Raw genomic sequence first — 72,089 nt, forward strand, 5'->3', positions numbered from 1 at the left:
ATGATTTTTGCTAATAAATTTCCCTTCACCAAGGGTGCATTAACAAAAAGGCGATGCGACAAAATGAGGTGTACACAACGATCGTTGGTGTTGGGCTGAGTGTTCCCCTTTTATGATCTCTTCGACTAGATTTTTACCATGTGCAGTTTTGAGTATACCCCAGGCCTTCGTATGTTTCTATTGAGTAAACTGTGTCACTTGGTTTGTGATCTGTTACTTAGTTTTATACAGTAACGAAAAAGGAATGACGTTACTTTTTTAAAGTAACTATAAACTGTAACAAGTTAGTCTTGGAAACATAGTAACTGTAACAGTAACAGAGTTACTTTTTGGCTAAGGTAACTGTACCTGTAACACTGTTACTTTTTACTGGTAACATGCCCGTGACTGGGAGGAATGTGTACCTGCATGCCCCAACCACGGTAGGGAATGCTGCTTCCCCTTGACATGAGTGCTACCCGGGCACATCCTTTGATGGTAGCCCAGCCCAGCACTAAGAGGTACCTGCAACAATGGCAGCAGGCCTCCTGACTCTCCCTCCCCGAGACTCCGTCGTTTGAGCTCCCGCCATTTCCGCTCATCAGTGCCAGCCTTTAGGCTGCGTTCCAGATGCAGGCATAGGAAGGGCTTTATCGAGTAAGTGGACGCCATCCTGAAGCAGGACTGCGAGAGGCAAAAGCTCTTGGAGAAGCAGCAGGGCAGCTGCATAAAACTTGCAACAGCTTAGTTACTTTTAGCTAAGCTCTGCACGCCCCAATCAGTCCACAGTGAGCACAGGAGCATGCCTATAGCACTTAAGTATCTCAAGAAAATGCCACACTTAAGGCAAAGCTATAGTTCACACCACAAGCTGCATGCAGCACTGTGGAGGCTACATTGTTGTCAATATAGCGCCCAGTGAGGGCGTCTAACTCACCGTGAAGGGGGTTTTGAAAGGGCCCCTCTGGGCAGGTAGAACCGCGAGGCCCTGGCGCCTATTCTCGCTTTCCTTCGCGGTGAATTAAACACCCTCAGTGGGGGGGGGACTGTTGACAAAAATGTAGCCTCCACAGTGCTGCATGCAGCTTGTGGTGTGAACTATAGGGACCGGGCGGCCGTTGCATGGCACCACCGTCGCTTTAGCGAACAGCGCCGCCCGTGGCGAACCGCTCGTCAGTGGAATGCCGGTCGTGCCGGTGGCGGTAAGCGCAGCGTAACTGTGCATGGCTTTCTGTCGTTTTTCTGCGGTGATGCTTGCAAAGCGTACGTAACCCCACGTGCATTTTTCAGATCGGTAAATCTTGAGCGTGGATGTGACGTTTATGAGGCATGCCATGTGTGTGATTTACGCCCATACTCAGTATTTACAAATAGCAGACGACATGTGCCAAGCTGGAAGTCAAGCTGGAAGTGAAAGTTCGTTGCTTCATGCAATTTTTTTATGGCTGCATGCAGTTTCGCGTATCGAGAAGTATACTGCAGCTAAACGCTCCCACAAAGCCGGTGTGTGCAACCGATCGAGGAATGCTGTGGCGCTAGCCTTGGACAGTTGATGACGAAACGGCGTCGACGTCGTGCACAAGCGAAAGTCAAAGTTGGGGGGTGTCTTCTAAGATTTACGTCATAACAGAAATTGTGATGGACAACGCTTCCGTAACTTCATTACCTACGGCTGAAACGTGTTTAATTTCACAGAAATGCTCTTACTACAGTCATCGGGAATCGTTGATAGAATAAATACCGCATGATAGTAGAACGTTATTGCTTGTCGTGGAGAAGCATTGCTTTACAAGAATTGCAATGTTTGCTGGCTGGTTGGTAAATGGTTTTTCAAAAACCAATTCTTGCGTGGTTGAAGGACGCAAGACAAGAGGGTGTCCGAAACCTGTACTCAGCTTCACGACTGAATGCTGCGGTCGGTTTACAAGCTGCCACCCACGCTTGAAAAATCATGCACACCTTCGTCTAACGACGATGAGGGTTTATCGCAAAGCTCTAGCGTATGGGTTTCCTTGGTTGCCTTCTGGATTTAAACTGACTAGTTGAGCGTCAAATTTGACCAGCACGCAGTTTGGTCTTTGACTTTGACCATTTCCCATTCGATTTCGCAGGAAGAAAGCTTTGCGTTCAACCATCATAATCATTAGACGGAGGGCTAGATGTTTTTGCTGTTTAATTTTGAACTTCCATGCCCCCCTCTCCAAATCTAAACTTTGTCCAGCGTGTCGGAAATGTGTCTGTGCTGGAGGACTCGGGCTGATGCGCCCATATTTGAGGCAACTAATCGCGCATTTTTGGTGTCTTCACCGGGCATTACACGATTTTTTTTGGTACTCTGTAAAGAATACTTAAGCATTAAAAAAACACCGGCTGACGTTAACGCTGCTACATTTTTTAACTATCGGCGCCAGCCTTTATTCTATGCAGGTGGTAAAACGGGAAGGGGAGGAGGGATGGTGGATGGTTTGTAGCTTTGGCTGTTGAGTTTGTGAATAACTTTGGCTCTTGATGAAATGACCACCACAAATGTGGGATTTCCACTTCGGCTTTCAGGCTCCCATGCTGTCACAGTGTCGCTCACCAAAACCGAAGGCACAAAGCTCACTATTACAGAAAGTGTAAACTACCGCAACATTTCTACGGCTACACGGTAATCCATCTTGTATGCATGTGCCTTTCTATTTAAAGCACACGTATCGAGGTATCCCAGTGCTAAGGCTGGCGTGGAAACCGTAGTAATTGAAACCAGTGAAGATATTTTAAAGTGGTAGAAATGAGTAATAATATTGCTAATAGTTTTATTCCTACTCAGATCGCGCGGAGCCAGGCGCAGAGCGCTGCAAAAAGCGCTCGTGTCAATGTAGCCCATTCCCAACCTTACAAGCATCCAATAAGTTTGCGTAGCCATTAGTGCATTTAAGAAGAAAATAATACTACTAATAGTTATATTCGTACTCAGAACGGGTGTAGCCAAGCACAGATCGCTGCAAAAAGCGCTCATGCCGTTGCAGCCGATATCCAACTTTAGAAGCGTCTGACAAGTTTACGTAGTCATTACTGCGTCTAAGAACCCAACACATCTGTCTAGTCTGTTTCACCGCACATATACGCTCACAACACCACCAAAACATTCAAAGCACCGAAGCAAACACGACAAAAGCAACGGGAGGCTGTGTAGTCCAATGCACCGGCTCATTCCACTGACGAGGGGAGCGCCGAGTGGTGGCGCCACCCGTCCAGCTGCCCGGTCCCTATAGTTAATGTGCGAGTCAAACTTTTGACGGGCAGGAATAAAATCTGCAAAGCAGATGAAAAAGGACACCCAATCCCCAGCACTCATCAAACGTACCTGTGCAGAGAACAACGAACTTGCAACCTCAACAGACACCACTCTGCTATGGGCAACCACTACAACTAATGACCCCAAATACGTATGCTAATGTGCAACAGGTAGAGGATATTGTAGCTAAGACTATTCAACCCCTACACTACAACCGTCTACACAGCAGTACATCCAGTGACAGCTGCCAATACTGCAACAAGAAATCGCAGGCGAGCAACAAAAATTCACTACTCAGATGGCAGAAAGATTTGCGATACTAGTCAGGAACGCCGCTTGAGGCCAGGCACTTCTGGTGCCCAAGGATAGCAACCACATCTGTGCCTACCTAATTCCACAGGATGCAAGAGCTACTTCTTGCTTATGACCAAGGTGGCTGCTCCAAAATGGGCTGTCAAGACAGGGTGGCAATGGATCTGCCCAAGCTTTAAAAACAAATTAGACCTTCTCGCTCGGAGCTTATCTGCATCTATGTCCTGACCGGACGTTATTGCACTTCAGGAACCAAACCTATCTAGATCCGTCACATAGGGCACCAAAACAAGTGACGCACCCTGGTGAGTGAGAGTCTAATGGCTATACAGCACCACCTGCAGCAAGCTGGAACAGTTGTAGGCCTCCTTTAAAGCAGCACACAACTAGCTGCTCATAGTGGAAGATTTTAACGTGGCCCACCACCTCTGAGGCTATAATACTGTTGTATGCTCCGCCGTGCACTGCCGCGACCACCCGGAGAAGCCGGGGCAACCGGGGAGTGACCGCACCAGCCCGTACCTTGAACCAAACTGTTTGTTTATCAGACCGTGATAACTATATATATATGTTGGTGTCAGCTGACAGGTTAAGGCGCATTCCTGACGCCATACAGGTTACAGAAACGCAACTGGTGAATATCACAAATTTGCAGACTCTAGAAGAGTACGAGAATTGGCCCAAGTGCAACAAGGCACCTGTCCCGACCAGATCAATATAACAAGCATCCCTCATGCTACATGAACCAGTTTGGATGAGTATCACGGTGGCAGTCACATGCCATGGGCCACAACACGTAGTACAGACTCGGCCTGCCTGACGAATTGGACCAGGCTAAGGGAAGCAAGAACACAGAGACCCAAAAGTGAACATCTCCCCGCCATCCGAGAATGAATTGCACAGCTGTACTGGGGCATTAAGGCCCATACCAAGAGACTAAAGATGTGGACCACTACCCTGTGCATCAACGCCCGTATCTTTCACAATTGGCCAACCTGACAAAAATTGCAGAAACATTGGAAAAACAGCAATATACCAACACACTAGCAAGAGAAAACTGGCTAGCCCGTGGGCAGCAAGTCCAAAATTTGGCGGCTGCTCCGGTACTCGATCAGTCTCAATCAGCAGTAGGACTAGAACACGACACGAGTCATTTACCAGTTCCCGGACTACAAGGCCCCTCCTACAATGGTGGCCGAGGATATCCACCGGCCAAATGGGCCAGCAGCAAGGCTCTTTTCCACCTCGACAAAATGCACAACACCGGAGGCTTAATGGCAGCACGTGTCTTTCATTTGGTGCCAAAGAAAACTCCTCAACAGACGGCCTGCAAGATGCTGGGCTTCTCAATTCAGGATATTCTACTTAAAGGGGCCATGCAGACAAAATACAAGTTTGTTTTATTCGAAACATTTGGTGTTTTGTAGGGCTCTGAGTGCTTGTTCGGCACCAAATGATGCTTTATTCACCGAGAAATTAAATATTGTAAGTCAAAATGTCACATGTCCTGCTAAATCGTGTGTTTTTGTGACGTCGACAATCCGCCTTTCTCATTGCGCTGTGGCGGCCTCTGGTGGCGCCACCGAGAAGCGATATGGCAGGGATGCAAGTGGGCTGGCACTGTAGCGGAAGGGGAATCAGGGCTGCGTTGCTGGTGTTTGTTTGTTGTACGTGAATTGTATAGCCAGCCTAAAGCTGGAAAAAATATAACTATGCTGGAAGATGTACGTTTTCAATGTGAGAAACATCCTAACAAGCGTGCGACGCTGGTTTCTTGTTGCAGCAGTTCCGCAAGTGTCAGTACCGGAGGGTGGCTATCTGAGTCTGTGGAAGCGATGTTCTCACGCCATTTTTTTTTTCTAGCTCTTAAACGGGAGAGGCGAGGGACATGGGCATCCGTCAGACAGCAGCATAAATGCAGGCCCTCAATGTGGCCTTTATAAAAAATCATTGCTTGAAGCTGGTATGTGGTATGTGAAGCAGTGATCAGGGGTGAGACAGCTGCGCATATTGCGCACTTTTGATACAAACCTGCTTTCCTGTGCCAGGCTGCTCCAAAAGCTCGAAAATTGGAAAAATTGCGCCAAACTGCTCCAAAACAGTCTGAGAGCCAAGGATTTTAACGCTCCCGCCAGTTTCAGTGGGGAAAAATGCTTACTGACGGCATAATTTTCCAGCACCCCCAAGGTGATCCTGTTTGTAAAGGTTTAATTGATTGACCATTCAATAAAAAAACGCATAAAATTGTCCCGAAGATAGTTTTTTCGAAGGTCACCATGTCGGGTTGTACATGTTATATTCTGTGAGTTTTTTAAAGTTTTCCCATGGGAAACAATTGCAAACTCCTGTAGAAAAAATACGTATGTGTACCCAGGCGACAAACTACTGGTGAAAATTGATGAAAAGACGGCAATTTTCGGAGCGCCGTATCTCCAGAACGACATTACTGGGCGCTGCCATCTTGGTGTGGTGAATATTAGAAAACATGGCCGCCGGGCGAAGCAGCCGAAGCAGTTGCTCGTTGTTCAGGCAGAGTTCTCTGTGCCGATTTCTACAGTGGTTTTGGTTATGGGGGTGGCTGGGTTTTCATTTAGTCGTTTGATATGTTGAGGGAAGTTGCGTGACTCGAACGGGAGTTCATCAAAAATAACGTGGGGCCTGTGAATTCGCCGTGTTTCGGCCTCGAGTGAGAGGCGCAGTGCGTGCTTGAAGTGAAATTTCAGACTCCTTGCGGTGTTATAATAAAACGCTGAGTTATTGCTGCCTTTGACAGCAAGCTTGCGAGTGGTGGAAATGGGACGATCGACACTGCAGAAGTGGCGCGGCGCAGGCTACATCGCCGCAAAATGTTCAAGCAGTGGCCGATAGCGGGACGGGCTATTATTACGCGCTAGTAATAATGGTTTATCTATCTGAAGTGAAATTTAATGCCAAGAGGGAGATGGCTAAACATACCAACGTTATTCAAATTGTGATCGTAGTGAATGCGCACCTTGGGAATTGAAATGGGAGGGCTGGTGGGGTGCGAAGATTGTCACCTCGCTTTTCGCAACTTTTGCCATGCCTCTACAATTGTGTGTAAAGCTGAGTCTGGGATTACAAAAATAATAATTTCAGCGTTCACATGATAATGAAAATGCCTTACGATTGCTTAGTTTTTCGATTCGATGTTTTCAACGGCACTCCATGCTATCTATGCATAGAGCCATAGCCTCCTTTATACTTTCTGTGCCTGCGACGTGCGCCACCAGCGACCGTCGGCGGTCCGCTCGCCGACTGCCACCGGCCGCCAAGTGGCGGCGCTAGTCACGTAGGGCTGGCGCTGCGCCGCCGCTGCCCCGCTGCCGCCGCCGATCTCTGTTCCCGCACTAGCCGCTCCAAGCGGCCTGGCGTGCTGCTCCCGCAACGAGTTCTTTTCTTGAATAATCGCACGTTGCTTCTCCTCCACGTGCAATGTTGAGTACCTGCACCCTTTAGTGCATGGTTCTTTCGTTTCGGACGCCGGAGGGATGTGGAAGAAGTCCTGTCATCACCAGGAAGTCCAGTAGTGATCCCATAGAATCTCTGTTCGGCACTTTGCGGAGATCACTGCGTTCCAATGACCAGTTAGATGTTCGTTAGGTAGCTGTCAGCGAACAGCAGCTGTAGCACATGTGATGTGCGACAGCTGCTGTTTGCTGACTACGGAGCCACTGTCCGATCAGCCAATCCAGCAATTAACACGGAACCAAGACAGAGGCGGACTGCTGTACCCTTCTGATAAGCTCGTCTATGTCTTGGACATGTCCTGCGCCTGTTCATAGAAACTGCCCTGAAAGAGGAGCCGAAGCTGAAGAAGCCATTGAGGACACTTCAATAAGTGGCTATTGCCATTGTTGATTCTGGCCTCCTCAGCTGCCCCCACAGTGAACAGCTGCACCACAAGGAGCTGGCACAGCTGATCTGCCTGAAATTTATCAGGCCACTACTTGTGAACTATACCTGTGCAGCCACCGGCAAAAATGACGTGTATAATCATTTTCAAAAAAGCCTTTTTGCAGAAAGTATGTAAAGCTTTAAAAACCAGCCTTTATTTCTTGTCTCTTGTTCTTGAGAATAAAATGTTTGAGTGCTTTTTCGTTTCCACTGAATGAGTTAATTGCCTGGTCTTTCGCGCTGCTTAGCACGATGTCGCGGGTTCGATTCCCGGCCGCTTTTCTGATGGAGGCTAAAAGCAAAAAACGCCCGTGTGTACGAGATTACGGCGCACGTTAAAGATCCCCAGGTGGTCAAAATTAATCCGGAGCCCTCCACTACTGCGCACCTCAGCGTGTTTCATTGCCTGCGTTGCGTCGGCGCGTTCAACCCTACAATCAATCAACCAGTTGCCTGTTCTCGTTTTCTGCCCACTGGGTTGCACCCCATTTCAGCTTTACATGCTTTCCTGCCTGTTTCATTTGTTTCACTTAGCATGCCGCACGCTCGAGAAAAAAAAAAAAAAGACGTGTGTCATGACATCCATCACGGGCTTCTCCAACAAAAAAATGCGATGCTCTTTGTAACAGCACGTTTATATGCACTTAAGCATTTTATTTTTCTTGTTTTATAGTACTTTTTTGGGTCGTGGTAATCGTACAAGCCAACTCCGCACAGTGCCCACCGCAGTCTGTGAAGGCGTCGTGCTGCTACGCATAATGTTGGTGTTCATTAAGTGTTCATGTGTACGCAAGTGTTCATTAAATATTACTCTTACGTTTGGCACCACTTGAACCCTTTGAATAAGGGCTGTACCTCTTCCTGTATTTCCACCAGTAGAGATTTTGCTAGAAAGCACGCAACCTGCAAGCAAGAGAGCTCTATAACGGCGCGTTAATGGGTGCACGCCGGCACTTTTGCACGCTCGCCATCGGCGCACCGCGGCTACGGCACTCTACGTAAGTGGCGCCCCCACCAAAGTGAGCGGCCGCTCTCCGCAACTCGAGCGACGGAGCCCTCCTATTGTTCTCCCGGCGACGTCGCAGGCACAGAAAGTATAAAGGAGGCTATGATAGAGCCCAAGAATTTATAAATGGCTTGTAAAACAATAGTACAGTTCGTGCCTTGTGATACTCTAATAGGAAAAACTTAATTGAAAGGCTGTTTCAGTGTTATGTACGTTCAAAACCCATTAAAAAGTGCACTCCCACCTTCCCCCCCGAATTGCCAAAGATTTGATTTTTAGGCTCCTAAGGTGACATAGTGAATGTCTGCTCCAAATCAAGGTTCTTCTGCTCCAAAATCGAGATTTCGCTGCTCCAAAAACTGCTCCCAAATCTGATTCAGCTGTCTCACCCCTGAGTGATGCAAAATAATTATACGTGGCTAAAGATTTGTTAATTTCTGCCATTCTTTTTTTTTCTCTGTTTCTTATCATAACGAGCATAAATACATGTGCAGATTACTTTTGTGAGTGTTTTGACCGAAGCAAGCGAAGTCCAAAGCAACCGAATAAGTCCCGAAGTAGCTCAGAAAATTGGTTTTTATGGTGCAATTTTTATTCCTAACCGCACTTGTTCATCCTAGTCGCACGATTAGACTTTCTTCTTTAGAAGAACTGACACTTTGAAGAGTTGGTATTGGTTCATTGCTTTTAAACAGCGGCAATATCACGGGCGAAAAAGTGGTGCACAGGAACTACACTTCTACTGAAATCGCAAGCTCCTTGTCATTTGGATGAATACATTTTCCAGCAGTGGAGGCCTGTATGCAAATTACGAGGAAAAAAATGCATCACTTTCCGCAAGCATGCCAGGACAAAAAAAAAGTTACCAACAGGATTCGAACCACCGCATTTGAGCGGTGGGGTGTTTCTGACGCTCTAGACCACTCAGACACAGCGCACCAAGCGACCACAGTCGAATGCCGCAGACACAAAGCTGAGGCTCAGCTTATGTTTTTGCACCTGTCTAAAAAAGTTTGTTTTGTAGTATTGCTGGCACAGAAACTGATCATTCTTTGAATAGTGCTTGTCCACTAAGCGTCTCTTGACCACCCCACGACCCATAGACTGCGCTACTTATTAAGCTGGGAAATACGATCGCAAATTTTAGTTCGCAAGCAGATCGCGAATCCTCCCGTCAAAAAAAAAGAAACGTGCTCTTCGTACTTTTGTTTCGCGCTTTACGATAGAAACGTTGGTTGATTTTGATTCTTCATTTCCTAGATTAAGTTGAGTAACTCTTCTTCTGGACTTTACATGCCTTACATTTTCCACAAGCGTGCCAGCAGTGCACACATAGTCGGTGAAGCGTCGCTAGCCACAACATACGGATCGCATACATAGTGTGAGGGTACGTTCGCTTTGTTGACCTTACGAAGTTTATTACGCTCTACGAGCTAACAAAATAGAGGTACGTTTATCGCGGCCCGAATCTTGTTGGAGTTGACTGGCCGCCTTAGTCAACGAGCCTGTCGTACTACAGCAACTTTCAGTCGGCCGGTGTGTTCGTATCGCCGTTGAAGTAATATGACAAGGTGGTCTCTGGATTTGTCGTGCCAGCAGGTTGTTGTCACCGTTGGTGTGAATGCCTGGTGTGACTGTGACGGGACGCAAAATGGGGCGTTCATGCATGGTGCCGTGGCGGACAGCTCCTGATTTGTTCACTCTCGTGCTCATGTTATGGTTTGGCCGACAGTTGCATTTGTAAAACGTACTGCATTTTGTTTTCTCGATGGGGGCCGAACCCTGTCGCATGCTTTCATTACACGGGCTCAGTTACAGCCACAGACAGCAGTGGGGTCACCGTGGAGCAGACCGGCTGACCCCTGCCAGACTGTTTCTAGACTCCTCCGCCAGGGCCATGCGCATGCGCAGTAGCGTTGTGAAAGAGGCGGATTACATATTAAGACAGGGCCTTAAAACTAAATATACCGTAAAATACTGATCAAGCGCCCCCACCCATGCAAGCGCTCCCCAAGCATTTTCCCGGAATTGAGAATTTCTGTACATGACCAAGCAAGCGCCCCCTCCCACTTCCCGGCATTCCGAAAGCGTTTCTTTTTTTTTCAGGCTTTTGGATGCCACAGTGTTCAAAGCCGATGCCGAATCCAATACAATCCAAGTCGTTGCTGCTACGAGAACGCGTTACCAGTCATCGCCGACATTTTTTCGGGAGCGGTTGTCTTTGTTCACTATGCATTCGTACACGGTAAAAAGGAAGCTCGAAGTAGTGGACTGGCATCGGAAGAATGGCAGAAACGTGCACCTCACTTCTCGCGTGTTCAAATAGGACGGTTAAAGGATACGTGAGTGGGATAAGAACTACGAAGTTTTGCTGCAACAAAACTTCGTTGTCCCCTAGGACCCTGACAAGCTGCAGACCGAGGGCCTGAACCTTATTTTGGGATCGAATTCTGAAGAATCGTTTTGCAGATTTAACAGTAATTGAAGTGAATGTGAAAATTTACGTTTTTAACATTGCCTAGAAGTGTCATGACTCATAAACATTTTTCATAATGAAGGCTATAGTGCTTTTCTCGCGATCGCCGCCATTTTGTGCCGCCATCTTGAATTGGGGCCCGATCCGAATAAGGGCCCCCTCCCTATCTCTAAGCCAATTATGTACAAGTTTTGGGGGGGCGCTTGCTCGGTATTTTACGGTAGGCTGCTGACCAGGGATGCTACTATCTTACAGGCGCCTGTTTGATTATCTTGTTTATCTCCCACTTTCATAGGTTGCGCTGCAATACCGATGAAATGCCAGCGTTTAGTTACCTTGTTTATCGTCCACTTTCATAGATGTTGCTGCTGAAGTGCTCGGGTTCACGCTGCTCGTGGCCGGACTTCTACACCTGCCGTATTTTTATTACGGTTCACACTAATCGTTTCCTAAAACTTAAGCTATGACTCGGCAAACATGGTCATGTAAGCGACCGTGCCGCTGGTCTCAATTGGTCAGTGTTGTTTCAGACAAGTCCAGTGCGTCCAACGGCTGTGTTAGCAGTGCCGGCCGGCAAAGTGCCGCACTAACGGCTTCGGTGTTTGCATGGTCATTTAAAACTTTAATTGTTCACTCCAAAATTCTTACGACTAGTATAAAAAGAATGTGCCCTACATTTAAGCGCAAATAGCTCGTTCGGCAAGCTTATAAGCCCTGCCTAATTTGCGTTTGCTTTTGTCAGCCTCAGCCGATCGCCGAGCTGGCACATATGACATCATAGGTTGTGTTGCAGGAAATGAGTTAGTGGGTCGTGTGGCCATTACCTTTTTTTCCTAATTATGTAGCTTATTTCAGCGAAGTGTACATTAAAAGTGGTGTCAGTATGATTCTAACGAGGCAACCTTTCAAATGAACCAAACTTGTGTTTTCTCTTCGTGGCCCCTTTAAAATGGCTCCTGTGACTTGCTGCCATCCTTGCAGCTCATCTCAAAAGAGTATTTGACACTGCCAAGCAATTCTACACAGGCTGAACACACTCAGATGTGGAACCAGGGTATACAATTATGTCAAGAGATTTCAGAAAAGCCATCTTAAAGGTGGGGGACCAAGCCCTAGACTCCCTTTTGGGCCGGCACACCACAGGGGGCTCTCTCTCTTGCCTCTCCTCTTCAGTATTGGCCATAGAGGCCTCCCTCAGCAACATCCTAAGGCTCAGCCTATATGCGGATGACATCACCATCTGGTTGTCTACAGATTGAATCGGGGCAATGTGGACTGGATGTGGTGAGTGCTTATGCCAAGTCATGTAATCCCAGCTGGGTGTGACACGTACTAGTGCTTTGAGCTGGGACACTTATCAGAAACAGAGCCTCAGAAACACAGGCTGGGAGTCAAACGTGCAACCTTGTGCATAGCAGCTCAGTGCTCTCTGGCTGTAGCTAGTAGGCCGCCAGTGTGAGAACTAGGTGTACACCACGTTCCAGAATGAAAAAAAGTCACACCCAAAAATTACATTAATTTGGTCTGCATGCAGCAGCATATTGGAGGTCAAGTAATGTTTTTTAAACAAAGCTTTAATAAAGGACCAAAAGAGTGTGCACCAGAAATGTTGAAGGGGCCTTGCTATGTTCCACAAATTACGGAAAAATGACTTCGCATTTTTCTGCTTTTAAAGCTGGAATAGCCTGCCAGATGCAATTAAATCACTCTCAGCTTTATCACTATTTAAAAGGTATCTTAAAAAAGTTTCTTTTGAAGTTTTCAGTCATGCATAGTAGTTATATAAATGTGTAACTTTGTGCGTTGTTTAGGATTGTTTGTTGCACAATTGCAAGTTGTGGGTTCTATTGCAAAAGTATTTTTGTAGTTGTGTACTGTCAGTGGGATACAAAAAAGTTGCTTATCTTCAGTGTCAATTACATTTCGATTCAATTTGCCTGTTAAGTTGTTTTGCAATACTCACCCATGGAACTACATCAGCTTTTGTCTCTTGTGGCAAAAATTGTTTAGATTTCGCTTAGATGTGCTGTTTCGTCTATTCGTTTTCCTGAACATTTGAAACTGCTCTTTTGCTCACAACTGTGACCTGATAAATATAATATAGTGTATTGTGTTCAGTTCTCCCTTTTTCGTTTTTTTTTTTCATTTATTTTCCCATTTTTCTTTTGTACTTTTTTTCTTTAAATTGAGTCTTTTCTGGTAATTTTATAACATTAGTTCTTTGGTTCGTGTTCCTCTGTTGTTACTTTAATTGCAGAAGTGTGACTTTAAGATTTGTGACTACGTAATTTGTCTTTGGCTGCATTCACCATATTTTTTCTATGTAATAATATACCCAGGGTGCCGGTGCAGTATCAACTATGGGACCCTCGTCTGGATGCTGTGTAACCTCGTTACAACAGATCTGCTTACAACAGATATCCGGATACAACATACTGATTTATGATGTTTAGTCCGTATTCCTATCCATGCCATTGATTAAACTTCTTTTTTTCTGTGGATTCTGTTAAAACATACCTGTGGATATAACAGACTAGTTTGAAGGTTAGCAAATCCATTCTTGCACCTCTACAGTGGACTTTTCATGTGTTTCATGCATTTGCAGTGTCTGTGCTTCTAATTGGCAGTGGTGATCAAACAAAAACAATTTGAAACAATTAACAATAATTGTGAATTGGTAGAAGCGAAGCCAAAAACTAGCACGATGAAGTGCATACAGCCATACATTGGCAATATGTGTGTGGCCTGGCAGTCAAGTGGTGGAACTTAAAATTTGGCAATGTTAGTACGACAGATCAGATGTGTACAAGAAGTTGCCTGCCACAGCTGAAACGAAAGAAAATATAAGCCCCCATTCAATATACTATAGATGGGGGCTTATATTTTCTCCATGTTTAGCATTAAAACCTTAACTTGCACTTTGTTTATACATGTTCATTTGGAGACAATGGAAATGCAAATGTAGGAATGTGTAGTAGGTTGATGAAGTGAAGCGCAGTAATAATAGTATGAGTGAGTGAAAAGATGGAGGGGGTGCCATACAACAGGAGCACAGTAAATGTAAGAAGACACAGGCTATAGTATTGCAGAAGGATAAAACCACCCAAAAATCCCCATTATCCTGAAAGTTTATTGGCTTTAAATACCAACCTGATTCAGTTGTAACTGAATTTCTAGAAATGACTGGCATACTTTATTGTTTTTTATTTTATTTTAACAGACTTCATTCTTGATTCCATCAAAGTCTGTAGCAACAGTATTTGGATTGTTCATACTTGTTTTACAGCAGACTGAAATCACGATCACTATCATGGTCTGTTGTAACGAGGTTATACTGTATATCTGCTCTTGTAACCTCCCTCTTTTAGAAGAGTCAAACTTTGTTCTATTTCTTCTTCTAAAACACAAGTTTGGTTCATTTGAAAGATTGCTTCGTTGGAATCATACTGTACCACTTTAAACGTAAACTTCACTCAAATAAGCTATATAATTAGGGAAAAAAGGAATGACCATGCGACTCACTATCTCATTTCCTGCACTAGAACCTATGACGTAATATGCACAGCTCTGTGATTGGCTGAGGCGGGCAAAAGCAAACGCAGGTTAGGCAGGGCTTGCAGAACGAGCTCTCTTTGCTTAAGTGTAATGCATATTCATTTTATAGCAGTAAGAATGGTGGGGAAACAATGGAAGTTATGAAAATACACATAGAAGTAACAGTGCGTACTGCTGTTGGTAGTGCGTGCACTATGCTTGTATAGCTGCACAGTGGTGCGGCACTTTGGGATTGCCTCACACGACACAGGCCGGTTGGAGTAAGCGACATTGTTTTAAGTGACCATGTTTGTCGAGTATAATCCATGTTTCACGACTGAACAAAAATAAGCCAAGCGCAAATACGGCCTAAAACAATGAAAAGGCAGACAGCGGCCCTGCGCATTATGGTGGTGCCATCTAGGAGGACTAACGGTAAAAAAAGCGGTAAAAACAGCGCACTAACGTTCGCTTGAAGACCTATCCTCGTTACGTCATTGCAGACGTCATGAAACACGCAATTTGACAAGAGAGTCAAAATTTGAACTTAAATTCGTTAATTTCTCAGTGAATAAAGCATCGTTTGGTGCCAGACAAACACTGGGAGCACTATAAAACACCGAATCTTTCGAATAAAATAAATTTGTATTTTGTCTGCATTTAGTTACGTTTTCGCTACTTCACTTCAGCTACGCTGCAGTTAATTCAGAAAAGGAGGGGAAGAGGGAGACCGGGTACAGCTGGTGCGAGCAGTGAGGCATTGCCTGCTCACATGCAGCCTAGAGCAGTCAAAAACAAACTCACATGTTCAACTTGACAAGTACTCGACAAAAGTGACGGTAGCATGGGAAACTGGCACTGGGCTGTGTTTGTTTCATGTTGTGCATTTCAAGAAAGGTGTAACAGACTCTCTTTCAATGAAAGCCCGTTTTAAAGTTTAGCCTGGGAGTTTGTTGTCGTAAATAGGGCCTTGGAGCAAGTGAAACTCCAAATACACTGTTCACCCCAATAAATGGAGCAGACATGATGTCACTTCAGGTGTTACAATGAATATCTCACTCAAGATACTTTTTACGTGAGCTTCACGTGAGTCTAATAAACGTCAAGATGCAAAAGTAATTTTTCTAGGACTGCTACGTACACAGTTCACATTCTTTCCTTCACATCTCTGCCGAAGATGATAGCAAGGTAACAGGATGGTCAACATTCACTGCCTTCATAATGATTTACGTCTGTACCCGAAATAGAAGTATTGGCCAAGTACAGGCCTGCATACAGGCCTGCATACAGTTTCATCTATACACTAGAGGGAAATCTGGCGCCACTGTCTAGGGGAGCCGCGCTTCAGCGAGCGTTCCGTCGTGTACCCGGTGGCAACGTTCCACTTGTCCTTGGCATGGCTCATGAACAAGCTGAAAAGTTGCCTCTGGCTGCAGAAAAGCAACAGTACGACTCTAGAAGATTAATTGAATTTGTTTTGTTATAAAATTTAACCTCCAAAAGGATTACTTTGTCAGTGATTATTTAGAAGCTTCATGTACGATGAACAAGAAAAAAATGTTACCCTTTTTTGTTGATTTTGGCTTTGAGACAAAAAAAGCAGCCATATGGCTAGCTAAGCCAAGTAGGCGAGGAACGTTGCTAGCGGCAACGAAATCGCCCACGGTGGCCCGCGACTGCAGTGACAGATTTCCCTCTAGTATATATTAGTATGAAACTTTATGCAGGCTTGTATGTGCCCATGTCTACCACAGTTCTGGGAGCACACCGCTTGGTGGCGGTCAGGGGTTTCTGGGAAGCTGCGTTTCTTACTAACCGCCTTTTCACTAAGGTGCTGGATTGTTTTGTTTTGTTTTTGTCTCTTTTCGGTTTTGATTTGCTTCACTGATTATTAGAGAAGCAGAGCAAACCAAGAGAGCCTGGGCAGTCACCACTCACTCATCAAACAAGGTGCATCTCTTTATGGTCATAAATGTATACAAAAATACTTGTCATATATACTTCAGTCATCCACTACAACAAATAGCACGGTTTTCCTGAACTAGAAGCTGAACAATGAAAATGTACGAGCATTGCCTGCAGTCGATTTCTGCAAGTCTATACAGTGAGCTGCTGCAGGATATAAACAGCCAAGCCTCCACCCAGTGCACAACAACAAAATTGTTTAAAAACTACCAGGGCAAGTAATTCACTGGCAAACAATCAACACGCAATAGTGCATTACGTGCTCAGCATGGAGCCAGTGTGTTGTGTACCAAAATCTTGATACAATTCTGTCACTAACACACGTGGGACAAAGTTGTATAAGAATCATAAAATTTTTTTTAAAAACGCATACAAGCTTTTCATAAAACCATTGCCTGCTTGTACTAACCTTGCGGTACAAAAGCACCAGGGATAAGACAATAAAAAGCGGGCAAAAGCCATAAAATAGGATAAGACTCCTCAGGCACAAGCATAAAAAACAGACAAATTTGCACCACCATATCAAACCATGCCAAAAACCAAAATGTGTCATGTTTTAAAGGCCATGAATTCATTATCTTCAGGCTCCTTCCACAGCACGGGAGGTCAGTGACTGCCAGCGCAGCACTGAGTGTGCTTCTTGTCCACTACTGCTGAGTGGGCCAGAGCTACCCAGAGCTCAGCCTAAGTCAGTTTTAAAATGCCCCTAAGTGTAAAGGATGCAGCCCTGAGCCTCCCTTTTCCTTCACCACCGAAATGCAGTGCATGGGTGATGAAAGGAGCAGTCCCGGCATTGCAGTTGAGAGGATCACCAACAGCGATGTGATACAGTGGTTGCCCAGACTCTGGCAGTGCAAAGGAAAGAGTGCATGCACTGCTGTTTTTGCAAAATGTCAGTTGCCTTCTGTGCGTTTGCTGATATCATGTGTGCACTCCCAGCTTCGCCTGCCAACGGAGAGTGTCTTTTGTGCGCAGGTGTTGCGATGAAGCCGGGCCACCGCGGGTGCGGCGTCGAGGGAGAGGGGGTTCATGGCTCCCACATGGGAGCCACGCTCTCCAGCATGCTGTGCTTGGCGTCCACATACCTCAGGAACACGCTGCCCAGCCGAGCGCAGATCTCGGCCAGCGCCCGGGAGTCGACCTCGGCCTCATGTGCCGATGGCATCTGCTGTCCCACGACACGCTCATACACGCTGCTCAGATTGAACTTCAGTGCAGTTTTCTTGCCGTTGGATGACCAGCGGCCGCCGGTCTGGATGCCGGCATCGCCATTGTTGGCCAACCTTGGGGCACCTTCTTCCCTGGCCGGCTTGCCGTTCGGCGGAGTTTGCCTGGGACTGCCATTTTGGGTGGAATCCTGGAAGAGCGGCCTCCGCACAGCAGATGCGTTCGGGGGCCGGCGGTCCCTGGCGTCCTCGGCGGCGGAGCGCTTCTTCTTGATGGGTGGCGGTGCGACAGGATTTTTCCTCTGGGGCGTGGTGTTGAGCGGCCGCGATGCGGGCTGTTCCAGGGGCTCCTGGTCGTCGGCCGTTGCGAGAAAGTCGTCCGTGGCGAGAAAGCGGTCCCAGAAGTGGGCGTCCAGCTGCCCCAGTTGGATGACCTCCTGCACCTCCTGGGGGTCGGCGGCGCTGCCCAGGATGTGGCGGAAGGCCGGCAGCGAGTCGCAGCAGAAGAAGGCCATCAGGTCGGTGCCGGGGGAGGCGTGCTTCATCTCCGCGCACAGCAGGGGGAAGTCGAAGGCGTCCCCGTTGTGCGCCACCAGGCAGACGGGCTGTGGCAGGGCATACAGGAAGTCCTCGATCACCCGGGCAGTGGTGCTGAAGGGCGGGCAGGACTCCAGCTCCACGTTGTCCAGACCTGCGCGGGGCAAGCACGGGGGTGGGGGAATGCATTGGAGCAGTGGAAACTGTTGTGCCATTCTTGTAGCAACTGTCCATAATGTTATGTAACTGTCTATTGTGCTCCAAGTAGCGTCACATAAGCTTCCGTTTACGTAACGAACACAATCTAGTCTGCTTCTAGAAGGAACACAGGCATTCACCAGTTTTGTTGATGAGGTCTGATTTAACGTTAAAATCTGTAAATAAATTTTAAAAAAAAAGGTCTTTTGATCCATAAGTAACATATTGGCCTAACCATCAGGCATGCTTAGGCATTAGGTTCGACAGCGGGCCTCTTTGATTTACTGCATTCAGGCAGCCAGCAGGCTGGCAGACCTTCTTGCAGTACTGGCAGCCCTGCAGGGGAACCAGAGATGCCCGCTCCGAAAAAAATCAGTGGTCATACAGGAGGGTTTGTTGCTGGGCTAGTTGGTGCATATTAAGTTTAGAAGAAACCAGCTGAACATAGAAACAAATGACTAAATGTTAACAAAAACTGACAGGTACAATGCTGGACTAGCAACTGAACGTTTATTACAAAGCTCAAACATATATACGGGTTGTGAATGCTTATCACATAAGAAGATATGAATCACTTGCTGCGTCATACATGTCCATTCAAGGCCGAAAAACGATATCGTGCGAATGAGTCCTTGTCGCCCGATGAACTAAATCTCAGCACAGGCCTGCCTGAGGTACAGCTTTTCCTTTTCGGTCAGCTGTACTGATGGGCTGCTCACGCACGCGCTGCCTTTTGCGTCTATCATAATCGCTTCCATTATTTTTTTCGACAGCTTGTTTTTGTTTTTTCTTGTGATAGCAATATCAAATAGATTTGCGCTGCATCCACACCGTCGGCAATGCATACTCGGACTTCCTGAGGTGGCTGTCGTTTTCAATATTGCTGCGTGTTCTCTGGCCCTATCGTTCATGCACCGGCCTGTCTGTCCCACATATTCTTTTCCACAGGGTATCAGCGGTATGCTGTAAACAACGCCTTCGACGCATTCACAATATCTTGTCTCGTGATTCGTCTTGCATACGCACTCGTCTGAGGCGTTGTTTACGTGGCGGCACATGGTGTATGTTTTGATGGGGGCTGAGCACACCACCTTTACACCCTGTCTTGCCGCAATTTTCTTTATATTGTGGGACAGGCCGTGCACATACGGAACCACGGCGACCTTCTTTCTTTCTTCAGTGCTGTTCGTCGAGTCTTCTACCCTGCTCTCGCGCCTTAGTCTTTGCAGGATGGACTCGCACACAGCTGTGATCAATTGGTCGGGGTATCCAGCCTCCCTTAATCGGGCCAATTGCTTGCCGAAGCTGACGCGCATCTGGTGGGGACAGGACCTTTGAACGGCTGACTTGAGAGGGCCGTGAAAACTAGGCCTCTCTTCACGTTCTTTGAATGGGCGGAATCGTACGGGAGAAACCCTTTGCTTGAGCGGGTGTCGTATTGCCAGCAAACATGCCCAGGTCTGAATTCAAGTGTCCGGTCAAGAAACCTGATAGTGTCTTCATGTGGTAGTTCGTGCGTAAACACCAGCGACTTGCAACTGTCCTTGAAAGTGCGCAGCGCACCATCCTTGCAGTCGTCAGATTGGTTCGGTACGTTTGTACTGCAGAGGACTAAAAAGTCGTCCACATACCTGAACAGAGCTAGGACCCTCTCATCTTCCAGGCTGTCTTGAACCTTCCGGTTGCATGCTGCCATAAAGGCGTCGCTTAGGTATGGCGCCATATGGGATCCAATACAAACGCCGCTCGACTGAATGAAGTACTCATCTTCATAGCACAGGATCGTTGATTGCAAGTATGCACCAAGTAGCTCCAAGAAGGTGTCACTGGAAATACCAGCCCTGTTTTGGAATGCCACCGCGCCTTGTTCTTCTATCATCGTGCGGAGAATTGGCATGAGCTCTTCTTGCGGTATGGAGAAATATATGTCCTTCGCATCGATGGAAAAACCCGATACGACGTCGGCACCCTTGTCGTTCAGAAAGGCGATTACCTCCTCAGAGTTCCGTATGCTGTATGGGTCTTCAACCCTCAACTGAGACAACTGCCTCGCCAGGAATCCCGACAGATGTGCTTGCCATGTTCCCTTCTCTGAGATTATGGTGCGGAAAGGCACATCCAACTTGTGTGTCTTTGCGGAGAAGAACACCATTAAGGAGGCCTGCTTCGTTGCTCGGATCTCCGCACCCAGGCCGTCCAGGTTGGCTTTGGTAAGTATGGAGAGCGCCGACGCTTTTGCTTTTTTCACTCTGCGCTTCTCCACAGCTCTGAAGTTCTTGGCAATAGCCGCGCTGGCTTTGCTTCGGTACGTGCCGGAGTCAAAGACTACAAAGCCACCTTCCTTGTCTGAGGTACACAGCTTAAGTCCCTCAGTTCGTAGTTCACGTATAGTAGGTCCGAAGCCCCTTTTCGGCCGCTCTTGGATCTTTTCCTGCATCAGGTAGTCCATTACTTCGCTTATAATGCGTGGAGCTTCTTCGCTATTAGCTCTGCTTGCCACATTTCGAATCAGCGCTACTTTGTCGACGTTCTGAAGCCTCGGTTGAATCGCGCATTTCGACCACGTTGCAGGACTGCCGCAGCCCTTGTCGAGATTTCCACATCTCCGTAGACCTGGCGCGGCGCCTTCAGCGTCCTTTGTGGCCCCACACCCGTGTGGTTTGAGAGGTAGTCCTTCAGAACCGGGAGAAACCATTTGGCCCACATCATCTCGGTGGAGTACCTCACCAGGTTTAGCCATGCTTTAAAGGCGGTATGGCTTACTGACTTGACTCTCAAAAAATCCGTGAAAACACGAACTTGGCGTTCGGTCTCGGACCTCAGAATCTTGGATACCTTGTCAGTCCCTGTCAGTTACCTGTCAGATACCTTGTCAGATACCTTGTCCGTTACCCTGTCAGGTACCTTGTCCCTGTCAGTTTTTGTTAACATTTAGTCCTTTGTTTCTAGGTTCAGCTGGTTTCTTCTAAACTTAAATCAGTGGTCATCTGGCATGGTGTGGAGCTACATTAAAAGCAAACTGCCAGCCCCGGTGGCGGAAAAGCAAAAATAGACAAACAATTACTACTAAAGCCGCAGAAGTAGGAAACGGAAGGAAATGGCAAGTTCTGGATGGAATGTCCACAAGTTGCCATAACTTGTAAAGACTGTGTGTGTAATGCTACTGTTGAGGAGCCGTCAGTATAGGTAATTTATCAGAATTAGGTAAGGGTTAATATTGGTTGTATATTCCTTTGTATAAAGTTGTATGCTCTTGTAGACCAACTTTCATCTTTTGTGCATAATCTGAAGTCAAGTCAAGTCATGCATTATGCGGCTGCATGTCTGGCAAACTGTTTGGATATTATATGGTGACTACATGTGCTTGTCTGGTCATTTTTGTAGAGCTTGCAGTTCATCCCTATATGTCCTGCTCGGAAGACATGAGACGACAGCTCTTTGTTGGAATTGTGCATTGAACTGGGAATGTTTATACAACCTGCAGGAGAAATGAACAAAAATCTGATGAAATAAGTGAAAATATAAATTTTTGCAGCTGAGATAGCACGACAACATGCTGCCAACCAGTAAGACATGGTGTGTAGTGTTTTCACTTCTGTCACCCATCACAGACAACCCAAGGTGAGCGCGACATGGTAGAGTACATGAGTGAAATTGTACAGTGCTGCGTGGGGACCATGGGTGTGTGTCCCCCTGCCAACCACCTTTGGTGGCAGGGGCTGTGCTGAGTCATGCATGGAGCCCTCTCCTGCCAGGCGTGCCCTACCATAGTGCCCCCCCGGAGACGACCCAATTTCTTTCAGAACCGAAGCACTGCGCTTCCCTTGGGGCCTTTCTCTGCACATGGTCTATTGCCATGGTCGCGCAAAGAGCGTTAGGTTCCCTGACACTAGACGAGTCTCCCCTTAGGAGTCGGACCGAGTCGGCGACCTTGGACGGCTTAGTGAGCTCGCGGGGACCCAGTCTTATCGCTTAAGGTTGGGACAGCTGCTCCTGTTGTACATAGTGTGCATTTGGACTGTGGACTAAAGCTCACTTTGTCGACTGTGCCGGCCTCTGAGCACATCCGTGGTGCCCTTCGGTGAGTCATTGGAGAACCCTCTGCAGCATCCTCACAATGCTGCTTTGTGAATTGGGGACTCAGTTTTTGTGCTCCAGCTTGCTCGAACGCCATTACAGCCTCATCATAGCCACAATCCCCGCAGCTCCAGAAACCACTAATTCGCTTTAGTGTAACACGTTGGACTGTGCCTGCTCCTGGTAAAAAACCAGCCATGTGTCTGTTTTTCGGTCTTACTCGCCTGTGCTCTGCAAACATGGCCCTGGGGGGGGGGGTCATGCGTCAGTGGCTACCTTTCACCACTGGCCTTACTGACGAGTGTGCTTTCACTTGTGCCTGTCTGGAAAGTGAGCAGGTCAGAAAAGTGGCAGTGGTCGTGAGGCTTGTTTTCAAGGTTTCCTGAATGCTAGGTTGGGGAAAGCGAAGACCCATGGCTCTGTCACTCTGCCAACATGCTCTTTTTCTGTGCCCATTAGGCCACCACTGCTGAGATGCGAGTTGTCTGATGCTCCTTTGGTACACTGGGTGGTGCTACAGTGCTTTGTGCTCAACTGAAAACAGTGCCAGAGGAAGGAGGTGCAAGTAGTACCGTATCTACCTCGAATGTAAGACAAGGTTTTTTTTTTCCAAAATCCGTTGTCTCAAAGTCATAACCGGCCTTATATTTCAAGCTCAGTGTGCATGCATGTGTGCGTGCGTGTGTGTGTGTGTGTGTGTGTGGCGATTTTTTTACTCTCCAAACTGCACCCTCGGGACTGCCTTGTAATCAAATAAATACGGTAGTGGTGCAGTTTGCTCATGTTTCAGCTTTCTAGTCTTCTAATGTTGTGTAGCACATGAAAAGCATTTATTTGCCTTGGGGTAGCTTAGAAACTGTGGGGTGTTTTCACGAGAGATGGGACAGGCATGCCTAAGCACCGTTCCCAGTTTTTACAAAAATTTTACGTATTGCTCTTTATGCACATATGCACAGAGAAGATCATATCTAAAGTTGCGTCGCAGGAGAAAAATTCCGTTTTCCGAAAAATAAGATTTCAGAAGCCGGCTTGGGTTACAGGCCTTTTTGTTGGATTGTTACACAAAATTTGAAGCTTTCATTGCTGGGAAGCACAAACTATCGCAGCTATTGCCACAATTTTTTTTTTCAGTGGAGGATTTTCAGGCTTAAATTAAAGCAAAATGCATAACTTAAGAAATGCACTGCGTTCAAATTGAACTGTTTTGTCTACATGAACTAAAATTGGCATGAAGACTGATTCAACCTTAACTTCCTGGGTTCTTTTTTAGCTGCAGAGATAAAAAGGGGCCCGACATTTTGGAAAATTTTGACAATGTGTCGTGCTTGTGATTTTGTAAACACGCCGACCCGCATGTGTATTGTATAGCCCTGTCATGTGATTGAACGTATGTGTGCCAGACCGGACACTGCATGAATGTGTGTTTGTGAAAGCATCATTGGACATTGAAAGGCCCAATTCTTCCCAGCTTTCGTCACACTGCATTAAAGGGGCCATGCAGACAAAATAGAAGTTTGTTTTATTCGAAAGATTTCGTGTTTTATAGTGCCCCCAGCGCTTGTCCGGCAGCAAACGATGCCGTATTCACTGAGAAATTAATCAATTTAGGTTAAAATTTTGATTCTGCTGCCATATCGTGTGTTTTCGTGACGTCTGCCATGAAGTCACAAGGGCGGGTAATAAACGAATTTCCAGTGCGTAATTAGGCTCTGCAGCCTTGCTTACCATCAATCCTCCAGATGGCCGAAAGCCTTGAATCGTTGTCAACCCTTGCTTTGTTTTTGACCGTATTTGCACCTGTCTTGTTTTTGGTGCAGTAGGGAGCAATCGTTTCGTGAAACAGGGGGTATGTTTGACAAATAGGGTCACATACAATGTCGCTTGCGCCAATCTGCTGGTGTCATCTGAGACAACCACAAACCGCCGCACTGCTGTGCAGCTATAACAAGCATAGTGCACGCAGTACCAACAGCAGTAAGCATCAGTTCTAGTATGTTTAATTGTATTTTCGTAACTTTTATTGTTTACCGTGCCATTCTTACTGCTGTTAAATGAATATGCATTACATTTAAAGGAGCCATGAAGACAAAATACAACTTTGTTTAATTTGAAAGAACTGGGATTCAGTATCTCACTCAGCTCCATTACAGCCGCAAAAGATGTTTTTTTGACGAAAAAAAAGCAAGAACTATTCAAAAACTTTCAAATTTTGCGCCACAGTGACGTGTTATGAGCAAGAATGACGTCACACGGGCCAACAATAAAACATAATTTTCAGTGCGTTAACTGCACGTTAGCATTAAAGTGATGCGGTCAAATGGAACTAGAGGCCCCATACAGACGTCCAGTCATTTGCCGCCGCGACAGGTCAGTTAGGCGGCCGCCAATCGCACAAACAAGGCTCCGTGACGTCATAGAAAAGTTGCGGGAAATTGGCTAGGGGGTCGCGACTGCTTCACACGTTTTCTTTAATATCTCCGTTATTTGTTCGAAGATTGCGATGATATTGGTATCATTGTTATCGGGACTAAGCAGTCTTTTTAATAAACCCAACTTGTATTTTGTCTTCATGGCTCCTTTAAGCCCAAATAGATCGTTCTGCAAGCTTATAAGCCCTGCATAATTTGCGTTTGCTTTTGCCAGACTCAGCCAATCGCGCAGCTGATCATATGACATCATAGGTTCTGTTGTGGGAAATAAGCTAGTGGGTCGCATGGCCATTCCCTTTTTTCCTAATTATAAAGCTTATTTGATCGAAATTCGCGTTAAAAGTAATGTCAGTATGGTTCTACCGAGGCAACCTTTTGAATGAACCAAACTCGTGTTTTGTCTGCATGGCCCCGGGTAGCTGCACATTTATTTATTTAGACTGAGACGACAAGCGTGGGAGTCGGGCAAGTGCGTCTTTCCCCCTCAAGGATATTGCACATATGCAGAGTTCTTGATGGTACGGCAGTGGAGAAGACTTGCAGTAATCCAAACTCGAAGGTACCCCGAGATTTTGTTTGAATTATCAGAATTTCTCATAAATATGACTCGAGACAACATATCAACTTGTGTTGTTATGAAACATGCATGTATATTTAATAATACAACATTCACACACATACTGAAGTGGTATTCACACCTTGAAAAAAAAAAAAGAAATAAATAAAAGAATAATACATGAGAGGTCAAAACAAAGTTTTTGGTGCTAGCAGTTCATGGTGAGAGTTTTCCGTACTGGTCAAGAACTTGCGGATCCCAGCAATGTGGTCGTGTGCAGACAGGTCACGTGCTTCAGCGCATGTGACGTTGGCCGAGGTTTAAGCGTGCCATTTTCGTACGTGCCACGCTTGCCCTGCCTGCCGTCTTGTCTTTTTTTTTTCTTCCTTCCTCAATCCACATGTGATTTTTGGCGCACGCAATTTCATTTTGGCATGCGTATGCAAGTAATCGGCTTTATTTGTGACTGTTAGTGATATAAGGATGTGACACAAATGTATAGCTACGAGCGGCAAATGGAGCAGATATTTTCCGGCAAGGGCAAGCAGAAAGTACTCTGGAGAGGAGGAATCGCGGAAACCAACACCACCTAGACCTATATAGACTGTTGGCGGAAACCCGCGAACGGCCAGTGAGGAGGCACCGTTCCCCTCGCTCGGCAGCCAGGTCACGTCATCGGTCACGCGGAAACCCGGCTGTCCAATGGGACGGCGGGGCGACTGACATGACGTCATTCGGAGAGGTGACAGAAGGTGCGGGAAGCCGGCGCAAGGGGCTTGACGAGGCGACGGCCAGTTCGGGCCAGAGGAAAAGGAGCGAAGGGGGCCGGTCTCTTCTCAGTTAGCCTCGACTAACATCGTCCGTGGTTAGCGCCGGAGTCGAATGACTCTGGCTGCTCAAGTTATGCGGGACCTGTCGACGATGCAGAAGACGGGAGCACTAGAGTGGGTTGGATAATAAACCCCCTTGCGGAATCCTGTCCGTTAGCCTTGCCTCTTGCCTGCCTCCCATTTCGGCGCCTTAGCCACGGCAACCAGGTGTGGAGGATTCTCCGAGTGTGACCCACGCCACAGTACTAATTAACCAAATTTATGCAGTGGATCAATATTAATTAGGCAGCTTTAAGAATCCATTGAAAACATTGCGGGCCAACCAAAATTTTGACATTTGTTCGAATTAACCGGAATAAAGTGCCTTTAGTGGCATCTCATTTTTATTCTTGATTTTTTCGTATATGCATATACTTTCCTGCTTGATAAATCTTAGACCAATGGCCGTCCTTCGTTTGTCTTAGTTTCTGTTACTGGTTCCACTCGTATTTAGTTGAAACCCGATTATAATGAACCCAGATAGAGTGAATTATGCTATATATCGAACAAAACCAAAACCGTTACGAAAATGCATGCTAAACATATTGCTTATAATGAAGTTCACATCGGATATATCGAACTTGGCGTGCCTACAATTGCCACCGAAATGCATGGAGTCTTGGAGTGGCGATTGAGATGTTGAGAGAGAGAAAAACTTTTATTCCTGGCGAGGCTTAGAGACTCGCGACGTGACGCCCGACACATTTTGTAACTGTTTCCAACGCCCGGGATTCGTGACGGAGCCCACACAGTCAGCTAATACTGCTTTGATATTGAAGGACATGGACTTGAAGTGGTGCCAACGATGTCTCCGTCAAAAAGAAAGTGAAAACGAAAGTCACCGCTTTTTTGCGAAGTAGGCAGTTAAGGCGGAAAGTAGCTTTTTTGCATGCAATAAATGGATTATTTTGTGTAAGGTAGTGGCATACTTTACGTGTTCGTTTCCCTGTGTAAGATTGACAGTGGGGGTCCGTGTATTGCGAATTCGCAACAAAAATTCGTTATAGACGGGTTTGGCTATATCGAACTATTGGATATATCGAAATAATCGCAGCGCATATTAGAGTTCGCTATAACCGGGTTTGACTGTATACTGTATATGTCGTCTGCTTTGTAAATATACTTGCTCAAATTATGGCTAATAAAGCCCTTTGATCGTCTGAACCCTAGCCTGTCCTCATTGTCAGTGAGCTCTCTCCAGCAACCCTAATTCCGCGGGCCAAAAATGTTTTTCCTTTTTTTTTCCTAGGCTTTAACTTTCAGTAATGTTCTACATGCTCAGTTGACAGCTTGTTATTCTATCATGTAATTCCCAAGAAAGCCTTCATTGCTAGAAAAGACTTAAAATCTACACTCAGCTAGTCGATTGAGTAAACACAGCTGCCTTCCTTCCCAAGTAAAACCAGAATACAGACTTTTTAGCATCTGGATAGATTCATTCGTCAAATTCCATGCCATTGGTGAATGCAGCCATCAATTGCTTCTCAAAATTTAACCTTATAGGGGTCTCGTCACATGATCTTAGCTACGGGAGGCCGAATGCAGTCCCCTGTAACTGAGATAATATAGCATATCCTGTGCAGGCACCAGTTCAATGCTGTCTAGTGCCTCCCTTCATTGGCCACAGAGCCTTATTTAGCTCCTAGAATTGGCATTACTAATACTGCTGGCTGTATCACTTCAGTAAATCACCATTTAAGGTGACCAAAAAGTTTTTAGTGTGCAGGTATTTAAAGAAGCCATAAACACAGTGATCAGCATGCAGGCAAACTCGGTAGAAATAAGCACCCATTTCCCCTAGTGTGGTGGGTCGAAAAACAGCATTTCCACCGCTATAATTTCCCATTCAGCTTAATACGGGAATGTTGAATACTATGCATTCAGTATCTGTGAAAGCTTCTGGACACAATGAAAATACAATTGTACTTGACCAGTGCAGATGATATGAACACTTCAGTAAACTAGATGGCCGCTAAAGAGGTCGAAAGGGGCCATGTTTTCGACTAGGGGGCTGTCCACAGTAGCATCACGTGCCCTGCCTAAGAAACGCAAGAGGAAATGGGGGAGGGTGTAAGGCAAACGAAGCGCCACTGCAATGATCCCAGTATTCAGAAAAAGGGGGGGGGGGTGGGGGGCCTAGCAATGGCAGAGGGACACACTTCAAGAGAGCCTACCTAAAAAGCAAAATTTCGGGGGTAACCGGTCCGCAGCAGTGCGAACGTGGTGCCAAGGCGCTCACCGCTCATTTCGGCAGCCTGCAGCATGACCGCACTACGCGGCCGCACGCAGAACGTGAGCTTGTGCAGGTAGCGCAGCGGGGCCCGCAGGTGCTCCCGCGCGACGGCAATCAGCGACACCTCGGTTATGTTCACCTTCCGCTTCGGCATGAACGAGGGCAGACCCGTGGACTCCAGGTCGAGGAATACCAGCGTCGCGATCTGCCGCTCTGCGCGCCATGCAAAGGTGAAACACAGACCATGGGTGAAACGGGTGGGCAGAGAGAGCACTCCTCAACAGACTAAGCGGGGGGGGGGGGGGGGGATGGCTACATGCACATTGCCATGGCTACACAGCACACAATTTCTTGGTCAGGGCAAAAGAAATGAAAAAATTCAGTTACGCAACACCCTACCTGCTCGTAACTAACTTGTGGCACTACACCCATAAGCTTCACACTCTAGCTTCACCAGCGTCGAACTTTCCGTTCCGCCCTGCTGCTGGTGGCCGTCGGCAGGGCGGCATGGCAAGTTCGACGCTCGTGTGCACGTACCTTAAAGCATCACTGTAGAACGTACCTCATTCAGTGTCGCTGGTATGCCTTCGAGATAATAATTTCGAGTTCGAAACTGAATCATGCACCCTCCTACCCCGACTTAGTCGTAATCTCAGCTGTTGGAACAGGAAGTTTGGCTGGGAGTTCAGCTGGTCAGTCAAAGCATGTATAGGCTTGTGATTTTGTCATTATTTTCTTCCTCTGTGCCACAATAGTGGGCTTGCGTTGGAGAAGGTGTTTGGCTAAAAACGTAGTAATTGATCACGCCAGCGATGCAAGCACATGTTTATTTTAAACTCTTTTTTTGACACGTGGATGACTGGTGCATGCACTGCTGTACGTTCAAACTGCAGCTTGTGGATTCAGGTGCACAGCTCATGAGAGCTTCGTTCAGTCTAGATCTGAAGTTCAAGCCCCAGGACTGCATTTAAGTTTAAGGGGCAATTTGAGCTGAATGAAGAAAAATGATAAGCCCCCTGAGCCTATTTTACAATGCCAAACAAATGAGACCAGCAACCTCTAATGTCTTGATATAAAAAAAAAAAACTTGGTTGTGTGAAGGTAGGTGTTCCATGCATAAAACACTCATCGGCAGGAGTTGCTGTATGTAATGAATTCGGCTTAAATTAAGCGCCAAGCACAACTTCGGGAAAAAGGGGGTTTTGACAGGACAGAAGCGCACGAGCAACTACGCTTTATTTCGCAGTGACATTGATTATAAAGCTCTGAAAATGCAAGTCACAATACCACATAAAAATAAAAGCATAAAAAGAAACACAAAGAAAGAAACATGTAAAAGCGTGACCGCAGCGGCACACTCTAATCGTCAAGATAGTGAATGTCGCAAGCAAACAGATCAATGGAAGGCTTGCTGACGCAGCTCTCCCCTGTCTTGTTTATAACATAGGCCTCGAAAATTTCCCCTTCACGCTGTTTCACGAAGCCTGCGCGCCAAAATTGGACCTGACAAGAGTATTGAAAATTGAAAAAATACAGCAAACAGCTTGAAAGGGAACTTTTCGAGGCCTATGTTATAAACAAGACAGGGGAGAGCTGCGTCAGCAAGCCTTCCATTGATCTGTTTGCTTGCGACATTCACTATCTTGATGATTAGAGTGTGCCGCTGCGGTCACGCTTTTACATGTTTCTTTCTTTGTGTTTCTTTTTATGCTTTTATTTTTATGTGGTATTGTGACTTGCATTTTCAGAGCTTTATAATCAATGTCACTGCGAAATAAAGCGTAGTTGCTAGTGCGCTTCTGTTTTGTCAAAACTCCCTTTTTCCCGAAGTTGTGCTTGGCGCTTAAACCTAATTCATTTATGGCATACCTACTAGCTCGCATCGAGACATTAATTCAGTTCATTGCTGTATGTAACTCGTTGCAAAGATGCTTATCACGCGTTTGCAGTCTGTCTCATATATAAAGCTTTTGGGCAGCATGTTTTTCTATAACGTGGCTTGCAATTTGGCTAGACTTATGTGTGGAGGCATTCTCTGAAATCCTCTGCTCGCCACTTTGGTGATATAATGCCTAGCTGAACAGGGCTGCAAAGATATTTATCAATTTGTGTCTAAGGTCTCTAGCTTCACAAAGTAAAAAAAAGAAATTGCAAGTGAAGCAGCTAGACAGAGAAAATTCATGCCACAAAGAAGAAGAATCTCCAAAACCTGCGTCACTACTTTTACAACACCCCTTTAATGATTAGCCAAAGAAACATTCACTAATGTTGTCATGATGTCAACGCCTTTCATAATGGTTGGGAGGTTGGGTTAAGGCAGTTCTCCAATAAAATGACTTCTTTTTTTGTAGCTTTTCTTTAGTTCTCCACGGCCACGCCTAATGCCAGCCTCCCGGTATCTGTGAAATGTTAAAAAAATGCTTATTTTAAATGGAACTGCTGCTCCACATTAAACAATTGTGTATCTGACTCGCGGTTAGAATGGTGCATGTGCCCCTGAAGTTGGTCTTCAACGACATTAGCGTTCATATTGTGTGAATATGACATGGAACACCAATGTATTTCAGGGCCAACTTTGAGGGCATGTATCGCTAACCACGAGTCAATAATTTTTAAAAGGAGTAGTTTTGGTTATCATTTGCCCCATTTTCCCAACATGTGCCCTAAAGCTTATCACTTCTGCTTCGGCCGAATGGAGAGCCAACTGCAAGACCGCCAAGGAAGGCATAGGGGAAGGAGGAGTCGACAATGTTTGTCTGAAAAATGGAAAGTTTAGAATTTACTGCAAGAAAAATATTTGAGGAAAATATATATGCCTTTCTCCCTAAGCCCGCAACTTTTGGCATCTGATTCAGGGTAGGGCTGGGCTTTAAAATCCGCATGTTTGGCTCCCGAAAGTGCGCCGTTTGCCTTCGAGCATTTCCCTTGTTCTCTGCTGCGATGCTCGACACGGTGTTTTCTTGTTCCGTTTGTCTCGTGCAGGCGTCCTTTACCATCTTCGGCTAAAAGCCGTGAGCCGCAGAGCTGGATCTTTGCCCCAGTTCTCGCGCCCGTGTGTAACGGGGACTTGTGTTTAGCGTATGAAAAACTTCATAAAAAATAGGAAAGAAGGTCTTCGGGGCTCCATATTTTCATGCCTTATGTTGGCCCTGAAAATGTGTTTTCCCGGTAATGCACATGTGTTTAGAGGTGACGCTGACCTTAAAGGGACACTGAAGTGAATTTGCTAAGCTCCTAGCTGTTTTTGCTTGCACACTGCGCAGACTGGCTCAAATAAACACACTTTTCATCGTTTATCCGGTCGATAAGGCGGTATTTCTTTCATAAAACCTGAAAGATGTAAAACTACCATGTGCGGTTTACGGCGGCCGCACCAACCAACAGCAGTGACGTCAATACAAGGTGCTACGTGATTGGACGATGTCCAAGATTAAAATTCAAACCAGTTTTGGTTACGGTTCTGTGAAACAACATGCTTGGCATCCGACGTTATCGTTGGATGGGCATTCTCGATATCTCGATGGTCGGCTGTCAAATTCGTGAGGTACTCAGTGGCTAAGGCGTTGCGCTGCTGAGCACGAGGTCGCGGGTTCGATTCCCGGCCGCGGCGGCCGCTTTTCTGATGGAGGCGAAAAGCAAAAACGCCCGTGTGTACGAGATTTCGGCGCACGTTAAAGATCCACAGGTGGTCAAAATTAATCCGGAGCCCTCCACTACGGCGCGCCTCATCGCCTGCGTTGCGTCGGCGCGTTAAACCCCACAATCAATCAATCAAATTCGTGAGGTAAGCCTACCAGCACGGCTTGGAATCATAACAATCACTAGCTGAGGCGTACGCTCAAATGCGATGTGCTTTTCCCCCATCTTTGGAGCTTGCCTAGCTCGTGCCTGTATCGTAAGAGGCGTGTTCACACCAGGCCAAGGGTCGGCTGATTTGAGACTGTGCCCGCAAGCAGTCTGTGCTCATGGCAACACCACGCCTACGAGAACTTGCCAGCGCGTCAGTGTTAGTCTGCACGCGTTCTGCGAACTCGCTCATGGAGCAATGAACCTTACGGCGCAAAAATATTGATTTCAGTATTGAAAACAATGCCCCAAAACAAATAAATCAACTTCAAAAAATGCACTAACGGGGATTCGAACGTGCAACTTGCAAAACAATATACCTAGTGCTCCAGATCACTTGGCCACAAGCCTCTTTTTTTTTCTTTATTGCACTTGGCCATAAGCCAACGATGCCAGGGTTGGAAACATAAAGTATATAATGTATAGCCAGTTTACATTTTTATTTAGTTTTAGCATTTCAAGCAGCTTAGATGACTATTTCTTGTATAGCGCTCGTGCCTCGTGCCTCAAATTTCCACAATATCTCATGTCTATAGTAACTGAATTTTTTAGACGGAAAAGCGTTTGCAGATGTGTGGTCGTGCTGCTGACCGCTGTGCCAGTTCACCCAGCGCAAAAAGTGCTTCCCGTGTACCCTGGTTTTACGCTGTATGATAAAAGTTTTGGTTGATTGCATTTCCTCAGCATCTATATTAACTTCGCTGACTCGTGTCCCGCCTTCAAATGGCCTTAGATTTTTCTACCAGCGTACCAGTCAGCGAAGACTAGCATGCGCGCTCGTGTGGAGCGACTTGGACTCAGAGCTTGGACTTGGAACAAACAAGCCGCCGGCCAACTAAACGCTGGGCCGACTGATTCTGTCAGAGGGTCGGCGAGCCGTGCAGTAACGCAGTCAAGCCAAGCCATCTTTATTTGACGTCGTGCGCGACAAGGAGGATGGAGAAAGGAGGACAACATTTCCGAATTGATTTTTCTACTGAAGAAGTTCGCGTAAACGCAGCGAGAGTGGTCGAAACATGGCCTAGACACTCCAGACTACAATTTGCGCTCTTAATCCCGCAATGCTTACGAATCACTTCAGTGTCCCCTTAAAGAGACGGACGTAAGCTTGGTCTTTGTAAGCTGGCTTTCCCTCGTGTGTTACGCAGTGAAGCATGGCTACAGTGTTCTACATGGCCATCTATGGAGGGAGTGTGGTGAGATGTTTGAGTGGTGCCCCCTGGCTCTGACGTCAGCTTAGGGACTCGCGCCGCTGTCGTCTGCTACACTTGCGCCGCTGCTATAGACTCGCGCCGCTGTGGTCAGCTTGTGAGGAGCAGCAAAGCCTAAGCTAAAAATCGCCCGCTTTGATCTTTTAGGGCATCAAAAAGCGTATTTCCACTAATTCGGTTATTTTTCCAGCTTCTGGCACCTCTTAATAACGTCAAGCTGTATACCGCACAAGTTTGCAACTCATGAGGAGAAAGAGACCAACTTTCTCCAGAGCATCGCTCAAATAATTGTAAGTAACTCGTGCGTAACTCGTACTTTCTAGCTTATTTGCGAGGTTTAGGGCTCAGAGCTCTTCGATAAGTAATACTGTATGCAAAATGCGTAGGCTCCCCTAAAATATTTTCGGGATGCTCTTATGAAGACTCAACAGTGTAATGCTACGCAGCAAGCAGCGCGTTCCTAAACGCGAATCGCAAAGGAGGAAACAAAGCAGTTGTCTTCTATTTCTTTCGTGGTTGTTGACTTGTATCAGGTGAATGTTTTTTCTATGCCCAACGCATTAATTTTTCTGCACCGCCACAAACGTCTTATTAGGAGGTTTGGGGATGTTCAAGAAGCGCACATAGTTCATGTGGATACTTTCTTCTGGCTGTAAGGCATGCACTAACTTCTTCAGAAATTGGCTTTCGGTATGGCTGCGTACAAGAAGGTGCACATTTGCAGCATGCGTTTATTCACATGCAAATGCAATGCGAAGGTTTGTGCTACGCCACCGCGAAACGGCGCAGACGACGTTGTCCAGAGTACTCGAACGCGACTTTTCCGCCCCGAATTTCTATCGTAACTAACGAACTGAATCTCAAACCGAACAGTTATGACATGATTACGGTGTTTAAGCCTTGTTATACTCGCTAAAGAACGCAAGAAATAGTGTACGTGCCGGTTTTCAGTATTATGAAGAATCATAACTGACGAATATCCCCAAGCAGCTATTTATTGTTTTCCAACACCTTCAAGCGTAAAGAACAAATGCTGGCCTACTCGGGATGATGTTCCACGAACTGAAGAAAATTACGCTTACTCTCTGCCCTGGACCGTGAGGAACCCGCCCACTAACCAGCTCGATTTTACTGCTGAAGTTTTCTACTCCTCTCCCTCCTCCTCGTACTCTTGAGTGCAGTGTTACTATAACGCATATCCAAATATTGGGAAGGCATGGCTGTCGGAAATGTACCTAATATACCTGGAGGTCTGAAGAAACATATATTTACTGTATTTTTACCGTACACGTTACCCGTTTTGCTCAATAAGCCTCCATACGTTAGAAGCTTGCACCAGCACGCGCCTGTACACCGTAGGTTATTTGGAACTCAACCTACATTTCTTGCGCCCCATAGTGCATGTGGGCACACTTTCGTGCTATGAGAACGTAACATGATGGGATACAATACGTTCGAGCGTTCAGCAAGGTTGCAAAAACTGTTTTACCTTACATACGATTACCAGAAATAGTAGTGTCTTCTGCCAAAGCCGAGAGCCCCGAAGGCATGGAATTTGTTTTGGTCTTGCATTTTCGCTGCTGTCGGTTTTTAGACTCTGGATGTTCCCTTTGTTCGAAATATTTCTGAATACAGAAGCGGGCGCCTAGCTCCGACTAGGACCGGTTTCGCAGGAATGGGGCCACGCCGGCAATGTTTCTTCCGAAGCGGTGTCGAAAACTATCCTGTAAATCACACCATGAGCTGGTGTAGGCGATTTTAAGTCTTTTATTATAATAAAAAGTTGCGCATACGCAAAATCTGGTGCGGACAAATATCAAAAGTAAACTGAGCGCAAAAAAAAAAAAAAAAATTATGCCCACCTCCCCTCGCGGGAACTCTTGTGTGATGCGACGCTGAGGGGGTTCAAGCGCAAGCGGAGAGCAACCGTCGACCGAAAGGCTGCCGGAGAGCGGCACACCGGTTATATGCGCAGCACGCCCGAAGGAGAGGATTGATTGATTGGTTGTAGGTTTAACGCGCCGACGCAACGGAGGCGATGAGGCGCGCCGTAGTGGAGGGCTCCGGATTAATTTCGACCACCTGGGGTTCTTTAACGTGCGCCGAAATCTTGTACACACGGGCCGAAGGAGAGGAGACCACAGAGAGAGAGAGTACTGCACATGCGCAGCACCGCGCGCAGCGCCGCCCACCGGCGGAGTGAGAGCGCACTGGGCCGCACACCCGCAGATTTGAGAGAGTGTGTTCGCTCTCACCTGGGCACGCGCCGGCGCCAGTGCGTCTGCCGCGGCTATGACGCAACACAATCCACTTTAATCCAAATCCAATCTAAGCCAATCCAATCGAATCCAATCCAATGCCCCTCGCGAGACAGTGTTCGCTATCGGAGAGGAGAGGGGGAGAGTGGAAAGGCTGCGGACAACAACGGACGCACGCAGGAAGGACAGGGCCGCCGACAAGAGATGCTCTGAGCGTCGCATCTAAAAAACCATTAAAAAAAGCGAGCCCGAGGGAAGCAGACGACAAATGCGAGAATCCCTAAGCCGACGTCATGAAGACGCGCTTCGCAGCGCGGCTCGTGGTCGCGCTCACCGCCAATACCTTCTAGAGAAGGTGTTGGTCGCGTACGCTTCTCGCCACGCGCGGCGTCTCTCTCCCCCAGCCAACTTTATGCGTACATTTGGGAAGGAGAGGGAGAGGGTGAAGGCGTCACGCTTAGGGAGGCTTCACGCGCTCAACGTTGACACACCCGTTCTGGGGGCGGAGTTGTCAACGTGGGAATCTCATGGCCCAAGCGACCTGACTGCTGCCCTCTGTGGTCGAGCGGTTAGGGTTGGCGCGTTACACGGACAGAAACTTTTGCCTACGACGCGGGAGGGAAACGGACAACTCTATGTTTGCCGTAAAGGAATGGATGCTTGGGCTTTTGGTGATTCATATTCGACTAATGTGCACAGCGCAATAACAACAGAATGGACAGCGGACCTGTTTTTTTGCGCTTTGCACTGTGGCCCATTTTGTACCCTAGAGGAAAAGTGTAGTCCGCTGAAGTTTTATTCAGCTAATTAGCTGGGAGGTATGCTCAATCGTAAATTGCAAACAAACGTGTTGTTTCGTGCACTCCTTGCATGCACTGCGCCCAGCTTTGCTGGTCATCCTTCTTTACAGAGTGGAAGGGCACTTTTTTTTTGAACGGGGGGGAGGGGGGATCGCGCTAAAGTGCGGATTTTTTTCGCACCGTACAGCTGGTGAGCTGAACCTCACCAACGCTACTATACATTTTTAGATATGTTATTTCCCCGCGGGCATGCACGTGGACACGCCGGACGCGGCGAGGGGCGTACTACCACACGCGAAGTGCGCCGAATGCGAAGAAAGCTAATCTTGTGCAACGAAAAAAGTCGCCCCAGTCCACCCTGTGAATATGGTTGAAAAGCAAAGCTGTAAACAGCACCCACAACGATTACCTCTGTGACGTCACTTGAATTCACTCACGTCGCTTACGAATAGTGAAACGAGAGAGAAGTGAAATGCACTTAACCACACCCTTTATTACATCAAAAAGATATTCTTGGTAGGGTTAAATCAATGCATGATGCATGAACGGTGGTTGGTTGAGTTGCATTGGCGTAGCACATGAGTGGAAACTTTTTTAAATAAAATTAAAGGAAGCTCAATCCCGGCGTTAGACGACCTCCGTCTCTGCCGCCGCGGACGGAGGCGACGATATCGGCTGCAGAGACGGAGGAGGACGAGGAGGAAACACTTCTATTCAGATTTCTGAACGGCCCAGAGTGTGGCCCAGGAGAGTGGTTCCTTCTTCACTGGAGCCCATATGGAGTCCGCGCCGCCTGTGCTCTGTCCACCAGCGGAAGCAGGGTAGGCAGAGAGGGGCTGGACAGCGGCATCTCCCATTGTTCTTATTGGGTAGCTGACGGAAAGAGAGGAGGGCGCTGCGGGCTAAAGTCTCACACCCCAATTATGTGGCGGAGTGTTCCTACTTCTGAGCAAAATTTACATTCAGCGTCGTAGCTATTCGGGTGCATTAAGGGAATACGCGTCTGGTGTGGGAAGGAGCTGGATTGTATGTGCCGTAGGGGTAGTTCGTTGTTCCCTGGAAAGGTCAGGGTAAGGTGAAGGTAGGGTCTGTCTCTGAAGGCGATAATGCTGGGTTATGTCCCTGAGCGAGACAAGCGGGTGACTGGCCTCGTGCAGCTCCGTAGAACGGAAGGGGGGGGGGGGGTAAAAGCGCAGGCTTGTTGGTGGGTGTATTTGTTGCCCTCCATGGAAGCGCGAGCGGGTGTCCAGATGAGCTGAATGGAACCGTTTGGGGAGGGTTTTTTTCGCACACGCAATGCAGGTCGGGGCATCCAACCCGACTGCTGATTCCGGTAGGCTTGTTGGGAATCGGTACCCTTCGGAACCCCTGGTTGAGTGAGAGCCAAGGCGATGGCTGCCTCTTTTGCTGCCGTCATATCTTGGGTCTTGAGTGAGGCACACGCAAGGAGGTTGGTTCTGGAGGTAGCCACGATGATGGTGTACTGCTGCCCTCGATGTCGGAAGGCGTCTGTGTAAATAACTGCATGATCCCCACCGAGGGTGGTGTTGAGCGCTTGAGCACCTGCTTAACGGCGACCCTCGTCGTGTGAGAGGTTCATATTTCTAAGCAAAGGGAGCATCTTTAGTTCTTGTCGCCAAGAGTCCGGGAGCGGAACAAGCGGGTGGCATTCTGTGCTTCCCAGCCAATCTGGTGAAGGATGCGGCGCACCGCCGCAGTTCTGCTCATTCGGAGCATCTGGTTAGACATATGGCCCTCTATCAACTCTTTCACCGTGTTGTGGAGCCCCGTGCTAAGCAGCCTGTCTGTGGACGCACTCATGTTAAGACCAATGGCCTGCTCAACCGACTTTTTAATGATTTTATAAAGTGTCTTTATGTCCTCCAGGACAAAAGCTTGAATTAATTGAAAGGTATCGGATTCTTTGAGGCCTCGCTTTTCGGTGGCAACTCGCCTGATCATGTGTATGATTTGCTTGATGCTGTATTTGAGGCGCTGCAAGGATACGTCACTCTTGGTGTTGGCCTGGAGGTGTAGGCCCAGGATGGGGCTTGGAGTGATGGCCTGGCCATCAATGAGTATTTGAATGTGTTCTTTGATGTGTCGTTTGGCGTGAGGCGGATGACAAGGAGCAGCGATTTTTTACGTGAACACTGGTGCCCACGGGCTTTAGCACATTGGCGCACAAGAGCTAGATGGCATGCGTTGGTGTGAGCTTCCTTTAATTTTTGTAACTCCTAGCACAGTGCGGAAGGCCCGCACACAGCCGCTAGACGTGCCGTGGGCGGAGTGCACAGCGGCGCGAGAGGTCGCGTGACGCTATCACGTGGCATTCAGAGATATTGTAGGGGGTAAACTCGTAGATGTGCTTGGTGAGTGCACCCCCTGTCTTTCCCAGTCTCTGCGTGGGCTCGTAGCTAAGTCAGTAAGATAATGGGTGAAACTTAAGCGCAAAAATTTTTACAGGGACGAGAAAGGGAACGGCACAGGCGCTTACTATCAACTGAAAGTTTTATTGAAAACGTTTCTTTGAAACATTTTCCTGGGCAAGGTTGACTGTGATTTGCAGCTCGCTTTACAGGGCGTTGCCACTAAGGTTTTCCGCTATGTGGACGATTTTTTGGTTCTGGGCTGCAACGTACAAATAGTCCTTCCAATGCGCTGTTCTTGATGCCTTCAATGCGAAAGGTAAAGGTTTGAAGTTCACGGCCGAGGTTCCAGTTGAAGGCACCTTGAAATTTCTTGACCTCGAGCTTCGTTTCTCGCGGCATCATACATGCTGGATGTACGCGCCCCGTTCTAATAAGCCACTCTTGAACTTCGCTTCTTTTCATTCCAAGCTGGTTAAGAACGGGATAGCCCACACGTGTCTCAAATCCGCAGTCAGCAAGTCCTGTTATCATTTGGCGCAACAAAGCTTTAATGCACAAGTAGTTCGGCTGGAGAACGCTGGGTTTCCCCTCTCCGTCCTCCAGGCAATCTGTCAGCGTCTTGTGAAACAGTTGAAAGGGTTCGCGCATCACATAACAGATACCGACCAGAGTAAAAAAGTGGCAGTCATTCCCTATGTACATGCGCTGTCGCATCGCCTCAAGAAGACAGCTGACAGATTCGGCGTCAAGGTGGTGTTCTCGGCCAGGAACAAGCTAGGCAGATTATGCGGCATGGTGAGCAACAGGCTCGATTCCCGAAGCAATTCCCCCCCACGAGGTTGTTTGATAAAACACAGGCTCCAATTTGTTCGTTGCATGACTAATGTTGTGTACTGCATTCCCATGTCCTGTAGCCGGGTATACGTCGGCCAGACCGGCCGCTGTCTTAATGTACGCCTGAGGGAGCATCATTCCTCTTTGAAAGGAAAGCCCTACACACACCTGGCGCTGCACTGTTCTAAATGCGGTTGTCAGCCACGCTTCACAGACACGGAAGTTGTTTTTAAGCACAGAGACCGTGCCACCAGGGAAATTGCAGAAGCCTTCCATATCCGGATTTAAGGGTTCCGATTGTATAAGTCACCCGTCGCTGAGTATTTTAGATAAAGAAGTGCAACTTCTCAAGGAGAGGGGGTAGAGGATGAGGGAAAGGAGAAGAGAAACGGGAAGGGAATGGGGCGGTTGTTCTCTTGTACAGCCGTACGCATGTGCGAAGGGCACACGTGCTGGGTTGTTCGGTCTGGGGGTGGTATAAATGTGTTTTCGTTTTCTGTAAAAATTTTTGCGCTTAAGTTTCACTCATGGAAATTGTTCACCAACTAGCTCGTCTCTCCATTTTGCTTAAGATAATGGGCTCTCGCTTTGTTTGTCTATTGGTTGCAGGTTCGATTCCTGGCGGTACCAGAAAATTCTTTTATTTGTTCGTGGGAGTTTTCTGTTGACACCAACGGTCGCGAAAGAACCCTTGGGAGGTGGAGATAAAAAGCTTTGCTTTAAAAAGGAGGCGGGGGTGGCGTAATTTTCATCTGTACCGCAAGCATTCTTGCTCCGTGACCGCAAGTGAAAGCGATTTCCACAGTTCCACCAGAGTCCTTCAATGCTTCTCTGGTCATGAAACTCCCGGCCAAGTTTCGTACGGGGACAAAGGCTACCGCGAGTGGCGCCACCGCAGATCGGAGGGCATCGGCTGTCGTTGCTGTGTAGCCAGACCGGCCGGCAGGAACGCAGTAGCAGCGTGGCCAATCGCACCAAATTTTTTCGCCACTCACGAAATGATAGGCCCATATGAGCGGCCCACGACACGTAAAGCGAAAGCGCACTGCTGATAAGGCGCCGAGCGTCTGTTTTTACTTACCCCGTGGTCCGTTCCCTGCCAAACGCGCTCTGTCCACGCCCCCGGCTGCCCTCCGATCAACACCAGCGCCGCGGCGCGGCAGCGCACGAAGCTCTCCCATAGCGTGACGGCGAAGTTTCATGACCACAAAGGCATTGGAAGGACTCTGGTGCCACCTTGGCCGAAGCGGCCTGCAGCCGGCTGGCTTGGTCGTTTTCAAGCGTCGAAATTATCGCCATTGGCATCCATTGGCGCGGCCATCGCCATTGGCGCCAACAGCCTGATCCTTGCGGCGTCACTCGGAGTGGTGTGGTGCGCACAGGAGTGCCAATCGTGTGCGGCTCGGTTCAACGGTCTCGGAAGCAGGTGCCCTAGCTTGGTGCGGCGCGTTGCAAGAGCGACATGAAATCTGCGGGCCTTCGAAACTAGTTGAGCAAAGGCGAGCTTTGCAGCGAGCTTTCTTTTGCCCGCGAAATTATTTCTCAACCTTATGTAACGGCTGGGCGGGCTCATCATCCGCGTTCAAAACGTACTACAGGTGTCGAAGTGCTGCGCCTTTAGCGCCATCCTGCCCAGAAGCGCATTATTGCACCAAAACTGCTCCCAAGCGGGACCGGAGAATGTACGGCAACTACTGTGAGATGATGTACAGTCGGGGACTTAATTTTCCAGACCACGCGAGCGCGTGGCAAAAGCCACCGATGCGCGCTCTGGAGGCCCGGCGCCTGTTGTCGAGACCAGCGCTGCGCGCATGCGCGTCCAGTTTTACTCGCAGGCACGCCGATTTTCTCGCTTCCTGCAGCGGTGCTGCAATGGTCACTCAAGCCCCGCATAGCGACGCCTTTGTAGCATTCCTTTCTTACCGATGGCACATTTGGGGCCTAACGTGACGATTGCGAGGGCTTTGGCGCAAGTGCTCTTCGCGTCCTGATAAACACTTGCGCGTAATGTTTTATTTGTTTGTTTTGTGCTTTATTGTTTATAGACGATGAGACTAGCGGCTTGCGAACGGCGTCCCCGAATGAAGCGCGTACGAAGCACAGTGAATGGCGAACCTTTATTCACCGTGTTTATTGTGTAATTTGGCCACTGAACATATATTCCAGCTCGCTCTCCGCTACCCATAAAGTAGGCAATTTGCAAGTTATATAAAAGAAATTATTTCGGCGTTTTTGCTGCCTACTTCATTACTTAAAAATGATAGAAACACGTACTCGCATTCGTAAAAATGGCACCTCGGCCTCCCATTGAATGCTGTAAAATTATTCGCTACTTTTGAAAAGCTGTTTTTCAAAGACATTTGCCGGCTTACTAATAGCCCAAGAGATGCTGTTAGCCGAGAAATTCACGCCTACGGGGATGAATTGCTCCAAGGCCGGAGCAATTCTTCAAGGTCGGCTTGCAATGATTGATTATGAGGCTCTAACGCGCCGATGCTACACAGCCGATAAGGCATGCCGTAGTTGAAAGCTCCGCATTAATTTTGATTACCTGGGAATGTGTAACATGCACCGAAATCCCGAACACACTTGAGCATTTTCGCTTTTCGCCTCCATCAGAAAAGGGCCACCTTGCAGATGCCCAGAGGAGCGGAAGGACAACGTCAACAACAAAACAGGAAGACAAGCTGATTCTTTTTTAGGGGTTAAACACCCGTTCAATAGTGACAAAAACATTCCGAAGGACCTAAGTAACGAATAATAGTACGGAGAAAAGTAGCGAATAATTTTACGGCATTCAATGGGAGCCCGAGGTGCCATTTTTACGAATGCGACGGGCTGAGCGAACAGACCATTTATGTGAGTACGTACTTCTTAATTTTTAAGTAATGAAGTAGGCAGAAAAAACGCCGAAATAATTTCTTTTATATAACTTGCAAATCGCCTACTTTATGGGCAGCCGAGAGCGAGCTGGAATATATGTTCAGTGGCCAAATTACGCAATAAACAAGGTGAGTAAAGGTTCGCTATTCATATAGCTGGCATTTCGTCGTCGGTAGCACGTACCGCGAGACTGTGCTTCGTACGCGCTTCATTCGGAGACGCCGTTCGCAAGCCGCTAGTCTCATCGTCTATAAACGATAAAGCACAAAACAAACAAACAAAACATTACGCGCAAGTGTTTATCAGGGGCGGTATTCTCGAGTTTTGTCGCTTTTGCGTCCCTTTCAAAAGTGTCCCTTTTGGCGAGCCCTGATTGGCTAAAAGCAAACAACCGGAAGTGACGTAACGCAAGCGCGGCAAACCTACTGCCAATGCCCACTGTTTAACCGGAAGTACGTCACGATGAAAGGGACTCGAAAGGGACGTTTTCAAAAGGGACAGTTACGAGAATACCGCCCCAGGACGCGAAGAGCACTTGCGCCAAAGCCCTCGCAATCGTCACGTTAGGCCCCAAAAATGTGCCATCGGGAAGGAAGGAATGCTACAAGGGCGTCGCTATGCGAGGCTTGAGTGACCGTTGCAGCACCGCTGCAGGAAGCGAGAAAATCGGCGTGCCTGCGAGTAAAACAGGACGCGCATGCGCGCCGTGCCGGTCTCGACAACAGGCGCCGGGCCTCCAGAGCGCGCATCGGTGGCTTTTGCCACGCGCTCGCGTGGTCTGCAAAATTAAGTCCCCGACTGTACAGCCGGTAAAAGGCTTGTCTATAACACAGCGTTCGTACTCCCAGCCCTATCCTGCCCCGCCGGAGCGGGATTTGAATAAAACTACTGCGGCATTCTGAAGTCTTAGCCCTTCGCTTTTGTCTCCGACATGTTTGGAACGAGTATGTTTCGGCAGTTTTCGGATGTAGCTGGTTGAAGTTGAAATCGCTGTTATAGACAAGCGTTTTACCGGCTGTACAGTGCGAGTCGCAATGCGGAGGGAGCAGGGCCTCGTCCGTTGCCATTCACGACGTGGAGCGCTACGGAGCAATCCACTAAGGACTAACGCTAGGCCATTCGTCGCGATTTCCTTTTCTTCAAGCTGCGGCGCGGTTTCACGGGACTTAGGGGTGCGCAATGCGGAAATTTAGGCCGTGAATGCAGCTTCACCGCACAGCGCGCTGAGCTGTGACTGACGCATGCACCGTCACCAGCAGTCGTTACAATCTTCCTGTTCATTGTAAAAAGCAAAAAAAAAAGTGTGGGACGGTTGGATCGCTAGTTTATCTTATTGCTAGCGCGCTTGTCATTCCTACACCGACCGTTGCATCATCTGCAAGACTGCCCCCGCTACGACAGCGCACATCCTCAACGATTGCACTCACCTACAAACACACTCTGAAGCACAAGAATTGCCACCAAAAGTGCGTGACGCCATCACCTCCTCAGACTACAACACACAACTCCAGGCCGTCCGGCAGGTGGAGGAAGCCCTGACCCGACAGCGGGAAGGACCTGCGGTGGCGCAAGCCATGCTCGACCCGCCCGGAATCGGGGCCGACCCCCACGGCCGGACACGCAATAAAGTTTCTCTCTCTCTCTCTCTCTCTCTCTCTCTCTCTCTCTCTCTCTCTCTCTCTCTCTCTCTCTCTCTCTCTCTCTCTCTCTCTCTCTCTCTCTCTCTCTCTCTCTCTCTCTCCTAAGTTGAGTTGCCGCCGTGCCTTGTCGAACAGGATGATAACAGGCGCAGCCCTGGCACAAGCAAGAGGGGAGATTCTGTTAAGCCAGCAGCTATCTGCAAGTAATCAGCTGGGTAGCTGGGTCTTTGTTTGGTGTTGAATGAAGTAACTTTTGACACATTAGGTGAAGAAAGAACCACTTTGCCTACTTCTGGCCTTTCTCTACGTTGGTTCTCATGATGGTGTTGTAATACCACGAACATTTATTTTTCATTTATCGCCGCAGCGACCGCTTTTCTGATGGAGGCGAAAAGCAAAAAGGCCCGTGTGTACGAGATTTCGGCGCACGTTAAAGATCCCCAGGTGGTCAAAATTGATCCGGAGCCCTCCACTACGGCGCGCCTCATCGCCTGCATTGCGTCGGCGCGTTTCACACCGCAATCAATATTTTTCATTTGTCTGAGGTCTAATTAGAAGTAGCTGTTCGAAGCATCGCATTCTCTAGTTTTCTCTTAGTTATTGCTTTGTAAGCTGTTATGTTTTAATTACGGGAACATATAATTGCTAATTTCTTAAAAATATGACCGGCTAAGTATTAATCGAATGTTGGGTAAGAATGATCTGAATTAGTGCGTGTTTCTGATGGAGGCGAAAAGCAAAAACGCCCGTGTGTACGAGATTTCGGCGCACGTTAAAGATCCCCAGGTGGTCAAAATTAATCCGTAGCCCTCCACTACGGCGCGCCTCATCGCCTGCGTTGCGTCGGCGCGTTAAACCCTAAAATCAATCGGATTAGTGCGTGTGTGTGAGTTTGTTTGCAACGAATAAAAAAATGCCAGTACATGATGTTTGACACTAGAAATCTGCTTCCAAACGACAAACGACCCTCCACTGCTCCAAAACGTGCCTTTTGATGCTCCAAATCTGCTCCAAAACAGCATTATTGCTGCTCCCTGAGCTGCTCCGAATCGCTGAAGCCCGCTTCCACCCCTGCACTATATAGCTTCCGGATCCGTTTCCTCCCTGCGAAGCGACGACTTGAAGTTATTTAGTGAGTAGTGAACCACTTTATATTCGCAAACACAAAGCGGTGTACATTAATTTCACGCCACAAGTTCAACCACTTCTAGTACTGATTTCTTGCTCACAAGGAGCTGTTTTAACGCTTCGTTTAGTTATGCTTAGGACTATCATATATGGCATATGGCGCACGCATGCCGAGACACATGCTTGAGCTTAGACACTTTTTGTTTCTGAATATACTTAAACACGACTCGATAAATGCGAAGTAGAGCGAGCTCAGACCAACAGCAGGCGCGGGGCGGCAAGTTTGAGCAAAGGTGCAGAGATTCGATCAGAGCACGGTCGGAGCTAGGCGCGAAAGAAATTCAGACAAGCGCAGGTGAACGCATTGATGCCCTCCTCGGGGACGCTGCCATCATCATCGTCGTTCAACGGCGGTATACCCGCGGAATTTCAGTACACTATACCCGCGGCATCGAGAACGAAACTGGACGGGGCAACCGAGTAGCGGCACCCCCAAGCAGGTCGTACCTCTGAGAGTCATTAAACGGCCGAGGTTCAGCCGCCACGGGAGGAGGCCGGCCACCCGCGGGCTGCTCGGGATCCCAGTGCCTCGAGGCGCTGGGCTGCAGCTGTGCTCGCACGCGCCGTGCACCCGCCACCGTCATCGCTACCAGCTCTGCGCAATCAGCAGTGCCCTGACCCTCGCTCGAACGTCTGTGGAGTTAGTAGGCGCCGTGGTATACTCCAGCCGGATTTCCTTTTTCATCTTTGAGCGTTGTTTCCTCCCTTGTCTGTCCTCCGTCTCTAGTGGAATTTACGTTTTCGCGTAATCGCGCGCATGCTGCCAGCCCCTCACCACACCTTGGCAGGCGGATCAGTGAACTTGTCTCGAAAAAACGCCGTTGATTTGTTCTGAACACGCTATACAATGCCATACGTCAGCGGTTCTCAACCATGAGTGCGTTGGGGACCCCTTTTGGGCTTGCAAATGTGGTGGAGGATCCCACGATGAACTGTATTTGATCCATGTCATAATGGCAAACAGGTTGCACCAAATACAGCAGAAGTCACTCACACGTCCGCCTTTTTAGGCCGATGCATGGGGTCAAATAATTTGCTCTAGCAGCTAACTGTCGCCTAAACGCTGCCTTTTGTGTGTCTGGCCTTTTTGTGTATACGTTAAAAGATGTGCGGAGGGAAAAAAGTTCTAGATTGGCAAGTTTGGTGAGAACGAGAAGTGAATGGGGGCAGCGAGTTTTGGGGAAGGCTTCGCGGACATCGATTGGAGAACCACTGCCATGACACTCACAACTCCAAGCCGTTAGAATTTGGGACCGTTTGATTCACCCAGCACCTCTTGAATCAGTTCACAGCGGTGCAAAGCGGGTTCTGCCATCCTGCGTAATCGGCGGAAGCAGACCTGCACTTTTTTCGTCTGCTTCCGCACCTCCTCGGCAGAAGTGCAGGCAAAACCATGACTTCGCCCTGCACCCGCCTGCACCGTCGGTGAACCGATTGGAGTGGTTCACGGAACATACGGAGTGCTAAAACTCTCTACTGACTCGCACGCATTCTCGACGTTTGATCGCGGCGTCTTTGACTTTGACCCCCCGCCAATTGATTTCTCGTGATGACAACTTCGCGTTCAACCATCGTCGTCGTTAGACGGGGGCGTGCGTGATTTTTCTGCCTAATTTTGCACGTCCAAGCACCCCTCTCCAAATTCAAACTGCTCCGACCGTGTCCGAGTGGCGCAATCGGACAGACACCGGTTTCATAACGCGAGAGGCGCAGGTTCGATTCCGACCACGGGAAGCGTCTTTTTTTTAATTTTTAACTCACCCACGATCGTCATCATCTTCAGAGAAAGTTGGCTTTCCTGCAATGCGTTTTGTGGTGCGCACCGACGCCATCAGTGAGACAGAAAGTTTCGCTTTAATAAAGCACGGAGTCAAGGCCTGTACAATCCCTGTTCCACCAATATCGTCGCGCATTCCGCCATCCACTGCGCTACTTTACACCACCTCTGCTATTTTAAACGCGACGTCACGGCTTTATTAACGCGTTAGACAGACTTGTGCACTCAATTGATTACGGAGCGGAAATGCACGCGGCGTCCGGTACGCGGTCGGCGCCGCAGCGCGAGCGCATGCATTTCCGAACCGGAAATCAGCCGCTCCGCAACGATTCATTTCCTGTTGCGGGGATTGGCGACCAACTGTTCTGCCGCCTTCCGGGCGCCATAAGAGCTCATAAAACTTGTCTCTGATGTTCTACATAGAACCAGGGACAACACGCAAACGCGTACGTACGCGTTTGCGTTGACAAAGGGTGTACACCCTATTGACAAAGGGTGTACACCCTTTGTCAATATTTTCTAGGCCAATCGTGAGCCCTCTCGGCCACAAAGAATTCACAAACTAAGCTTTACATTTCAATGTTGCAAAAACATTTCACGACAACAAGAAAGAAGGGTGTTTGCTCTAGCTTTCCGGCATAACACGTTTCAGCCTATAGGGACATAAGCTTCTACATGGAGTTTTTTGCGGCCTGCACACTATCGGCTTGGCCTAGAAAATTTTGACAAAGACTACATTTTGTCAGCGCGCTGAATTGGTCATTCCCGCCTCGCAACCCATCATCGCACAGTCACCGAACTACCATCTTCATCATCCACTGACATTGTACTGTACACACCTGCCGGGTTTCCCGAATTTTCCGGGAGACTCCCGAATTTGCGTGGTTTTGTACGATTGTACGAACGAAACAAAAATCTCCCGAAAACGCACCCGTCTTTGGCCTAATCTTTTTCCCAGTCTGGCCTCAATGCCCGGAAGGTATACCTGACAATCTTACCCGACACCAATTGGCATCGTTATCAGTAAAGTGCTTAAAAATCGTAGTCTGCCATGCGCAGACGGTGAACCTGTTCGTCCCATTGTTAGTTTACTGTTAATAGAAACGCAGCGCCGCCACCGCTTTCATTTACGCACGAGCACGGCCGTTCTGAAGATTTAGCAAGTCTCCAGTGGTGTAGCTTGTTAGTTTAGACGAAAACAACAAAACAGTTCAGTTCCTGCTGTTCTGTATAGCGCTTGGCAGTACTATTTCCAGGACTTTCTGAAAAGGGAGGCGTCAGCCACTTAGAACATTTACGTGGTGTAGCTTGCTGGTAGTTTGGACGAAGAACCAGTTCATTTCGTGCTATGTTGTAAGTAAATAAAGAAAATGCGTGTAAAGTTACCTATTCTGTTGTTGCTACAACCCCCCCCCCCCCTCCTCCCACTTCTTTCGGTCAGATTTCCCTGATGCCATCTCGGCAAACTTGGCAGGTATGACTGTAAATGATTCACGTGGATAATTTCCAGTACAGTTGCCGAGGCACAATCCCCTCCCCCCGTGATGCCCCCATTGTTGCCTAATTTCGCCGCCTAGTATGGTCATTTGAAATAAGCCGAAATTGCACATCACCCCGCGTATGTAGACTTCTACACGCACCGTCAAATAGCAAAGTTATTCACATAAAAGAGGCCTGAAGTGTGTCTTTTGAGTGGGGTCCCAGCCCCCCAGCAGTGCTTTATCGCCTTCGGCCAGGCTCTGTGTCCGAGCATACCAGTGTTCGTGGCATACGTCGAAAGACCATCCTCCATCCTGCAGAACTATACTTGTGAAGCGCACACACACTAACCGTGCATCATCAATTCATCACTATCCCATGTCCTTTTTCCCCAGTCAAACCTATAATTTCTCGAACCTTTGAATTTAGCTCAGCCTAACTTCGGTACGCGGCAAAAGCGCGTGGTAGGCCGTGAACGCGTAACGCATTTCCTATTATATTTCGGACAAGTAGATTAAGAATTGCGCAGTTATACATACACGGAGCTGCATGAATAAGGCTGCACTGCGGGACGTCTATGTCCCATGGGACATAGACGACCCGCGGATACTTGGACCTTCTCTTGCTTTGCTCATATGGTATATCGATTGCCCACAAAACTTACGCACGCGCGCACACACACTCACAAATGGCGACTAACGAAAAAAAAAACACTTTCCTGCGGGGGCAGAGCGTAGTCCTCAGTTCCACGTGTTGATGTATAAGTGATGTTAAAATAACGGCCTGAATTTATACAGCGGAACCCCGTTCATACGTTTTTCACCGGACCGGGGAAACAAAACGTCACAACCAGGAAAACGCAGCAGTGAGGAAACCTTCGAGAATGAACGAAAACAGCGTAGCTTTGACTTGCAACCATGTATTTCTGCAACTTTGGCTTTCGAACCTTAAAAAAACTCGAGAATGTAGGATTGCCGCTTTTTGCGATGGCTGGAAAACACCATGCACGCGTGGCAATGCAAGGTCCCTATAGCGATGTCGACTCGCTTCCGCGCCGGCTGCTTGTCTACTGCTTTTAGTACGTCACGCTTTTTGAAGGGAAAGCGCCTCCCGTTTTCGCGACGCCATCAAGGCACGACAAATTTCGCAGTTGCAAGTTCAACGGTGTTTTCAAAGCTTGAATTCGCGCACGATGACGACGAGAGCGCGTGCTATTCATGCGGTGGTGCTTTTATGGCAAGCACGCACTTCCAAGTGAACTTCGGTTTATGCGCAGTGATAACTGCATAGAGTTAATACTGATAGCATAGAGTAGCATGGCTTCATGCAGTCAGTTCCGTAGCCAAGCCTGGCCAAGGCTCGTCAAACGTCAAAATGGCGGTCGGCGCATGTTGCCCGGGTGCTGCGGAGGTTCAGATTGTGACGCACTCCGGGAACGCACTCTGAGCCACGACGTAACAGTGGGGATTTTAATACATGGGACTATGTGAGCTGCGCCGGGACTAGACACAAACAACGTAGCAGCCCAGAAAACGCAGCACTGAGGAACTTATAAGAGCGGGATTCTACTGTATTTGGTAGATTTCACCCGTATAGGCCTGCAGCGGCAGCCGAATCTGTCAACATACTCAGGTGTAGCGCAAGTGCCTCCAAATCAACCAGCGAAACGTTCGGTTGCGCAGCTAAATCCGAGGTTAGCAGCATGCAACTCAACCAGGCAAATATCGACAACGGGCCGCCTAAAAAGTTCGCCCCTGCAGTTGGTGAGTGCAAGGCGCCAACAAAACCATGTTCTGCCTGCCCTATTAATGCGGCCAGCTATCACCGTTCGCCTCGCACCGAGTGGCGCCGATTTCAGGCCTACCGAAAAATGTGGAAAGCGTTCCAAGGAGCGCGCTCCAGTACTCGAGAGACTGTACATGCAGTTGCACGCCAGCAGTTCGGCACCGTTTCACGTCAATTGAACCGCCAATTTGTAAGACAACCTCTCCTGCAGTTTCATTTTGGAAATATTTCTCTGGAAATTATCCCCTAAGCATTCCATGCCGCGGGTTCGATTCCGGCCCCAGCGGCAGTTTTTCTTATGGAGACGAGAAACAAACACGCCGCGGTGTGGGGAGGCTCGCCGCACGTTAAAGATACCCGGATGATCAAAATCGATCTTGAGCCCAGCACTACACGGTGTGTCTCACAAACTACCAGAAATCTGATGAAAAAAAAAAAAAAAAGAAAACAACAAAAAACACCGTTATCTGAAGTTTCGCCCCGATGCGTATACAGCGTCTGAGGTGCGAACAGCAGGCTCTCGCTTCGAAAGCACTGGCCGCTGTGGCACCTATTTGAGACATTGCAGAAAACGATGATTATGGATAGTGAAAATTGGTTGTTGTAAATTGAGGCAAATAAAAATAGCATTTTGAGCAGCCCTCCAACAAAAAAGATCACATAACCTCAATTTTTGCACAATGCGTACCGTAGTTTAATGAATTAAAAATCACAGCCGCCCGAAATAATAATAATAATAATAATAATAATAACAATGAGAAGACGAATAACCATAATAATTAATAATAATGTTAACAACAGTAATAATAATGAAGAATTTACCCAGATGCAGCCAGTAGGTTTTTCTATTGGCGCACGAATAAAAAAGAAAAAGAAAAACTTTTAACATGGACAATAATTCAAGTTTCAGACCTACATGCGCTGAAAGATTAAACAAACTGTCATAATAGAACGAAAAACAATGTCTTCATACAGATAAAGGAGAACATGTACTCACTACGAACATGTAAATGGAGAACAATCCTTAACGTGGACTATATACCAAAAAGTGAGGACGAAAAGTGCTTAGCACGGCACCTACGCTACCAATAAAGCAGGTCAATTACCGCCATATAAAAATAAACTCCCTCCTACGGAACTAGCGTCACTAAATAAAGCGTAGCTTATTTAGTGACGCTATACAGAACAGTGGAAGAAAGAATAAGAGTGAGGTATACTTTTCGCAAGTGTCTGAACTGTGTAGTGAATAGAAAGCATATATACGTCTGCACAATAGGAGTTGGGCGCACTGACGTAATTTCAATTTGTTTTTTTTTTCTTCTCCTTTCCGGCTTTATAAATTAAAAAAAGAAGCTTTAGCGTCCGCATACGCAATGAAAAGTATGTTTATTTGAGCCGGTCTGTACAACGGCTTATAATAAGCCGGTATTGAGCCGGTCTATACACTATAGACCGGTTCAATACACTCACAAACAGAAGTTTGAAAAGTTTTCTCGTGGTTTTAAAAGAGCCGGGCTTGAGGACATGACGTTCAGCACAGCGAACTGTACGTATCAGCTGTAACTTATCAGCTGCGTATCAGCTGTAGGCTGACCTCACATTCCCTTGTAAGGTCAGCCTACAGTATCTGGACGAGACAAGGCGGCGCTCTCGAGTACAGCGGCCATGAGTCGGATGGGCGATATGACTGTGGAAGAATATCTGCTACGTGACATTCTAGGACTGGACAAAATGCAGCGAGGAACTACGGAATTCAAACCCTTCAGGTGTTGCTTACGCGGACTTGATAATGGAAAGCGAGCAATGAGCAACATTGCGAGTTTTCGCGCCGGAATACAGCATGAAAAAAAAAAAAAAGGAAGGAAGCTCCCACTAACGCGTAAGGCTTGAAGGCAGCGGAGATGTACGCAATCTTCACGATAATCACCAAGGTTCAAGTCCACGATTGCAGCCGCTGTCCTTCTTCGCTGCCGCAAAGACCTTTACTCCATAATTGTTGCTGTAAGTGTGAGCTTCTTCCATTTTTTGTAAGTGTTAATCGTTGGAGATCCCCTTGGAGAGGCGTACGCTATGACGTCTTTTTCGTTCTGAGCAACTCTTGCCATGATTACGGCGAACGCTGGAGTTTTTTTTCTTTTCTCGTTCCGTGCAAGTGTTGCTACGATTGCGGCCAACGCTGAATATTTTTATTTACGCGAGAGTAAAAGCTCGAAAACAACCGCCCGTCCAGCGGCGTTAACGAATCACGCGGACGTAAGTAAATTAAGACTGAAATGCATAGGAAAATAGTCAGACGGCGCTAGCCAATTAAAGGTACTCTGAACACTTCCCATAAACGCTTTCACTCTTTTCTTCGCGTCCATGGAAGCAGTGCGAAAGCTATAGTTATCACCAGCACGGTGCAGTTGTGCGTGATTTGCTCGTCGCAGCATGATATGCCATCCGTTTCTGCTTTGCTTTCGTGGCTTTCTTTTTAAAGTGGCGACCGAATGCGTTCAGTGCTGCAACTGAAGGAAAGCTGTAATAACGCAATTCCAGTGGTTGAAGAACACCAAGACCAGGAAAGAGAGAAAACTTTTAGAGCAAGTTTCGGAGTTATCTGATTTTCTGACTGAGCTACTCAGCGAGCCCCTAATCTAAGTAGTGGATGTATTGGTTGACCACGTTCTGCAAGCATTTAAGATTTCCACAAAAAAGTTGAAAAGTGTTGCAGGGTCCCTTTAAGCATGAATTAACTGGACATGTCGATGTGTGATCAAAGCAAACCATGGTGATAAAAAAGTGGGACAAAGACCCTTGTCGCTCAGCGATGAAGCTGGAGATACTCGCTTGGGAAATACCATACGGCAATGGTCCGCGAGGCCCGCCCTGAAACTCCTCCCACCATTCCTTTCACCCTTTTGCCAAACCTTTCTCGGTGCGCAAAAAGGTCGCTTCGCAGCATGACTTGCACGCTTAATTTCTCCGAGTAACACATGCTTTAAGGTTGCTCTTTGTGCAACACGCCGGCTATGCAGAAAAAACAGACACACCTATAGGTTTCGTCACTTCTGGCTGCAAGAGCGACTTGCTTAGCAATATGACCCGCATAAGCAGAAAAGTCTGAGGCAAAAGCCGCGCGTTGGATTTTAGCTGGAAGTGCGAATTGTTTGACCCGGAACCTTCATCCCGTTTTCCAGTCCAAATGGGGTCCTAGGCATACTGATGGTTGAGAACCGTTGCCCTAAGGGCACCCTTCAACCTAATAAAAAATTGCATTTTAAAAACAAAACATTCTGTGTTTTGTGACGCACCCCGCGGCGCTCTCGTACGTACTTCTGCGCGTTCTCGTGGTACGTGGGCTGCTTTGTGGGCGGCGGTTCAGTCGTGATCTGAATTTTCGCTGCGTGCACAAAAAATCCAAAGTACAGGTGGGCCCCGCCTGCTTTGGAGTTTTTGAGCACTCGGCCGCAAAGTGTGGCAGTCTCACGCACAATATTCGATTAAGTGAACTCGACTGTTTCGCCTCAAACCGCCCTTCCGAAATTTTCCAAGGCCACCGAATACGGTTACGCTGTCACAAGGGGGACCTTCTTTTCCCGGCCACAGCGGCCGCTTTTCAGATGGAGGCGAAAAGCGAAAACGGCCGTGTTCGAGATTTCGGCGCACGTTAAAGATCCCCAGGTGGTCAAAATTAATCCGGAGCCCTCCACTACGGCGCGCCTTATCGCCTGTGAAGCGTCGGCGCGTTAAACCCATAATCATCATAAGGGAACCCATCATCAACAGCCAATTTGGGTCCACTGCAGGACGAAGGCCTCCCCCATTAACCTCCACCCGTTTCTGTCCTGTGCTGCCCGAGTCCATTCTGTGCCTCCGAATTTTCTTATTTCATCTCTCCATCGAGTTAATGGCATTCCTCTTCTTCCCGTCCCGTCACTGGGTGTGTGCACAACAGAACACCAAGCTTGTTAAATCCAGGAGCTTATACACACACCACATTGTAGAGTGTGCAATTAAAGCATTAAACTTAAGCGAGAAAGTTGCTAATGGTAACAACAACAACAAAAAAAATTCAGTTAACATTTTTTGTGTAAACTTTGTGTGGTTCATACACTTTTTGAAACAAATGCCGCACAATGTGATTTTAAAACCGCGCAACATCCGTCTCAGACGTCGTCAGCCCGGCCACCACTGGGATCTATAATTAAGCGAAAGTAAACTACAATTATGTGCGAAAAACCAGAAAACATTGTTTATATGCAATAAAATGGACTCGTAATTTTACATTTAGAAGTATTTTCAGAAGATTTTTTTTTTTGCAGCTTCTGTTGCTTTCTTTCCTTTATAATTTTTTTTGTTCAGTTGCCCAGTTAGCAACAGACTGAGAGCGTACGCGAGGGAGAGTCAATGGTATTTTACTTGTAACTGAGTCGATTTCGGATACCGTCGAAGTCGATCGTTATTGAAAATGACCGCGTGGCAGCATTTGACCATCATTCGTTCGACGACCATCGATTTCAATAATGGCTGAAGCTGTCTTTAAGAGGATTAGTATACCGGTGCTGCACTGCCAGCTGTATCTCGATCGCCTTGTTTACAAAATTCTCTGACGTGGCAACACGCTGGCCTAACAGAAATAGCTACGGGGGCGTCGACATAGAACGACGCAGATGGCTGCTTGCAGCACGAGTTCTGCCGCCCATTGTTCTGGCGGATGTTGAATCATGCGACGCTAAACGCGACTGCCACCTGATGGAATAAGAAAGGAAATGTTGTGGAAGACATTACTCAAAACATGATGGCGCAAAAATACGGATAAAGCAGAATGCATGGGAAACATTTTCAAGCAAGCACAAACCACCTTCCCATCACCTTCCACCAATGATATCGCTCTGTCTTGCTCTCGGTGGGCGGGCTCTCCCGGATTCAGTTTCACTCAACTTGACCTGGTAGACACACAGTACCAGTATTAAGCTCTAATTCAGTTTAACTTTAATCGCGCAATTTGACGGAGTCAGACCTTGGCGAAAGAAGTGGTGAACAGACCGCCCGAATTGCGTGGCATGGCAGCGCGCCTCAATGCTGGCGCTGCTTTATGCGTGATTACGTTCCGATCTTTATTTTACTGTGGGCTCTAGAGCCACTGAATAAAAATGGTTTAGCCTAAATAGCAGGCTAAACCATTTTTATAGTAGGCTAAACCAGGAGGCTAAACCTATGACTTTAGTGGGCGCCTTTTAAGCACTCTAACTTAATTCCAGCCACATACATTCCATGCCATAATTTATGTAAGTCATTCTGAATTGACTGCTCAATCTGGAGAGAGCGTTTTGCTGCACGGCGGTTATCTGCCTGGGTGACACTCATTATCATGATCTCGCCTCGCTCCGCTACTGAGCCTTAAGTATAGTGCCTAGAATATAGTATATTCTAGGCACTATACCTTAAGCCGTGTTCTGGGTTCTGGTACGATACCTCTGATTACCGATTGTGTTTCGCTGGTCGATTGAAATTCGTTCGCTGTTCATCGTAATTTGCCTGCATACCGATTCCCTGCTGCTCACGTGTGGGGTTCACTGTCCAAACATGTTACTTCCAACGTAAGCGTGCGTGCGATCAGCCCTTTGAGGTGATTTGGATTCGCAAATAAATCACTGCGCGCAAGCGAGCTTACCTGGCGCCCTGTCCATGGCGGGCACGATCGACGACGCCGTCTGCTTCGCCATTGCTTGGGCCACTCCTGACTATGCTTGGACACGCCGATCACAACAAGTTTCGCGCTCTGTGGGTCTCCTCCTGTGTGTCGGCACGCCTCTCACTTGAACGTGCGAGAAGCTCTTTTCCACAAAGCCCGCTGAACTCCATCTCGTCGATTTTCCCTGGGATACGTGACGCATTTATTTATCCGAGCCCGAGGGCCGAATGCCTCGCTAAGACCGACTCAGCCCGATTGCGCTGCCGCCCGCAGAAGCCACGACCGCCGCCAACCACTTGACGCCGCCATATTGCTGGCTTCCTGTCTCCGCCCGCAACTGCTGGCCGCCCGCGGCGGGCGAGAGCACTTGGGGCGCGGCGCGAAATATGAAGGCAGGCTGTCGTCGCCGGCCAGACGTGTTTGTGCGCGCTCCGTCTCTCGTCGGGGCTTCGAGCGGGCGTACCGTGCGCCAGGAGCTTTTGGTCAAGCGGTCCAACGAGTCAAGAGGTCTAACGAGTCAAAAGGTTCAATAGTCGCGTGACCGCCGAGTCAAGAGGTCCAATGAGTCGAAAGGTCTAATTTAGTCAAAACGTCCAACGAGTCAAAGGTCCAATTTGTGTCAAGAAGTACAACGCGTCAAAACGTCTAAGAAGCTTTATTTGTAATGCGTAGCATTCTTTGCCGCGTATCTCCACAGCCACGACCGGGTAACGCACTGCATTCGCACAAAAATGCGCAATTTGCAAAGGTAACACTTCTAATAGTTACAGTGCGTAAAAGGAGACAACCTTCGAACAGATTTTGAAAAAACAAAAAAAACATGAAAAACAGAAAAAATAAAAATCTGACAAAACGGACCTGACAAAATAAAAAAATAGGCGTCTTATACATCTCCAAAAAACGAGGACTAAATGCAAAAAGCCCGCAAAAAACGTTCCAAACACAAATTAAGAAAGCGAAAATGAGCAAACCGTGTAACGTTCTCCATTTCCACAAAAAATGCACAGCTGGCGGAAGTAACACATAGCGTAAATGGAGGTAATTCGTCGAACGTAATTCGAAAATGAACTCACGAAATCAAAAATATGCATCTTATACATGTCATACAAAAAACGAAGTGTACACTAAAAAAAACTCGGCAAAGAAGGTTGAAAATACCAATAAAAAATCGCGATGACGGACCAACCCTGCGGTACGCCTTGCATCTGGGGAAAAATTCATAATTGTCGCAGTAGAGGCTATCGGTGTAATGCTATAAACTCACATCCTTGGCGAAAACAAACAAAAGAAAACTTAAAAACAATAAAATAACACAATGTCTTGGACACCCAGGGCCAATTTTTAACTGTGAAGAACTCACACTATACACAAGCGGCATACGGATGCTACGCATTAGTAGACAATTCTCTGAATGTCCGCAGATTTTTTCTCTTGTTTATAATTAACTCCACAGTCGTTCCAACCCCTTCAGCTAATTTTACAGAACGGCTCTAGCCAATAAAATGTCCTAGCAATATTTTGTCGTGTAATTTATGCGGGTCTATATTGCAATGAATGGCTGCTTGTGGCTTACTGACTTCTTTAGCTATTTGATAAATCTGGACAATAGGACTGCTGCGTAGGTTAGAAGAACTCGTCCCGTCCTTCCTCTATGTGTTGCCATTTTCGCGCAGAGCCCGTATTTATCACCACGCTGCGTAGTTATTGGTGAAAACTAGACAGATACTGTTAGCTACAATGCATGGTTATATAGCTATTAATGACTTCTGGTGACGATTGCCGACTGCTTCAGCGACATATTTTGGACTTTTAAAATTTAGTATGTGCGTTCCAGTTTATGTGCTCTGTGCTCTGGTGCAAGCAACGAACGGCAATAGCTCATGTAGTGTTTCGCCCCGCTAAAGCCCGCGATGTCCACGCGCGCGTGCTTGTTGAAAGGAGATTGCGCTTAGTGGGTGACATAGTCTTCTTTTTCTTACCTAGTTCGTCGTCGCTGCAGTCCGAAAAATCACGGAAACTTCTCGTGTCACGTTCAAAATACTCCCACTAACGCGCTCTTTTCGCCGCGCGGAGGAACAGCCGGCTGCGGTGATGAGCCGCAGGGACAGCTTCCGTTGCCGTTTCAAAGTTGTACCCTAGTATAGGACACATTTATATATCAAGTGTATACGGAAGTGTACCTCAGCACCTCACGTTTAGACTTCCCTTTCATGCATTCGTAATCGCAAATATTTCTTTGGGTAAGTTGTTCAGTCCTGGGATCAAACTTGTTCTACTGTTTTTTTTTTATCATAACTAGCGATCAGGGCCCCTTGAGGTTGCCGAACGCTATATGTGGGATCCGTCGACCCCCAAGGACAAGACTCAAGCGTCGAGGGGGAGAGGAGCGACCATCGAGGTCTATGTTTAATGGAACGTCTTCATCCCGCTCTTCAGTTCCGTGTATCGCTTGCATGTAGGTCGATAATATGTATGTCTCATCTTGCCCTTTCAACATTGCCAGTGGTGGAACATTCATAGCCTCGTGTTGTGCCAACGTCATTGGACTCGCGGTCACACTGGCGCACTCTTCAAGTTCACGCGAATGTTGGGCGCCTTCCCCTTGATGTTCAGAGGCAGCCAACAAAGGGGTCAGATTCTGAATTTCTCTCTGAGGCAAGAAATCTGACAGAAGCGACTTTTCTGGCAGCAAGGCAGGTTCACCATTGGTTTTAAAATCAGGGTTCCGTTGCATAGTTCCGTAAGGGCAAGAAACTTATTGAAGGTTTTTTAAAGGGGCCCTGAAAGGCGTTTTGAGCACACTAAATTTACTAGCGCAATCGTTAGATTGGGTCGTCAGCATCATCTGTGCCAAGTATTACTCTTTTACGCGCAGCGGAAAGCTCACACTTTTGTTGCAAAGTTTGTCGCTTTTTTCTCACCCTTTCCTTCGTGTTTTTGGACGCCGCCATCTTCACATGTCTACATCATCGATTCCCAGATGTTCGTCATGAGCTAGACATCCTGCTATTGGGCGGCTTTTTCACGCACTTCCGGCAAAGAGATGAGTCGTCTGCTCAGCGTCGGCTCGCCGGCTGATCTGCCAGCGGAGTGCCGGAGTGCTTTGACATTTTACGACAAACGAAACAAGTGTAAACAAACGCTTAACCGTTTGTATTGAATGCAACAGGGCCATAACACGACATGAATATTATCTTACTTGAGTACGTTCCATAAAGAAAGCGTTGAAGCCCCGTGCCACTTCTTTCTTGCAATCGCAGAGAACGCCCTGAGCCGAATGCCCGGGTTTGACGCATACATTTTATTCACATTCCAAACAATCCAGAGATGCGTTTCGAACGAACACAACGTCACAACATGCGTTGCAAGTCCGAACCGCGATTGACAGACGATGGGTTGCCTCCTCCTACCCCTCGTAAATTCGGCACTCACCTCGCGCGCGGTTTGCGGGGACGAACAGCAAGTCACTTAACTCTGGCGCACAAGCCGAGATGGCTTTTAGCCACGCACACTGCACATACCCCATGCGAGGTTGAGTCGTACGCCGCTTGAGAAAGATAATCCAGACCATGGGAAGCACTATCCACCCGCAGAAGCACAACGTCGCATTTCATCGCGAAACAAAGGCGTCCACAACACACTCACCATCGCCTCCTGTAATGCCAAACGCATCTCGCACTTCCAAATGGGAGTGAGTAGTATGCCTGCAGTGCCCATATGCCGCGAGGTGGGGCACCAAGCTGAACCGGGATCACGCAACCGTAACTGACTTCTAGAGCGGTTTGTGCCTTGTTGCCAAGACAACCTATGTTTGATATTGTCAAAGAAATGGTGCTCGCTCCAGCGCGAGGAAGCTCAGAGCCGTGGCGGAGCATGTTTTGCCAACGTTGCCGCTCTCCACCACGCGCCGCCCCAAGCTGAACTGGCGTTTTGTGCACGGGTTCTGCATCGGTTTAAAATGTCTTTTTCACATGCCGCCGGCAGGAATTACCACGGCCACAAAATAAGACCGGGCACCAGCGGGGACACATCTGATACGGCGCTTTTTGGATGAACAATGCGCTGTGCATCCAAGGGAGCGAGCGCAGGATCCTCCCCGTGCGGCTGCGAGTTCGCCGCCGATATGAACTTCAGCAACGTACACCGCGAAGGGGCAAGGCCAGGCCGCCGCACACATGGGGCCAGATTTTTCGTTCGCTTTTCCAGCCTTGAGCGGTGTGCGGGATTCATGGTGTCAACAAAGCTTGCCCGTAGCAGACGGCCGTGTGAGCAGCGCAATAGCGGAAGTACGTCACCGCCGAGGAGCGCAGCATCATGGGAGGGAAGGCTCGCTCGGCGTCAACAGCGGAGAGTAAGTTGAAAGGAGGAGGAAACGCGGCGCGACGATAATGCGCGGTTTTTGATTTACGATTTCTCAGCTAATACTCATCGCTTCAACAAAATTCTTTCGGGAGGAGATTGCTAATACATTGTTTTATTTGGTTACATGCACATCCACGCATCGGCGGAAGGTATTTCAGGACCCCTTTAAGAATACAATTTCTCGATTATCTCGCACTGTTCGATGGTTTCAGGTTACTTCTCTTTCAATTGGTAGTATAATCGGATCATAATATGCATGATTTCGTCTTCATGGTCAATGTTGGTAGCAAATTCCTCATCCAAGTGGTCGATGTCAACAAGCAGTTCAATTTCCTCATTCAACATTCTCAGCTCAACTACAATTTTCCGCAGCTGCCGAAGCAAGCTCGTCAACACATCGCGAACATCACTGATCTGTATAGGTAAGTCTAACGTTGCTTTAGCGTCTCGGCACAGTTCTCGAGTGATAAACCGCGTTTTTTCTCTTTGCATATTCAGTTCGCCAACGCGGATCGTAGGAAGAGGGATACTTTGTCCGTGCATATAACGTTCTGAATCTTCCATTGCGCGATGAGCAGCGGAGTTCTCCTCACCGTTTAGAATATCGCTGCCAGAGGTCATCGGGGAAAATCGTCGCAGGTGAGGAGTCACCGTCGTCTCGTCCGCCCATCGCGTTGTTCGGCTTCGGGTAGCACCGTCGACGTGGCCATCACCAGGGTCCGTCATCGGTATCGAGGAGTCCTCCTTCTAATAGGCCAAAGTTCGGATGCCTCCGAATCGCAGAGGGCCTTCTTCCCGGGTTCATCGGCACCGAAATGTGGAATAAGAGGACCAAGGGCCGAGACGTCCCGGTGATGCGATGTTGGTGTTCTATTTTACAACATGGCATCACCGGGCGTCTCCAGACCGAACTAATCTTTCTTCAGCGCGTAACACAGAATTCGCGTTTCTTCGTCCTTGTACAGTCAAATATTTCAGTCTCCACCTGGAATGCTCGACCATGCAGACACACCCTGTCAATTAGGTACTGTTTAAGTGCTATGTCCGTTATTTTGCATGAGAAAGGTGTTATGAGAAATATTTATTCAAACAGAAACGCAACAATTACAGGTATCATTCGATGAACAGGGGAATCACATTAAGGCAACAACTGATGCACATAATATATATATATATATATATATATATATATATATATATATATATATATATATATATATATATATATATATATATATATATATATATATATATATATATATATATATATATATATATACAGTCGAACACGGATATATCGAACTCCAAGGGGATCGTTAAAAAATTCGATATATCGATAATTCGATATATAAAATAGGCCTATATGAAGATTATCTGACAACTCCGCACATCACGGAGAGTTTTCTGAAGTCGTGGTAAACGGTAATTTACCGCTTTGACCGTCAAAGCACGGAAAATTCTAACCGCAGCATGATGACCACCGCACTTTAATTATCATTGAAATGTCTTTGAGCTTCGCTTGTTTTTTTTTCTGCGTCGTAGAGTTCGCCAAATTGTCTTCAAGATTACAAACACACACAAATGAGAAAATCAACGCTGCACACTGTGCCACAACAGAGGCGAATAACGCTGACGTAACCTCGGCTGCAGTAGGCGGTTGGGAACGTTGTCAGGCACTGCGTGCCGTTATCTTCAGTATCCGAACCGAACACCTCCCCCATCTGGAGGCATGCAACGAAGTCGCCTTGCACCCGACACGCTCCGGAATAGCCGGGGCGGGTTGTGCTGCCTTCGCCTTTACGTGAACGTTGATGGGTGCATCGCCCTCAAAACTACTGCGAGGAATTCCGAACGCCTTTTCAACCAACATCTTTTCAGCAGCCTGCACCCGACGAATTCCCGCCTTCGTTGCTCCGAAATAAATGCCTTGTACAAAACAAACATACAACGCCGCATCGGTCCCCCTGCACGAGCCAGCAAACAGCTCAGTTACAGAAAAAGAGTGCCTCCGGTCAATTTCTTTTCCTCCTTTATGTTCTTTCGCCCCAACCACTATCCGCGTTCTAGCTATCATGGAGTTGCCCCTCGTGCTAGCGTGAAAACAGCTGTTGAAGGCCATCGAAGCGATATAATGCCGCGGACGCCGCCCCTGTCTCACCAAGCCAGGCAGCGCCTGCGATAAGTCAACATTATCATCAACTCCACCCCATCACAGGACGCAAACTTTCAGGGGAGCCTTCGGCACGGAATTCGATATATCGAATTTGCCCATGATCAGGAGGTCGATACACGCGCACAACAGCCCTATACTTTTGCATGGGATTTTCGAGGGGATGTTTGCACTGTTCGATATAGACAATAATTCGATATATCCGTGTTCGATATATCCGTGTTCAACTGTATATTGTAACGGCGTAATTTGGTCAACACCTGCCGCTACTGTAGCATGATGATTGCAGTGAAGAAGTCGCAACGTTGACGAAGGGTAATATTGATGACATTTAGCACACAAGAATCAGAATGAATACGCTTGTTACATAAATTAGAAAGACAGTCAATAGATCAAGAGTACTTAGCGGGACATGGCTGACTGGATCTCGGTCTCCCGGGGGGAGGGCACGACGACGAGCGGCAGAGTTTCCGAAGTGAGTCCAGGTGCAGGCCGCCCGTCGCTCTCTGCTCTCCGCTGCCCCCTCGTGAACCCGGCCGAGAAGGATTATATTCGCTTCATGCGGACTCGTGGGGAAAAAAGCGCATTCTGGCCCCACTTTCTGCAGCCAATCGGGGATACGCTTGTAAGCACCAATCAGCCACGTTCCCGCCAAAGTGAAAAGAACCATTCACACACAGACACAAGGTTTGAACACGAAAACGCGCGCTTGGAGAATTATGGGTGTAAAGAAAGTAGTCGCACTAAGTAAAGAGTGGAAAAGACAGCAAGGTCGTCTGAAGGACCCGGAGCCCGAGAGCGACCAGCGCACACGCCACGGGGGGTCGGAGACGCCACTGCGCGCGGTATTCGCCGCGAGCTCGACATGTAGGTGGCGACAGCGTCGCGCTGCTAGTGTGGATGCTCCGCTGAGCGGCCCGTAAGAATGCACACTGTGGGCGCGCTTCGTGCCTTTTTCTCACCGTATGTGCGCACGACAGGTGCAAACAAGAGTGGTATGCTGTAGTTCGGTTACTCAACGTTCAATGTATAGCATGGAAGCGGCAGTCAGTTTTCATTATTACGCCAAAAAACGCGACGACTCATCGGGAATCTCAGAATGGCCATAATTGTGACAATGAACTTGTACGCTGTGGCTCGTAGCAAGCTCGATCTTTCCAGACTATGGCTTTGAGCCTTCAATAAAAGCATAAATAGAAACAAATCAGGAAGCCTCGATCTCTGCAATTCAGTTTCCAACGGCAATCTCAATCGCTTTCACTGGTAGCATGACGCATTCTTGCATTTGTGGGATGCTCTGAAATGGTAACACTACTTAACTGCCCCGAAATTCATTCTAAGAGCTTACGATATTTTTGTCTGTTCAAAAGGCAACATAAAATTACTGAATTTTGATCAGCGCAGAGATATAAATGTAACCGCTCTAACGGGTCTTTTAAATGAAATTTTAGCGACTCTGAAGGAAGGTTTCATGAATAACGGTGTCGGATCACTTATTTACGGCTTTCGTCGCAAGTGAACTTGCGAATTGAATTGTCAACGCACGCAGTACAATCAGTATCTCATGTTTAGCTAGGTTTTCGCAAAGTGACAAGCAGGCTTACAGTGTGCAAACCAAGCTTCTGGTACCTCACAGTGAGCACAAATTTTCTGTGACGGCTGCTCTGTTGACGATTTGCGTTCCTTTTAAAATCTAACAGGTGCCTGCAACAACGAGATGTGTTTGCATTCTTGCGCGTAAGGTCGCTTACGAACCCTAAAGACGAATGAAGTTGCGCTGTTGCAGATGTAGTAAAACATTTCCTTTTTATTTCTCGTTGCAAATCAGCGTAACGGGTTCCCGGTAACTACTTTGTTTTGTAAACTGAATATCGCCTTTGTCTTGGCATTTAATTCTTGAGGATTGGTTAATAAATGAAATTCTGCGATTTCATTTTTTTTCGGAAAGGGGGAAGGGGGGGGGGGGGGGGTCCTGCCAACGTTGCAAGAGCAGCGAGAAGAGAATAACGCGCACGAAAAGTCAAACTATGGTTATCAGTATTATTTACTATCGAAACTACACTAGGCGTCGTGTTCTGTAGCGGTGAAAAAGCAGTACACGTATTTTCCAAAATGATTAACCCCCCTTTGGTCCGAGAATGTCCAGAAATTGTGGGACGCCTTTTTCAAAATTGTATTGAAAGCAAGCATTGCGGGAAGAAATAAAAAAAAAAAAAAAAAACAGCGAGTCATGGCACACACCCTACACACATGTGGGCAACAACGTGCATTATATATTACGCGTTTTCTCCTCTTTCTTTAAACTTAGGTCCACCTTACGAGGTTAAGACGTGACCAAATTAGGCATTTGGTTATGCTGAGTGAGACACGTTTCTGGACAAGGTGATTCATGTCGGATTTGAAAATGATATATATGAAAATGACACACAAAATGCCACATGACTGACGCAAACTCACAACTGCTTAATTTTACCGAAACATTCCCCCTAAATACTCTTGGGCATCCATAGAAACGTATTTTAAATAATATGTAAAATTGGCAACTCGATACAGTTGAATAAATCTTTATTCCTCCTCCTGAGTATAACCAACGACTGTCCAAAAATGGTATTTATTTTAGAAAAGGTACGGGAAGGACACGATCACACAGACGCTTGCGGGTGTAAAATACGTGTCCGGTAATGTATGGGCGATAGCGCACGGGTCGTGTGCAGTGTAAATGTTTTTGTTTGTTTCGTCTTTCTGTAAGGACACAGCGCAATTTTACAAGGGTGTAGAATTTGCACGCGTATGCACAGGTCTTGTCGCTTCTTACCCGTTTCGCGTACTAAACTTTTATCCTTTAAATAATCGCCACGCCACCTTCAAAAAGCACCCTTCGACGTTCCCGAAACGGCAGACGACTGCACTCAACAATACGAAAAGTGCGATGTGTGGACGCAATGTTTATAACACGTTTCACACTCAAGCGGTGACCACAGCGAAGATGTTTCGTGGAATTAAACCAGCGCATTAACCCGCAACGGCCGCTGATTATTGCGTTTCTAGAGGAAATGCGCAAACAGAGGTAACTATGTCATTGCTTACTGCCAAACGAGCACACATATTGGTTGTTTTGTCGTGTGCAGCACGCGTCTTGCGCCGCACGCAACGTGAAAAAGCAGACGACGCGAGAGCGCCATCCACACTAGGTGCGGTTCGTCCCGCCGCCGCCAGGGGCCGACTGTGTTCGCGCTCGGGGCGAATACCCTGAGACGGGCCTCTCCTGGTCGGCCGACGGGCAAACCACGCGCCGGAGCCGTTTCTCAGAAAAAAGGGGGCGAGGGCCCAGCCGTGTCCGAAGCGTTTTCACACACAGCACTAGGAAGCAAGAGCCTTGGCCGCGAGCACAGAGCTCAAAACAACCAGAAATCATCAAGAGACCTCCGCTTCGCGACAATATATATATAGAAATAAGGATTAGCAGACAAGAATATGTCAAGGAAAGCAAGGGGGTGGTAGGTCATTCAACAGATAAAGAAATATGTCAAGGAAAGCAAGGGGGTGGTAGGTCATTCAACAGATAAAGAATTTTTAGAAGGAAGAAAGAAAGTGGAAAAAAATTCCCGCCGCTCCACTTTCTTTCTTTCTTCCAAAAATTCTTTATGTTTCAATGACCTACCGCATCATCCAGGCACTATACGCCTCGAGCTTCGCGATCGCTGCGCCGCCTGCCGCCGCTTCTCCGCAGCGCTTACGGGATGTCCGCAGCGCAGCTGATAGCGGCTCATGCAGTGTTTTGGTTCTCTTTCGCTTCTTTTTGCCTTTCCGCGCCCTAAACATCTTGTTATTTTAATGTCTGTAAGCAAATAGTACGTTTAGGGCATTTTAAAAAACAGAAGCGTCTTGATTAAAGTTGTTAGAATGCTGGAACGCCAACAAGAGCTGACCGGGGACGAGGTACTGCGCGCTTCTTCGCGTCGGCTACGGCAGCGGCATATCACCACTGTCACCTCTGAATATCTCAGGCGCAAGTGAATTCTATTGACGCCTCGTTTAGACCTGATATTGGCACAGTGAGAGGTAGGTTTCGTTTTGCAGCGCGGACAAAGAATTCGGCCTTGTTTTTAATGTATACGTCGTCGAAAAATATCATTCGGGGAGGTGATTACCTAATATACCTGGCAATAACTTGTGCCTTTTATAGAAATAGAGGCCACGTGAACATGTTAAGTGTATCCCAAGTCTATGGGTCGTTAAATATGTGCCCACTCCCGCCTGATAGAACGGACCAAGGAGAGTTCATGAAACCACAGAAAAATAAATTGTCTGCCGAAGCAATGTTCGTGCGAAAATGAAAAAAAAAAGCAGTGCAGCTTCGCAAATCCTAGAGACGTTTGTCTTACCTTAAGCAAGGTTGAACTCACTAGACCAACTAGATGCGAATGCATTGATGTTTTCCAAGACAAGGAGGGGGAGGAGGGGGCGCTTAACTATCGTTGTGTACAAATGCGGAGCGAAATCAAGGAAAGGCCGTTTTAGTAAATCACACACAAGCTGCGCGTTCACCTTTATTTTGTTTTTCGACTTTAACGAACAGGGGATCACTCGGCGGACACATTTTTTGAAGTACAGTAAGGAAGCTTTTCACAAGCGATAAAAGGTGTCGTTGGATTGAGTGTGGTATCTGATAAGGCCCCCTGATTACACTTTTGTGCTAAATTCTGCCGTCTCCCTGTGTCATATGATGATGTTTCGAAAAAGCGTTTAGTCACGGCCGCGGATATAAGCGGAAGATATATGTAACCGATGACTGTGTGGGGAACTTTCACCTCGCGACAAGACGACCCAGCCGTAAATTCTTTGTGCTGACTCCTGCATGTAATTTTGCGTTATCAATATTACTTATTGCGTAGAATTTCCGTGATATTTATGCAACATTGGCTTGTTCAGGGTAGTGATCAATATCCGAGATATGGAGCGTAACTGGTGGGCTGTCAGGTATGAGTGCTCCGCTAGATTATGAAAGCACACGAAACCGATTTACATCGTAGTGTGTAGCCGTAGCATGAGCATCTGAACGAACGCTGCTTACGGAGTTACTGTTAGTAAATTTCAGGGCAGTGGAATTACAATCAGATCCCTGCATATATGCCGGTTTCGTGACGCCGGCTTGTGACACACACCTGGCCCTTATGCGAACCGAATGTACCAGAGTAAGATCGCGTCAGAAGCATTTACACTCTCGTAAATGCACCACGTTTGCGAACAGAGTGACTGATCCACATAAATCATAGAGTTTCATACTAATATATCCTAGAGGGAAATCTGGCGCCACTGTCTAGGGGAGCCGCGCTTCAGCGAGCGTGCCGTCATGTACCGGGCAGGCACGTTCCACTTGTCCTTGGCATGGCTCACGAACAGGCTGAAAAGTTGGCTTTGGCTGCAAAAATGTAACATTATTACTGTAGAATGTTAATCGAATTTGTTTTGTTATTATGAAATTAGAGCTCCAGAAAGATTTATTTGTCAGGGATTATTTAGAAGCTTCATGGAAGATGAACAAAAAAACAATGTTACCCCTTTTGGCTTTAAGACGAAAAAGAAGCCATGTGGCTAACCAAGCCAAGGAGGCGAGGAACGTCGCTAGCTGCAAAGGCGCCGCCCACGGCGGCCCGCGAATGCAGCGCCACATTTCCCTCTAGTATATATTAGTATGAAACTCTATGACATAAATATGTATTTCCAACGCATACAAACGGGAAATATCAGTCGCGAACGTGCCTCCAAAGCAACGGCGACAGTGGTGAGCGGGCCGGCAACTCCCGCGACTGCTTTCGAAACGGGCCGCTAGGGGGATTTCAGTGGCGCCCCTACAGGCAGCGCTCGAGGCGTATTGTTGGGCGACACGCCCGTAGCGTTGGACTTAATCTGGCAACAAAACCCCGATATTGCCCGTGCGTCGCCCGCTAATGGCAGTACTTTCCTCGTTTCAGGTGACTGTAGTGTGTGTACCCCGGCACAGCGCCCCTTGAATGTCCCCCCCCCCCACCCGCTCGTCGTTCTTGTCTTCCTTAGCGCTGTTCGTCTGTTACAATGCACCGACAAGTCCAAACCAGCACTCTTTCCAACGGCGACTTTTGCCGCTGCGCCACCCCGCTGCGATTTTTCTCCCTCGGCTCGGTGCCCCCTCCCAAGTGGCGCCCAGAGCACTTGTACCCCCCCCCCCCCCCCTAGTTACGCCACTGCATGAGCGAGCATATCGCTGTCGCTGAGCCCCATGGCGTCTGGTAGTGCGCGAGAGACTTAATAATGAAGTCGGTCACGTTGATGGTATTCTCGTAACCGCGGTAAACTGGTACATCCAGCCTCACCACCGGCCTTTACATGTAGCTTCGGTGCCCTCAGAGTAACCTGGAGACAGTGGCGTAACTAGGGGGGGGGGAGGGGGGGGGGGAGGCAGGGGGGTACAAGTGCCCCGGGCGCCACTTGGGAGGGGGCGCCGAGCCGAGTCCACCCAACATATGCCCGAGGGGAAAAATGGCAGCGGGGCTACGCGCGGCGAGGCGCAGACGCAAAAGTCGCTGTTGAAGTGCCACCTTGGGCTTGTTGGTACAATGTTGCAACAAACGAATAGCGCTAAGGAAGACGAGGACGAAGAGAGAGGGAGTCTGGTGGTACAGTTAAACCTGGATGTAACGGACCTCGGTGGAACGAATTCCTGGGTTTAACGACGTTTTTCAATTCCCGATTTCCACTTTCATTGAAGTCCACGTGTTTGCGACCTCTATGTAACGACTGAGTTTCGACGATTAACCTGGATGTAACGAATTCGCTACGCTGATGAGTCAAGGTTTCTTGCCGTTTTCCTAAAAAATCGGCTGGCGAAATGCACTAATTTAGCGAATTTTGCCCGCACCGCAATCTCTTGTAACGTCGTGATTTGGACCAATATCTGCCGCTACGGTAGCATGCCGATCGGTATGAAGTCGAGACGTCGAAGAAGTTTTAAGGTTAAATTGTTTACTTTACTGATGACATTGGTGACATTTAGCACATACGAATCAGAACGAATACACTTGTTACAAAAATTAGAAAGACAGTCAATAGATCAAGAGTACTTAACGGGACATGGCTGACTGGATCTCGGTCTCCCGGCGGAAGGGCACGAGCGGCAGAGTTTCTGACGTGAGCCCTGGTGCAGGCCGCCCTCCGCCCCGCTCGCCCTCAATAGCCGGAGGCGCCCCGTTATATTCGCTTCAAGCGGTACGGTGGGGGACGTATTGGGGGAAAAAGCGAATCCTGGAGTGTGCGGACGCATGGGAACAAGGCTTACTGCAGCCAATCGGGGAGACGCTTCTTAGCTCCAATCAGACAGGTCCCCGCCAAAGTGAAAAGGAAAAAAATCACACACAGAAGACACAAAGTTCAAACTCGAAGGCGCCTGTTTCTGGCAAAAGAATTCCTGGTGAGAATAAAGTAGTGCATACAAACTCGAAAAAGGAAAAGACAGGCGGTCGTTTGAACCAGGCCGAGGGTTCGTAGCACAGAGCGGCCCGCGTAGACGCAACGGGGGGGGGGGGGGGGGGGGGGGCGGAAACGCCACTGCGCGCGGTAACCTGAGACGGGCCGTCTCCTGGTCGGCCGACGGGCAAACTACGCGCCGGAGCCTTTTCTCAGAAAAAAAGAGGGCCAGGGCCCAGCCGCGTCCGAAGCGTTTTCACACACAACACTTGGAAGGAAGAGCCTTGGCGGCAAGCACAGAGCTCAAAACAAACAGAAAACATAAACAGACCTCCGCTTCGCGACACTCTCGTGCGTTTCCTCGTGTGATTGCGGTGTCGGTTACGTGCTAGGCCAGCCAGTCGGTGTGTAGTGGCGTGTGTCCACTGATATCTGTGGTATGGGATCGTGAATGATGAGTTCTGCTGCCTGAATACAAAAAGACATGTATTTTCAAGACAGGCACGCAATTTTAACTGCCGTCTTTGCCGGCGAGAAGGAAGAACGTCACCGCCCGGCACAGTGTCCCAGCTAACATCCCTTCAAGGATTTTGACTGCAGACAAGAGCATGAATTACGCGAAAGGCGCCCTTTCGCCATAAGCTTGCTTCTTGGAACGCGTTAAGGCACCGAAAAGTATCAAAAAGCAAAAATGATACTTAGTTACACTTGTGAATTCGAGGCCCGTGTAGTAGCAGCATGCGCAAATCACGCAGTTTTTCAGTGTGAAATATATACTTGAACAAGGGTGATGCCTAGCATATTGGTTTCGTTTCTGCTCAGCTCCCGCGAACTTTAACTCGAAACCTGGACGTAACGAAAGAATGCGAATTTTTGTCAACTTCGTTATATCCAGGTTTAACTGTATATCGGTTGTTCTTTGGTTGGGCCCCCCTCGATGATCCAAGAACAGGTGGTGCACTCGAAGACAACGACGCCGATTTCCAATGGCAGTAGACTTTCCACTCGCCCCAACTATTCCTCCTCCATGTTTCGCCTGCCTAAATCACGCCCCGTCCTCGCCCCAATGCCCCTCATGGCCGAGGAAAGACGTTCTCACGGGAGGGGAAGGGTCGACGCCCTGAACACCACTGAACGCTACTGCGGCGCCAAAGCCGGCGCCTGCATGACTAGGGAAAACAAGTACTGCTCGACAATGCCAGCTCTATGGATTTGCCGCCACAACACCCTGCCGCGTCCGCTGTCCAATGGCGTCGTCAATAGATCCGCACGAGAAGACCGCTTCCAGTGGACGACGGAAGCACTCTGCGTGTCTTCGTCCCTTTGTAACAGCTCCGGCCGCCCCGTGCTTTGCCGCCATCCTCCGTGGGAAACAACACGAGAGGGAAAAGCATCAATCGTCGCCGCTGCCGCCAGCTTTAGATGCCGGGCACAAATCCTGGCCAATTATTCTCTCAAGCAGCCTCCGTCCAAGTGAAAAAGGCGGTAGGTGAGCAATGCCCTCGGTCGTCGTATTGCTCGAAGGTTCGAAAAACACGTAGAGCATACGAAAGCACCTGCATAACAACCAAATAACATACATCAACCTAACGGGGGGGGAGGGGGGGGGCGCACACGGGATGCAATGCCTGGGGCACAAACGGGGGCCCCTCGCCCCGTGGAGAGGTTGTCCCGGCGAGCGGCACCTTTGTTTACTTCGGGTCGAGCGGCGCCGAGGGTAAGTTGTGACACCGCCGGATTGCCTCTCTCGTTGTTGGAGGTAATTACCGCATTAGAGCTCGCAAAGCGCGGGGGCGTTTTTTTTTTTTAGGAACGTTTATTTTGCCACAGGG

At 47.8% G+C, this 72,089-nt stretch overlaps 1 protein-coding gene across 1 annotated transcript; it reads right to left on the minus strand.

Moving 5' to 3' along the window:
• Positions 1-16,443: 16,443 nt before the first annotated feature.
• Positions 16,444-56,603, minus strand: LOC144175768 (uncharacterized). The gene is made up of 3 exons (XM_077704784.1): positions 56,262-56,603; positions 28,539-28,745; positions 16,444-18,324 (listed from the first exon to the last, which is right to left on the minus strand). Exons 1-3 carry the CDS (start codon positions 56,311-56,313, stop codon positions 17,495-17,497), a joined length of 1,089 nt encoding a protein of 362 aa, XP_077560910.1. The 5' UTR covers positions 56,314-56,603; the 3' UTR covers positions 16,444-17,494.
• Between the last annotated feature and the right edge of the window lie 15,486 nt (positions 56,604-72,089).

Source organism: Haemaphysalis longicornis, unplaced genomic scaffold (assembly GCF_048455015.1).
Source record: "Haemaphysalis longicornis isolate Haplotype H1 unplaced genomic scaffold, Haemaphysalis longicornis Haplotype H1 scaffold_1, whole genome shotgun sequence".
Classification (NCBI taxonomy): domain Eukaryota; kingdom Metazoa; phylum Arthropoda; class Arachnida; order Ixodida; family Ixodidae; genus Haemaphysalis; species Haemaphysalis longicornis.

Excerpts from the sequence above, each read along its gene's own strand:
- LOC144175768 (XM_077704784.1), bottom strand. The coding sequence starts at position 56,313 with ATGGCGAAGCAGACGGCGTCGTCGATCGTGCCCGCCATGGACAGGGCG. Across the intron at positions 28,746-56,261 it reads CGCCATGGACAGGGCGCCAG|AGCGGCAGATCGCGACGCTG; the intron begins GTAAGCTCGCTT and ends CATGGCGCGCAG. Across the intron at positions 18,325-28,538 it reads GCAGGCTGCCGAAATGAGCG|GTCTGGACAACGTGGAGCTG; the intron begins GTGAGCGCCTTG and ends TGCCCCGCGCAG.